Source organism: Mytilus edulis, chromosome 4 (genome assembly GCF_963676685.1).
Source record: "Mytilus edulis chromosome 4, xbMytEdul2.2, whole genome shotgun sequence".
In the NCBI taxonomy this organism is placed as follows: Eukaryota; Metazoa; Mollusca; class Bivalvia; order Mytilida; family Mytilidae; genus Mytilus; species Mytilus edulis.
The window spans coordinates 86,091,493-86,163,581 of NC_092347.1; the positions used below are offsets into that span (position 1 = coordinate 86,091,493).

Here is a 72,089-nt window from a genome sequence, read left to right on the forward strand (position 1 = left end):
ACGACGTAAGCCAATCAGAAGACACGTTTCATCCAAAATTAAATTATATCTGAATATGATGAGGCCCACGATAGCCTGTTATAAAAAGGAGACTGCGGTAATCATGCTTACAATTTCTTTTATTTCTTTTTTACTTTCTATCTTTTTACTTTCTATTTCTGCACCCTTTATTTTTTTTTCATTTTTCTAACTATGTTATTTTGGCCATTATTATGCAGACCCCAGCCAGACCCACATATAAACTCCGAATTAATCGTAACAACTCGCTACGCAATGTAGGCCAATCGAAACTACTCGGCCATTCTCGCTATGCAGCACAATAACTTCGTGCAACCAGAAAGGCCGAGTAGTTCCGGTTGCAATGCAGGCGTGTCGGAACAGGCCGAGTATTTACGATTGAACTCCGAGTGAGACTGGTAACTTTTCTTTAGATTTTAAGAAACCAGTTTCTTAAATTACTTCCCTTAGTTTGACTAATCGCTGTTGTCGAATCAACTTGATGGGCCAATCAAAAACACCGTAACATAAAAAGCGAATTTAAACCAAGAAGCGCCATTGAAATATGTTTTGAATATCGTCGAATGTAATTTTTGAGCAAAAATGTCATCCCCATCGTAAGTTGTACATCACACACACGTTTAATCATTCCACTAGTATTATAAAATGTAAATATGAATCCAAGATCAATCACAAAAGGACATCAGAAAACAAAACAAAAAAGGTATAAATACTCAAAATAAGTTACTCAGACCTTTAAAAATAGTAAACATTAACTTCCAGTCTATTAAGAACAAAAAACCAGAAGTTGATATTTTGATTGATACCACACAGCCTGATATTATAATTGGCACTGAAACCTGGTTAGACTCTAAAACATCATCTTATGAATATTTTTCAAAAGATCATTACACAGTATTTAGAAAAGATAGACCACCAAATAAAAAAGGACAATGTCATGGAGGTGTACTCATAGCTATATCAAATAATTATTTATGTACAGAAATCAAAGAACTAGACACAGGATGTGAAATGATATGGGTAGAATTATTGATATCAAATGCACGTAAATGTTATATATGTGCTTATTATCGACCCCAGCCAGATGATGATACATCTTTAGATTTACTAAATGAATCCATAAGTAGAATAAATGTAAACTCAAAGTCAGCCATAATTATTGGTGGGGACTTTAATTTAGGAAACATCAATTGGGAAACAACAAGTGTCATCCCTGGAAAACCAAACCAAAAACAACATCAACAATTTTTAGATATGATAAATGACCATTCATTAGCACAAGTTGTAAACATACCAACTCGAAATGATAAAATTTTAGATCTTGTGTTAACAAATTATCCAGCCATCATTGAAAAAACTGAAACCATACCACCACTAGGGGAGGCAGACCATGATATTGTATATTTAGAATGTTTACTATCACTAAAAAGATGCCAAACCAAGCCACGGAAAGTATATAAATATAAAAATGCAAATTGGCAAAAAATAAAAGAGGATATAGACAAAATATATCAAAAGATCATACATAAAAAAGATAGTGAAGATACAAACACACTTTGGTTAATATTCAAAAACTCATTACAAAACACTATCACTGAGAACATACCACAGAAAATGATGAGAAATAGTAAAAATTTACCTTGGATAACAGACAGTATTAGACGGCAAATGAAAAAGTACAAGAAAAAATATCAAAAGTACAAATTAAAAGGCAAAGGGAAACTAGACCAACTTAAAAAATTGAAACATGATATACAAAAACAACAAAGAACATCTTATTGGAATTATATTGAAAATATGATATGTGGGATACCAGTTGATGAAAACCCTACAACGATATCAAAGAGCTTCCCAAAAAATCTGTTCAGTTACATAAAAACACAAAAGTCTGAAAGCTCAAACATACCACCACTCCGAAAAGAGGGCTCACTAACATCTGACTCGAAAGCAAAAGCTAATATTTTAAATGAACAGTTCGAAAAAGCATTTACACCTGTAACAGATGACCCAATACCAGACAAGGGCGTCAGTAAACATCCACAGATGCCTGATATTAAGATACAAAAACACGGCATAGAAAAACTTCTAAATAACATTAACATCAACAAAGCAGCTGGGCCTGATCTCATCCATGGTAAAATTTTAAAAGAGTGTAAATCATCTATCTCTCCCATCTTATCCATCATATTTCAAACATCACTGAACTCTGGAAAGATCCCAGATGACTGGCGTCACGCAAGTGTATGTCCAGCATTTAAAAAAGGCGACAAACACGATCCCATAAACTATCGCCCAATATCATTGACTTGCATCTGCTGCAAACTATTAGAACATGTTGTAGCTAGTAGCATTATGAAACATCTGGAAAAAAATAAAATACTATATGAATTACAACATGGTTTTCGATCCTCCCGCTCCTGTGAAACTCAGCTTATATCATTTATTCAAGATCTTGCAAATTCAAATAATAAAAACATCCAAATAGACATCATAATAATGGATTTTGCAAAAGCATTTGATAAAGTTTCACACCACCACCTCATGTATAAAATTGGTTTCTATGGTATAAATTGTAATGCATATTATTGGATTCAAGATTTCTTAACAAACAGAACACAAACAGTAGTCCTTGAAGGTGAAACATCAAACAAAATTCCTATAACATCTGGGGTACCTCAAGGCACAGTGCTTGGTCCAATTTTATTTTTAATCTTCATTAATGATTTGGCAGAATATATTGAACACAGTACATTAAGATTGTTTGCAGATGACAGCATTATTTATAGGGAAATTAAAAAAACAGATGACACATTTAAATTACAGTCTGACTTAGAAGCGGCCGGCAGGTGGGAGCAGGACTGGCTCATGCATTTTCACCCTGATAAGTGCAACATTCTCAGTGTAACCCAAAAACGCAAACCTTTAGACTTTACCTATAAATTACACAATCACTCTTTAGAAAAAGTTGACTCTACAAAATATTTAGGCCTAACTCTTCAATCAAATTTAAAATGGGACAAACATATAGATAACATGACATCAAAAGCAAACCAGTCCCTTGGATTTATTCGTAGAAACCTAAAAATAGCATCACCGAAAGTTAAAGCTCATGCATATAAAGCTCTTGTCCGACCAAAATTAGAGTACTGCTCAACAATTTGGAACCCACATCAAAAACAACAAACTCTACAAATTGAAAAGGTTCAGAGAAGAGCAGCACGCTTCTCATGCAACCGCTTCCATAACACCAGCTCAGTTACTGAAATGATGACAGACCTAAATTGGTACCCACTCGAAATTAGGCGTGTACGATACAGACTTGTTTTCTTCTACAAAATTATTCATGAAATTGTTGCAGTTCCTACACATAATCTTTTGATCCCACTTGACAATAGAACCAGACATAGCAATCCACACTCATTTAGGCAAATACAAACATCTAAAGACAGTTATAAATACTCATTTTATCCACGAACAGTTATAAATTGGAATCATCTGCCACAACAAATAGTATCATGCAGTACAGTAGAGGGATTCAAGAGTATGATCTCAGAATCTGCTCTCATCCCCATATTCTATCCCTAACTATTCTGTTATCAAATGTATATAGTTTTATCACAATCAATTTTTTTCAAATGTACATACGTTATGTTGATTTTTTGATTTTGTTATTTTTGATTTTTTGTTGCTAAATTAGTGTAAATTATAAATTTTATAGTCGACGCCCGGCGAATAATCTTCAATAATTGAAGGATCGCTAGAAACCTAAAGAAGAAGAAGAAATCATATTTTAGACTTGTGATCGCGTTGAAAGTCGACTGCCTGTGCAGGCTGTGGCTTTGCTGACACTTGCCAGCCTGTACAACCCTTTACCTTTACCTAATTTTTCAATATTATGCATGCAATCAATTGAATTATGCATAATAGTTCCACTTTAATAGGACAATACCTTATTCTTATCCCCAAATTAACAAATTTTCCCCTTTATTCTCATCTGAGACTACGAGCATATTAAACTTATTGACAAACAGAATTAACTTTGTATTCACTTACAACTTATTCCCAATGGTAAATAAATACACCTTATCGCTAATTGTCCCTATTACTGGACATCACAAAATTTCCTGTAGTAAAATTTTATGATGTCTTAAAATAGAAAATATCTGACGCCACGATCATGACGATGGAAAACTAATTATTATGATAATCGAAGGAATGTACTGTAGCAAAACAGATATCCAAATAACAATATGCCATTATATGGTGTATTTAAGTATGCAGAGTAATAACATACATGTAGTATTATGTCAGTAGTTCTTGACTTTAGTTCCAGATATATAATAGCTGTCGGATATGGTATCAGGTCCGTTCGCACCCAATACAGTTTCGCACCCTCCACGTTCGCACCTCACATTTCCCCCCCCCCCCCCCCCCCCACGTCCGTTCACACCCTACATGTTCGCGCCCAATTTTTAATAAAATTTTAGTTAAATTATTAGAAAGTATTTATATGAATATAACAAATAATTGTATTCTATTTGAATAAATTTTGAGAATTTATCGAAAAGAATTTTTTTTTTTTATTAATTTGATGATTAATTATTAAATGTTGATTATGTATGATTATGTATGATTATTGCTAATTGGTATTTATACACAGCCTAATTTGGTGTTATTGTTTACTGTTGATAAATCATGATTGTTGTTTTAAATTGCTTTGATGTAAATACTGCATGTATTTAGCTTGGTATGAGTAAAACTTTCAAGATTTTAAATAAAAAACACGAAAGAAAATTGTTTTTAACAGCTTGGCTCCTTTGATCTCATGTGTGTTACTATATTTTGAAAAAAAAATAATTATAGCAATACACTTACCATGCATACCATTTGTTCAACATGTTGTCAGATTCGCACTTAATTGACTAGAAACAGTGAAAAACAAATTATTTCAATACATTTGTCAGTATCTCGAATTATTTAGAAACAATGGCATATATATTTATACCAATACACCTACAAAAAATCAGTAAAATTGGGTGCGAACGTGTGGGGTGCGAACGGACTTTTCGCAAAATTTGGGTGCGAACATGTGGGGTGCGAAAGTGAATGGGGGCGAATGTGGATGGGTGCGAACGCAATTGGGCGCGAACAGACCCGGATTCGTCGGATACCATATGTACAGTTATCTCAGACTATAATTCCTTTTGATCAATGATGTAGGAATGCTTTCCTATATCTTGCATTAGTAGATATATTATTTTTAAGGTGAAAACTGATATAAACACCCTTCATTAGCTGTGCTAGCGGAGTATTCCTTTAGATCATTTTGTAGCTGTTGCTTACTGTACATGTGGGACTGTCAGGATTAAATCCAAGCTAAAATTTGGAGTGCAATATAATTCAGTGTTCCAGCTAGGTTTTCAAAAATGCAGGGTGCCAATCCTGAAAAGGGCATTTAACGCGCGATATGATAATATGAAAAGGGTATATTTTAATAAAAGATGTTAATCAAACATTTGTGTTTATTCGTTGAATCACAGGTTATACAAGAACAACATCTTTAGCCCATATAGAACTCTATCTTTCTACTTTTAAGGCTGAAAAACTTGTCAAGCAGCTTGTCACACAAGTTTTTTTATCATTGCTTGGCACAGTTGAACTTTATATGCAGTATGTTTTGAAAGGAGATCTGTTTAATACTGTTTCTATGGTCTACCACATTTTACCAGTTTCACCTTTCTACCCCTGCTGTGCTTGATGGCAATACAGCACAAAACAGCTGTGCTCAGTAAATTCACAATTTTAGGATATAAATTAAAGCAACAGTGAAAAATAGTATCAAAAATAAAGAATACAGAAAAAGATGACCAAGGCACCCTACCAACACTGCTACTAAGACCCTCTTTAACTTTTCCCATAACTCAAGATAAATACCTAAACATATATATTCTTAAGCAAGAAGTATGGAGACACATTTTAGAATATGTAAATGGGTTACTCAATGCTAGGAAAAAAATCAGATTGAGTTATCTTTCTTTATTCGGGTGTGCTCCTTCTTTGGAGGATTATAAACAGTACGTAAATATGATCACAATATGGCGGCCGATTTTGTTATTTTCGTATCAAAAATGAAGGCAGTCAATGACAAATACGTCTGAATTTTCTGTTTATTTTACAGAAAACAAGTAAAACAATGTCTTCTACGAGTTTATAATGGTTTTCCAACTTTCTGTCATTACGTTTCTTCCATGAAACTACGGTAAACATCGCAAATTGTGCCCAAGTTGTTGTATGCACATTTCTTCAAAGATAATTGCCGACTGACCGATTCTATTTGAACGAATTAATGTTGATGATCATTAATGACCCATCCGATAAACGGATTACCTATAACAACAGATTATGACACCAGTTGTAACCAAAGTCATAATCTTTTCCCCAGGTAAAATTTAGTAATTAGCGTATCATATCAATACGCAAATTAATATGCAATCGATCTTGAAAAAAGGCAGGGCGCCCTGGAAACTGTAAAAAGGGCACAGGGCGCCACTTGGAAAAGGGCGGGCGCCGCGCCCTCTGAAAACGGCCTAGCTGGAACACTGTAATTATCATGCTCTATAGTTTGAATCCGGGTCCGTTCGCGCCCATTCACGTTCGCACCCACTCATGTTCGCCCCTTTCACTTTCGCACCTTACATGTTCGCACCCTACATGTTCGCGTCCAATTTTAATTGGTTTTGTGGTTAATAACTTTGTAATCAAGTTTTGGCAATTGTATTCTTATAAGTATATTTGTTGTAATTGTCTCAAAATAAAGTGAGACAGCATTTTGTTTTTGTGTTGAATAAATCTTAATTAAGATTTGGAAAGTATATTGGTAAAACAAATAATAATCCTTTCTAAATAAAGTGGGATTCTGTCAACATTTTATTTTGTGTTGAATAACTCTTAATCATGTTTTGGTTAGTGTATTGCTATAACTTTGTTTCATTGATTTGTTTCAAAATAAAGTGAGATTCTGACTACGTTTTTTTTTTTGTGTGTTGAATAAATTTTATCATGTTTTGGTTATAATATTGTACTGCTATATTTTATTGTTTCATTGTTTCAGATCAAAGGAACCAAGCTGTTAAAAAACAATTGTCTTTTGTGTTATTCATTTAAAATCAATGTTTTACTCGTACCAAGTTAATTACATTCAATATTTACACCAAAGCAATTTAAAACAACAATCATGATTTTCCAATTATTCAACTGGAATTTGAATTGAAATTGAGGGCGAATGTGTGGAGTGTGAACAGACCTTGGGTGCGAACGTGCGAGGTGCAAAAGTGTATTGGGCGCGAAAGGACCTGATACCTATAGTTTGATTGATTTAAACAATGTAGTTTAACCTGCCTTGTTTATTAATGTTAATGTTCACATAATGTTTTCAAATTTTGTGTGTTAAAAAAATCATGATCATATTCACTTTTCTGCTTATGTTAGTTTATGATAGACTATTCTATGTTTGCAGCCAGTTAAGAGATGAACTTGCAAAATGTCTGGAGTCATCCATGCAAAAGTTCCATAACATTTGGCTTGATATTGGAATATGTGAGTCTCAACAAAAGCAACGCTCAGAGACTGTTGTTGAACATCTCCGCAACCTACTGGAGGAAATGGTTCAAGAGGAAGAAATGTTGAGGAGTCAAATCAGAACCAGAATAGAAAAATATAGTAAAGAAGTCAGAGAATTATGTGAAGATATGTCCTATCCTGATTATCAGGTATAATTATCATTCCAAAATGTTTATACATGTATATAGATTTACACATAACATTCAATCTTTATATTTTATATTACTGTATTATATCATAATTAGAGGTTAAGAACATAATGAAATAACACATTTAAATGTAAAAATAAGAATAAAAATTATCATGTTTAAAAACATCCACTGTAATGCAGTTACCAGTAATTCCTTTTCAAATGCAACATACATGTACATGTAATGCAACTGGAATTAGCCAATAAAAATGTATCTGCACAGTGCACTCTTGTTTCTAGATTTAAAAAAGTACTATATGATATATGCTATACAAAGTTTTGTTATGTGACAATAAAAAATATTGAGAAGACAATGGTTTAAAATTGTTGTTACAAACATAAAATTGGTTGACAGTAACAGCCTTCATGATAAACTTTAAATCTCAGGCCTGGAGCTCATTTTGGAAAATTTTAGGTAGATTTTGTTGGCTTGTAGAGATGATTTTTACAGGCACTAATGAAATTTTACAAACCTTGGCTGCTGGATCTGTGCTTCAGCATGAAGACGGCAGAAAGAAGAACCAACAACATGTCAGTAATAATCTTGGTCAGTAGCTGATTAAAAATGTTCCTAGAAAATACAACTAAAAGAAATGTTGTAATGGACATGATGGATAAAGTAACTGATTTGTTCTCCTCAAATATTTATATACTTATGTTTATTTTATTTTTGCATATGTTTCAGTTCAAGAAATCATATTCAATGCTACAGACAGAAAAAGACTTGAAAATGAGAATGGAAACACTTTCTAATGAAAAAGCTGAGAGATTCAGAAAATTCAACCATTTCAAAGACCAAGATCAGCACCTCTGTGATATAATGTGTTTAACACCATATTACATTCCTTCAGGGAGTACTCCTACTTTAGAACAGCTCCAAGCTTTGGAAAATCATGTTGCTTCATTGAAAATAGAAAAGGTAAAAAAAAAATGAACTATAATCTTTTATCAGGTGTAGTTTATGCCATATGGACTTATGTTTTGGTTTTATCATTATATATATATATACTGAATCATGAAAAGTATTCCTGCATTGAGTATTTGGTATCTGACATTGCAAGCAACAATCATCAAATAAATTTTTCATTTTATTTTCAGGATAAAAGATTCCATGAATTTGTCAATTCAAAAAAAGAAATTATAAAGCTATTCTCAGAAATGGAAAAATCTCCCGAAACAGAATTTGCCCGTGATGTTGTTTGTGAATCAGATTCCACATTCCAGCTCTCCACAGAAAATATGAAAGCTTTAAAAGTTTTGAAAGTAGAGGTATGTAATTCGACAGTTCAGCTATAAATGGAGCTGTAAGTAAAACAAATGTGAAAGGTAAAAAAAGATGAAGATGTGATAGACAAGAAATCAACTGTTTTCAATGGATGATCGTGATTATTCAAATTTTTTAGATCTCAAGAAATAAAAACAAGTCAAACTTTGTGTTTATGATGATGACAACATGAATAACTTTATGAATAGGTGAATAAACTCATTAAATGCATTATCCTCATAATAAATAATTCTCTTTCAACAGTTGTTGACTGAGACATACAAAACTGTTTTACTGAAAGTTACTGAAAGCTAGTTCTAGAAAATAAATTAATGTATCTGAGACAAATTCATGCTTTGATACAACATCGAAAAAAGTACCTGCTTACCTTTGTTTATCTGTTATGCTGGCAGCCAACCTTGTTTGCAAAGGCTTTTGGAAGCTTTAACATTTGATACAAACTGCTTTAGTGGATCATTATTTTATCAATCATTTTAATTTGCTATAGTAATTATCGCTATTTTGTGCACTTTTTCTTTGATCTTTTTTTGTGATAACTTTTCATACCATGCTACTTGCTTGAGATGGAAAATTATCACTAGAAACTAAGCAGGCATGTGGCGTTGCTAACGAAATTGACATGAAATTGACAATGTCGTCATAGGTAAAATAGCGATAATCTATAATTATCTAGTTATTTGTAAAGTTATATGTTTCTTGTATATTTATTTGTTATTAAAATCATGTTTGTAAGAACTTTTTTCTGATGTCATGTCGTTTTTTCAGTTAGAGGAAGAGAAAGAAGAAATGAAAATCAAAGTAGATCAATTATGGAACAAATTACATGTATTATGGGACAGGCTAGATATAGGAGAAAGTGAAAGAGCTAATTTTTCTAAAGGAAAAACTAGTGTTAAAGAACCTGTTGTTAAAGCTGTAAGTATTAATTTTTGAGTGTGTGTGAATTGTATATTAAGTGAAAAATTCATATCAAAATGTTCAAAATTGAATATTGTGCAAGTTATTTTTAAGGGGGGGTTATAAAACAGGCTTTTTTTGTCTTTACATGTATGGAAAGGTGTGGCAAAGAAGACAAGTGAACATATGTGTATTTCAACAGGGCTCACACTATTTGGAATGGGGATTTGACCTCTTTTTAAACATGAAAGGTAGATGTTGTTGATAGCCCACAATGCTACTTTGAATGTTTGTTAAAATATTATGATCATCAATTTGCCTTTTGTTTCATTTTGTGCCTTATGCAATTGTCAGGCATATGTACCTTGTAAAAGGGAGAGTATGGTTTGTGGCTTGGTTGTCCTTAAAACCAGTATATTTCAAACCACATCTGATTTTCAGAATCAAATTACAATCTATGTACAGGGGCAGATCCAGTCATTTTTATACACCTGTCAAAATTTTGACGGGACGTATTATGGTATACAAATGTCCGGTGTCTGTCTGTCTGTCTGTCTCTCTGTCTGTCCGTCCGTCTGTCCGGCGTAAACATGTCGCACCGTAACTTGAGAACGACTTATCCAAATTTCATGAAACTTATTATAGTTGTTAATTATGATGGTCAAATGATGTGTATACTTTTTGGTGAAAATAAGATTTAAACTTTTTGAGTTACGGCACTTTGTTACTAAAACAGGGGTGTGTTTTTTTTCACATGTCGCACCGTATCTCAAAAACGTTTCTTGATTATTGCTTTAAATTTTACACGCTTCTTAGTTATATTAATCTTAATATCACTTTACTTTTTGGTGATGATTCAAAATTTCGTTTTTGAGTATTTTGTAAAAAAGGGGGAGGGTTTTTTACATGTCACGTCGTATCTCAAAAACGATTTATGATTAATGCTTAAAACTTTACACACTTCTTTGTTATATTAATCTAAAGATCTGTATACTTTTTGGTGATGATTCAAAATTTCATTTTTGAGTTATTGAGTATTTTGTAAAAAAGGGGGAGGTTTTTTTTACATGTCGTGCCGTATCTCAAAAACGATTTATGATCATTGCTTAAAACTTTACACACTTCTTTGTTATATTAATCTAAAGATCTCTATACTTTTTGGTTTGATTCAAAATTTTATTTTAGTGATATTTATAAAAAAAAAACAGGGTGGGGGGGGTTTCACATGTCCTGCCGTGTCTCAAAAACAATAAATGGTTATTGCTTAAAACTTCCTCAGAAACTATTTATGATTATTGCATAAAACTTCCACACAAGACGTCGGGCGTATCATGCGCTCATGGCACAGCTGTTTATTAAAAAGGGGGGAGGGGGTTCCCAACCCAGGATAAATGGGGGTTCCAGCTATACATTTATGTCCCCATGCAAATGCATTGATCGGCCAGAAAAAGGAGGGTTCCTAACCCAGAACCCCACTGGATACGCCAATGATGTATAAAAATAAAAATGTTATATCAAATTGCCAGATCTTTTCCTATATGTATTTTAAAAAATGACAAGAAAAATGTCTTAGATTCTGCTTCTCAATAATTATGTGATTAATAATGATATACTGAATTTGAAAGACAAAACAAATTGAGACATGAATATATTTTTCAGTTGAAAGAAGAAATCAGTCGATGTGAGAAATTAAAGTTTCAAAATATACAAAGATTTGTAGAAGGCTTGAGGAAAGAACTAACAGAATGGTGGGACAAATGTTACTATAGTCAACAACAGAAGAGGGCTTTCACTGCTTTCAAATCAGGTTTGTTAGTCTATTCAACTTGTAAAATTCAACAATAGTATGAAATCCTTATTTTTACTTGTAAGCAAAGCTGTGTTCTTATTAGCACAAAATATGTTTGATACATCGTGTATGTAATAATTTATGATAACACTTTTAACATTAAATTTAAGTATTAAAAATGTATATTGTGTGATTTTGTATTAAAAATGTATTGTTGACTGAAGCACGTCATTATTTTCACTCTGTGAGCCTCTGACATTCCTTAGTGTTCTGTATAGCTTTTGACTACGTCACATAGTAACTGGTCCAATTGGGGATAAATACGTCGTCTTCTTCTTCTTTGGGGGTTTTAAGGACGGCTTTCCTACTGGAAATTGCGCCCTACATGTTCCTAATGTTGTTTTTTGACAAAACAAAAAAAAAAGAATGTACTTAATGTTTGTTTGGTTTTTTTTTTTTTTTCTTTTGTTGTGAGTTTTAAAAGGACCTAAAGTGTGTCGCTCATTTTTTTTTTTTTTTTAAACAGATGTTACTAACTTGCTTTTGAAATATTCGACTTAAGTTTCGATCAGTTGCCCCAGCCAGTGGTCCCGTGAGAATCGTGTATACGCACTATCTCACGGAGGTACTAACCATGGTAGTGTAGGTTAGTTGCAAACTGGAACCAGACACTGACCTGTTCTCTGTCTGATGATCAGTCAGGCAGAGGACACGCCACTGTCCAGACCCCGAAATGCAAAAAACTGTTTCATGATATACCCCCCCAAAAATGCCAAATTGTATATATACATGTATATATATATATATAAAAAGAAAAATATGTTAACTTATTTCTATAATAAAATACTGGACTTTATATGCTTCTATATTAATATACTAGGATGCTCAAGGATTCCAGTAAGTACATGCGATGTACTTGTGCTGACGCCATTGTTAAACAAGCTACATACACGACAATCTGGTTAAATATTTTACATAATTTCATACCCTGTATATCACGACTACCATGTCAGGGGGTGACCACTGGTTGGCACCGCTAATCTACTTGTCTATATGTTGTGTCGATGACTTATCATGAATTATAATGAAAAAAGGTGTAATAAATTGAGCAGCTTAAATATGAAAATGAATGAAATGAAAATTAACTATGTAGTGCTACGTAAGTAGTGAATTCTTAATCGAGGTCTAGTTGAAAGTTTGAAGATATATAGGGAAGGTAGCTATTCTGGTGTTTTGATGTAGATGAATATAGCATGATAAAAAGTCTTTAACTATTAAAAGTATTCATTAACAAATTTAACAATTTTTATCCTGGGGCAGAAAATAAATTCTCCCTAATATAGGTAGACCCCTATTTTTTTATTTGAATTATATGTAAAAGGTAAAAAAATACAGCATTTGATTTTAGTTCAGATAGAACATAATAAAATAAAAAAAAATAAAAAAAAATAAAAAATAAAAAAATTGTTACGTATTGTTGACATAATGTAGTCTTTTGGTACTCAACACATATTCATAAATGGGTGCAAAATTATAACCTTTTAGTAGATTTTAGTGAAAAATCAGTAACGTTTGATTTTTTTAGTTTTTCAAATAAAATTTTTCTTTCTAAATTGAATAATTTACAATTTAACATATAATGCTCTACACTTTCGATCTGGTTACAGTTTATACATAGATTAGAGGTTACTACTCCAATTTTATTCAGGTGCTTATTTAGCCCAATATATCCTGTTCTTAATTTGAAGAGTAGTACTTCTTTCTCTCTTGTTAATTTTGGAATAATAATTTGAAAATTTACTTTATCAATAATTTTAAATAATGACCTATCTTTGTTTGTCTCCCAATCTTGTTGCCATGAATTTTTCAGAAATTTTTTACAGACAGTTTTAATATCTTCTTTAAAGAGAGGTATAATATCTATACAGTTGTCTAAATTAAGTGCGTTTTTTGCTTGTAAATCTGCACTTTCGTTGCCCATTACTCCAACATGACTTGGTATCCATTCAAATATAATTTCTGATCCCCCCTTTTTAAGTGAATTCAAAATTAAATGAATATCGTATAAAATTTGATTCTTTACTTTAAAAATAGGAGCTCTGATGGCTTGAAGAGCTGACAGAGAATCTACAAAAATTACAGTTTTAATAGGTCTAAAATCTTCTAGCCATAAAAGACTGACAAATATTGCCATTAATTCTGACATAAAAATAGAAATGTAGTTTGGTAATTTAAAACCTTTTTTAATTTTAAGTTCTGGAACAACATATGCACAACTTGTATTACCATGTGGGTCTTTAGATCCATCTGTAAATATTTGCAAATGTTTTGAATATTCTGAGTCAATTAATATTTCGGCTTCACTTTTAATCAAATGTGGTAGATCCTTTTTACTTATTTTATCATGAAGTTGCGTTTTAACCAGTGATTTTTCAATATGCCATGGTGGACATGGACATTCTGAATAATTATAAATACATTCTGTAGAAAAATTATTTTGAGCAAGGAAATCTCTTGCAGTTATTGAAAAAGGTTTTCGTTTAACGTTTTTTGAGTAATAATCAAAAATAAAAGTGTCATTAACAGCGGCTTTTGCCGGGTGTAAGTTATCAAAACTAGTCATATTTAAAAAAGCTTTTGCTATTAGACTTTGTCTTCTTATTTCTAAAGGCGGATCTCCCATTTCGACTTGCAAAGCTTTCAAGGAAGCTGATCTCATTGAACCGGTACATATACGTAATGCCTGATTTTGAATTTTGTCTAGACATTTTTTATTGCTAAAAGAAGCTGAATTATAAATTTCACATCCATAATCAAGTTTTGATCTAATCAAAGAAATATAAATAGTTCTAAGAGTATTACTGGTTGCGCCCCATCTTGTTCCTGTAAGTACTCTCATACAGTTAATAACTTTTAGACATTTTGTTTGTAAATTTTGGATATGGTTATGCCAAGTTAAATTTCTGTCAAAAATTAATCCTAAAAATTTAATTTCTTTAACTATTTCTAATGTGTGATTACCAAGTTGTAAAGATATATTTATATTGTTTCTTCTTGTAAATATCATAGCAACAGTTTTACTTGGCGAAATTTTAAAGCCCCATGTAGAGCACCATTTACAAATATTATCCAAGTCTAGTTGGATTTTTTTCTGTAAGAACTTAATACATGAACCTGATTTCCATATAGCACCGTCATCTGCAAATTGTGAAATCTCACAGTTTTGTAAACATGTTGATAAATCATTAACCATAATATCAAATAAAGTGGGACTTATACAACTCCCTTGTGGGGTACCATTTTCAACAAAATAAGTTTCTGAAAAAGTATTATTTATTTTAACTTGTAGAGTTCTTGATGATAAATAATTATTGACATAAGCTAGTAAATTTCCTTTAATACCAAAATTAACCATTTTCTTTAATAATCCGTGTTTCCATAGCATATCAAAAGCCTTCTGAAAATCTATGAAAACGCCAACAGTAATATATTTCTTAGCAAAAGTTTTATGTATTTCGTTATCGAGTCTAATGCATTGCTGCAACGTATTTTTATTTTTTCGAAATCCACTTTGGTTTGGATTATATAAATTATTTTTTTCTAAAAACCATCTTAATCGGTTATTTACCATCTTTTCCATAATTTTATTAAAATTAGAGGTCAAAGCTATAGGCCTATAAGACAAAGGATCACTTGAATCTTTTCCTTGTTTTAAACATGGGATGACCACAGAATGCTTCCAGTCTTTAGGAATCTCCTGTAAAAACCATATTTTATTTAAAAATAGCAAGAAAATGTTTAAAGTTTTGTCGCTCAAATGTCTGAACATAATATAACTTGTTTTATCTTTACCAGGTGAACTATCGTTTGTATCTGAAATTGCATCTTTAAATTCCTGTAAAGTGAATTTTTCGTTAAAACAATCTTGATTTTCTTTATAATATTTAAGAAACGTGTTAATTTCCTGCTCTTCAACAGTAGATTTATGTTTTTTAAATTCATTATCATAGTTGTTAGAACTACTAACTTCTACAAATTTTTTAGCAAAATAGTTTGCTTTATCAATAGTATTAGTTAAAAAGTGACCACATGCTCTAAGAGCTGGTATCTCTTTTTTGCTGCTTATTTTGCCAAGCATTTTTTTAATATTATACCATAAATCTGAAATGTTGGAATTGTCATTCAATGTGTTACAATAATTTTTCCAATATATATCTTGTGTATCCTGTAAAACTTTTTGACTAATTTTGTTTTTTTCCTTATAAATAATAAAGTCATGCCCCTTTCCTGTATGTCTAGCTTTGTTTCTAGCCTTATTTCTTTCCTTTATCGCTTTGGTGCATTGGTCAGACCACCATGGCACACAAGGTTTCGTTTTATTTCTAAATTTTTTAATGGGAATAAACTGAGTTGCAATATCAATAAGCTCAGTAGTTAATCTAGTATTAGAATTTTCAATATTATCAGAAATATAATTATCTGAAATTCTCTCATTACAAGCTTTGGAAAAATTCTTCCAATCAGCTTTCTTAAAATTCCATTTAAAACTTTTGTTTTCTTCACTATTGATAACTTTGATATCTATTTTAAGTGATATAGAAAAGTGATCACTATTAAAAGTACTATTTTGGTCAACTGACCACTGAATTCTGTGAGCTAAATTCAAACTACAAAATGCTAAATCAATACATGAAGTTTTAAGGTTAGTAGGATTCAGGCGCGTGCCTAATCCTTCATTTAATAAACAAATATTATTATATAAAATGGAATTTGCCAATTCTCTACCTTTTGTGTCTATTCTTTCACTACCCCATAAATTGTGGTGAGCATTAAAATCTCCACATAAAATAAATTCAGTATCAAATTGATTTATTAAAGTATCATAATCTGTCTGAACTGTATCAGATTGAGGATCGTATATATTGACAATCAATAAACGTTTCTTATTATAAATAATGTTAATAGCTGAAATCTCTAATTTACTGATTAACGATACCTTAGTAAAGTTAATACCATTTTTACAATAAATAGCCGTCCCCCCTCTTTTTGTACCTCTCGTGGAGAAGGCAGCTAACATATATCCTTGTATATCTATAAAATCGGACTCATTTGAACAAAAAGTTTCTTGTAAACAAATAATGTCAGGCCTATGTTTAACAGACCCTAAGTGCCATAAAAATTCTGGTGCATGGGCTTTAAGACCCTGGCAATTCCAGTGCAGTACTGTAAAATGTGCTGCCATGACTAATATTAGGTTTAAATACAAATATAATATATACATTATTAAAAGAGATATTCTGTACAATTTACCCTGTAAAACAAATATTTGCTTATATAAGTTCAGTAAATCGTTTTGTAAGATTTTGTGGTTGTATTTCAAACCCAAAAACCTTTTTAACTAAATCTGTAATATAAATAAATTGGGCATTTTCTTCCTTAATAGCAGGTAGTTTCTTAAGTAATAAGGCTATAAATACTAAAAGATCTTCTATCTCTGTGTGTTCTTTGGGAAGGGGAGATTTTGTTTTAGGACGGTGAACTATATCTTGTTTTTTAATTTCATGCTTTACTTCTGTCCGTGCTTCCTTATAACTGCACTTCTCTTTAGCGACCTTTGTTATGATTTTGATATTTTCAATCCTCTTGGGACAGTCTTTATTTGATGCTGGGTGTTCCCCATTACAATTAATACATTTGGGGGGTTTATCACAATTTGGTGTTGTATGTGCACCACCACAACGGACACATATTTCTTTATTAGAACATTCGTTCTGCATGTGACCGTAGCTTTGGCATTTAAAACATTGTATAGGTTTTTTAACAAAAAAATACGTCGTATATACCCTGTCAGTTTATATATACCGAAATCTCTGTGGTGTTATCCAATCACAAACCACGACACATTTGTAATCCGTAATATATATTATTATTTGAATTTTACAGAAAATTTCACAGAGGAATTGTTACAGCTACATGATGAAGAAGTCTTAAGAATGAAAACATACTATGAAAAACATCATGAATTATTTGAAGATATAAGTAAATGGGCTGACCTATTCAAAAAGATGTTAGAACATGAGGTAAAAATTGAAAATCAACAATAGTGATTAAAGCATCTTTATTGTCCCTTTTGACTTGGGATGAAGGCCTTATTACTTTATAACTCAGTTTTCTTATACATCTATCTTTGATTTTAATAGATAGATTAAATAATGTATTAAACCGGTTCTTGAAGAAGAAAAAGAAAGTACTAAGCGAAAAGTGCCAGTAAATTATATACAGCTCTAGTCAAATAGGTTTGAAGCAAGCAATATTGACCAGTGAAGTTATTGTTAAGTGGCTTTTCTGCAAGAACATATCCAGGTATTAAAATGGTGATGAACTACTGGCAGCTGCTAACAGTTTTCTTAAAAACAACTTATGAACCCTTAAACTAAATCTTTTCAAATTAAAATATTTCGTTACTAATGACATTTTCATGTCTCTCTAATAGGAATAATTCTCTTATCCTTATATGTTTCATATGTCATCATTCAGATTTTTGTGATAATGACTGTTTATCAGATATTTCCTTAACTTCATTAAGAGCTTAAGGATGTACTTCGGTGAGGTTTTGGAATGGAATAAGTGTCAAATGTTCGGACTCTTGGGTGTTTTTCATACAATATTTTCAAAAATATTTTGCCCCATAACACCAATTTATCTTTTAACATAAGACTTTATAATTCATAAAAGGTCATTTTACAAAATTTAAGCAGATTCTTGATTTTCTTTCTTTTGATTTGAGACCCAAATAATACCCAATGCAAAATTAAGGTAAAAGTCCGATTCAGCCTTTTCCCGCCATATTTTATAAATCAAATATCTCCAAAAGGAGCTCCATGACCTATCAATATTTTTAGCTTCGTTTGATCCTTTTCCAATACTCTTCCAGCTTAAAGTATCAATTTTGAATTCTTGATTAATTTAATTTTACCGTAGATCACCTAAATACATCCTTAATCAATCTAATATTTCAAAAATATTGCATGAAAAAATGATAATTGAAGATGTAACGAACAACTACAAATTATAGAGAAGAACGATCATTTTACATTTGATACATGATGCCACCCTGAAAATTTGGTCGCCTTGAAATTTCTTAGATAAATAAATAAAAATAGAATAAAAACTTGGCGATGGTTAACAAGTACTTATTGGAATGAAAACCCTAACATGGAACAATCAAAGAATACCAGATTTAAATTTTTGTTTATTTTCTGCAAAAAGTACATTAGATAGTTTAAAATACATATGAAACATGCTTTTCACAGCATTCTTCTGTGACTTTGGTAATGTTCTTGCATCCCTAATCCAAGACACAATTGATTTATTTTTTTCAGAGGAAAGCTAACGATCCAAACCGATTCAACAACAGAGGTGGAAAATTATTACTAGAGGAGAAAGAAAGGAAAAAAGTACTAAAAGAATTACCTAAGGTATGGTGTGTTATTAAAACAAATGTTTGGTGATGGACTTTATAAAAAACACTAGATTATTCTTTTTATTTCTCTCCTTCATTCATTGTCTAAAAAAATTTGCAGTTTATTAGTTTGATTTGTTTATTTCAAGTTTTATATACATGATATATTAAATGACTGTATAAACCAATGCCTAAATATTGACAGAAAAGTCAACTAGTTCATTTGGGCATGATTTGAGATTGGATTTTGTCTCTGTCCCCATCCATTACGATGAGTTATGTTCATTTATGTGGTTTAAACTTTATGGTTTAAATTTTTTTTTATCAGCAGTAGATTCTATGGCAGATCAGTATTTTGGAAACTTATATATAAGGTTACTCTGTCTAAGAATTGGACAACTTGATTAACAGTTGACATTTCTGCCATAAACATGTCTCAAGAATTTCGTGACATTGCATAATCAAATTTTATTGACAAGGCATCACTTTATATTGATTTGGTCAATGATGGTCAACTTCTAATCCTGGCCTGCCTTTATCATTGTTGTAGGGAAAGTAAGAGGATTTTCTGATGCAAGATTGTCTGTCTACAGCACGTTCATGTATTCCTGTCAGGAATATTCTTATGGTCAGATTTAGAATTTCATTTCTCAGTCTTGGCAATGTTAAAATGCAACAGTTTTATACTGATAAAAGAAAAAAAATGTTCCATGTAGAAATAGAAACTTAACAAAATCGTTATGGTTTTAAATATTTCTTGTAAGAAATTTGTGCTACGTCAATAGATATGTAGTAACTACATGTAGTTACGAAATATAAGCCATGAAATATGTTAGATATTTCAATAGTTAAATCTTGTATGTTTATAGGTTGAAGAGGATGTTAAGGCCCTGATAGCTGATTGGGAAAAACAACATGAGAAACCTTTCTTAGTGGATGGCAGACGATTTGTAGACTATATAGAGAAACAATGGGCAACACATCAAAGCAGTAAAATTATAGAGAAAGAAGAAAGGGTGCGTGATAAAAATTAGCATTTACTGTAAATTATATATATATTCATTTGATCTTACGTAATAAACAGCTTTTATCCCCGGCTTAGTATATATCTAGGATTTTGATTGGTTAACGCACGTCGTTACAAAACCCATAGCCCCTGGGTGTTGCTAACCCATATCCCCGGATGTTGCTAACCATTATCCCGGGGAACTTCACGTAAGTTTTCCTTAGTTCCATGATTGCTCCTAGTGAAATATTGAAATCTGTAGATTATCCATGATGTTTGTAATTAAATATTTAATTCATTAACGATTTTGTCCTATTATGCCGATCATTTACACTCATTTCATTAAATGCATCACTTGACTGCCACATTTTCAAGGAATGGGACTACTGACCTAGCTATGCAAATTACCAACGTTGACGTCACACCATCTATGGCGTAACGCTCACAACATAAAGCGCCAAATTTGACTCAATCCAGTTTCTCTGTCTCCGTATTAAAAACGTCTTATATTTGACTACCTCTAGGGTTCTACCAAAGGTAGTACACTACACCCCGTAAAAAATATGTAAAATTTCCAAATTTCAATAAAACTTTTTGAGATAATGAAAAAAACGTTGTTTTCGCATTACACTTTGTACCCAAATTTCCATAAAACTCGCCCGATTCGGACTAAGACCGGGAATAAATTCGTTATCTACGCCTCATGGTGTACTGGGGTACTTCAGGGTGTTAAAATATCCATATCTTCTGATATGAATTTAGATAACTTATAGTATCTTTAATACTAGACAATTGAAAATTTTAATGTGCAGAAATTATACTAGCCATCAATATTTTGTAACTTGCATTGGTAAATATTATGTTTGCAGATTTGTTAAACACCAATTTTAGTATCTATATCCCCCAATAAAACGTTTCATTAAAAAAAAGTGTAGCCATGAAAATGAATCTTTTTGATTGTCCCTAATTTTTTTTTACATGTATACTATTTTTGTTTTGCAGAACAAGGCCCGAGCAAAGTTAATGGAAGAGGAAATGATCTATGGCAGTAAACCTACAACTCCAGCCAAGAGGAGATTTATTGGTACTCCTAGTAAAACACCAACTAATAAACAAAGAAGAGTAAGTGTAGATTGAGGGTTATAATATATAGGATTTTTTCTTGCCTAATTTGCTTGAACTTAGTTTATAGTAAAATATGATTTAATTGTATAAACAATATTAAAACTAATTTATTTGAAAAGTGCATTCCCTTTATACACTCCAGTGTGTTTGTGAAGCATAGGTGTGAAATGTAATAATGTTTTTGAAAGTTTCCTGTAAAAATAACAACTTGAAACCAGGTGCTCCGCAGGGCGCAGCTTTATACGACCGCAGAGGTCGAACCCTGAACAGTTGGGGCAAGTATGGACAAAACATTCAAGCGTGATACAGCTCTGAATTTGGATTGTGATCAAATTTTTGACATTATATGGTTTTTTTTTACACAAAACAAATGCCAAGATTTTACAAATCAATTAAAGATTTTTTCAAACTTTTTAAATCTAAAATTAAATAGTTGACACAGCATAGGTTTCTGACACAGAATGAATGTGGTCTAATGAACTTAAAAGTGTTTTTTTGCCTTTGAGCAATTCACTATGCTGTTGAATATTAATCCTCTCAAAAAAATGTTTGAAGAAATTTTCTTTTTATTTATGAAATCTGAAATGAGAAAAATTTAAACCCCCCTTTTTTTCACATCCCCGTTTCCCTTTTTCCAAAACTGATATCAATTCAAATTTCTAATGGAGTTTGCAACAATAACTTTTCTTTTAAATACATCATAAGATATTAAAATGTAAAATAAAGTGCTTGTTATCACTGAATGGTAAAGATTGGTTGGTAGTAAAAGTGAATATACATTGTTTATTGTATAAAACAATAAAAAAAACTTCATCAGCAACATTTTATATTGGCAAATTTCCAATGAAGTTATTTACATAAAGTTATTGGCAAATAAAAATAGAAAATGACATCATAGTCATGTCTGGCAATTGTCCAACATACATTATCTAAAAACATTTTAGATAAGATAAGGAAAAAAAGCTTCATCAGCAACATTTTATATTGGCAAATTTCCAATGAAGTTATTTACATAAAGTTATTGGCAAATAAAAATAGAAAATGACATCATAGTCATGTCTGGTAAATTTCCAACATATATTATCAACTACTATTCTATACAAAGAAAGATAACTCCAATTGAAAATTAATTGCTATTGCACAATATTGTGCAATTAGATATTTCTTGCTATTGTGCAATACTGTGCAATTGAAAATTTCTTGCTATTGCACAATACTTAATATGGAATCCTGATTTGGACCAACTTGAAAACTGGGCCCATAATCAAAAATCAAAGTACATATTTAGATAAAGCATATCAAATAAGCCCAAAAATTTAATTTTTGTTAAAATCAAACTTAGTTTAATTTTGGACCCTTTGGACGTTAATGTAAACCAATTTGAAAACGGGACCAAAAATTAAGAATCTACATACACAGTTAGATTTGGCATATCAAAGAACCCCAATTATTCAATTTTTGATGAAATCAAACAAAGTTTAATTTTGGACCCCGATTTGGACCAACTTGAAAACTAGGCCAATAATAAAAAATCTAAGTACATTTTTAGATTCAGCATATCAAAGAACCCCAAGGATTCAATTTTTGTTAAAATCAAACTAAGTTTAATTTTGGACCCTTTGGACCTTAACGTAGACCAATTTAAAAACGGGACCAAAAATTAAGAATCTACATACACAGTTAGATTCGGCATATCAAAGAACCCCAATTATTCAATTTTTGATAAAATCAAACAAAGTTTAAATCTGGACCCTTTGGGCCCTTTATTCCTAAACTGTTGGGACCAAAACTCCCAAAATCAAACCAAACCTTCCTTTTGTGGTCATAAACATTGTGTTTAAATTTCATTGATTTCTATTTACTTAAACTAAAGTTATTGTGCGAAAACCAAGAATAATGCTTATTTGGGCCCTTTTTTGGCCCCTAATTCCTAAACTGTTGGAACCAAAACTCCCAAAATCAATCCCAACCTTTCTTTTGTGGTCATAAACCTCATGTCAAAATTTCATAGATTTCTATTTACTTAAACTAAAGTTATAGTGCGAAAACCAAGAAAATGCTTATTTGGGCCCTTTTTGGCCCCTAATTCCTAAAATGTTGGGACTATAACTCCCAAAATCAATCCCAACCTTCCTTTTGTGGTCATAAACCTTGTGTTAAAATTTCATAGATTTCTATTCACTTTTACTAAAGTTAGAGTGCAAAAACTAAAAGTATTCGGACGACGACGACGCTGACGACGCCGACGACGCCAACGTGATAGCAATATACGACGAAAATTTTTTCAAATTTTGCGGTCGTATAAAAAGGATGCCTGGCAAAAATATACACAGATTTTCATCTACATCTTAAATTATTTTTCTGTGCAGTGAACAAATTCACTGTCTTTGCTGTCTGATTGGATTAAATACTTAAATTTGCATGGATGTTTTTTTATTACAAATGTAAGAGAGTTAAACAAATATGAGTGGCTGGTTAAACAAATTTTTGGAAACCCTGGTTAGACATTTGAATGATTTTAACTAAGTAATATAAAAGGACTGCAATTGTCTGAAGACGGTGAATATGGCAAGGAAATAGGGCTGGGATTGGTGGTATTACCATTATTTTTTTTTTGGAATCACATTTAAGAAATATATATCTTATGATCACATTTATATACACACATTTGCACAGTATAATCTTAAACTGTCCAGTAATATGTTTATAAGAGAACTGCTATATTTATATTACAATAACATGAAGTGTTGAAGTGAGGAATAGTACGTTTTTTACTGCTATATTTAGATTGATTGTTAAAGTGAGACATACTAAGTTTTCTACTGCTATATTTATATTACAATAACATGAAGTGTTGAAGTGAGGAATAATAAGTTATATACTGCTATATTTAGATTGATTGTTGAAGTGAAGAATAATAAGTTTTCTCCTGCTATATTTAGATTGATTACAATAGTACTGGTAGCAGCAGTTGTAGTAGTGGGACATCATCGTTACGAGTCACTTTAAAGGTGAAGGTAAACAGGATCTTCTTCCATAGATCTTGTCTTTCCCTAACCTTTAGCCTTTGAATTATTGCCTGTTTCTATAATCCTGCAAACTTCTCTCACTTCTTATATATGGCTGTTCAATTAAAGAAAAACTTACAACATGCACCTTTTATCTATGTTTCTCTAGTTAATGTTTTTGAAAAGAGTTTGGAGAACTAAATCATTCGCACACATTTTACACTGACGAAAATTCATTGGTCTTAGTTCTTTTTAAGATTTTAGTTTGAACAGCTATAAACAAGCACTTTGTTATGTTTAACTGAAACCACAACTAATATGATGAAAGTTAATGTTGAACAAGGGTTGCCTTGCAGGAATCACCATCAAAAGTAACAGTTTGTTTAATTTAGTTAGGTTAGTGGTGTTAGGGTCATTAATTTGTTAAGTTGACTTTATACCCAGCATGATATTGGATTTTCATTTATTCTTTTATTTCAATATTAAATTGTATGTGTAAATATGCTTAGAACTGTTAATGTATGTTCTTTGCATGGGGTTCTTTGAATTCAGACAAATGTGCTCTCTGGAAAGACATTGTTGGTCTCTCGTGTGACAAATGTTGTGAAGCTTAAATCTGTACAAAATTATACTGATAAAGAAATTCAAGTACACATGTGAGTCGTGACTAACGAAACATTTTTGAAATAACCATTGCTCTCCTTCACAACCTGGAAACTAATTGTTTATTTTTGAGTAAGTTGCTAAGTGTACTGATTAAATTTATTCAAAATAAGTCCTTAATTTTGATAGACCAATAAAATTAGCATCAATGCATCTTATTTGTGTGTACCACCCCAAGGGTTGATTTGGGTATAACAATATAAACTGGATATCACTTGTCAGATGATTTCTGAAGAGGTTTGTTTGGGAATGAAAGGTGTATGAATACCCAGCCACATCTGTTGGAGGGAGACTACATAATAGCTTGATCTTTGCATGTCATAAAAAACTACAAGAGGTCTTTAGGTGACCAATTGCAAGGCAAAATGTTTGCCCCCATACAACATGGGCAGTTCAAATTTGAAAAAAAAATAAATCATTGTCCAGTAAGCTATTGGGGACTAGCTATATAGTTAATATGTGCAACATAGAAACATCTATGTACTATTTATTAAGTTTGTCTACTTTATATTGGATTGAAGATCTCTTTTCTGTAACCATGCCTTAAAAGAAGGTTGTGCATGTACAATTTTCAAAATTACATATTACATATTACATTGCTTTGAACTTACCTAGTTATACGTACCACATGTCTGTTTGATTAAATATATGAATGAATAAGGAAGGGAAGATGTTATGTTGTGATATAAACCCGAAACTATTTCAAGAAAATCAGTAAATATTGTATATATATAAATGCCTCAAATTTAAGTCTTTGTTTTGTTCAAATGTTTTTTTTTCAGAATTGATCAGGTTTGATATAAGACTTTCTACCATTTTACCACATATTTACTCCCATTTCACATCTGAATGAAAAGTTTGTAATTCATAATATTTTGTTTGATTTCAGATGAATGACACAAACAAAACGCCAGCTTCATGTGGTAGATTACAACAGAACAGTGTGTTTGCATCTCCTCGTCCTCGAGTTCCAGCATCAGCCAGTAAAATTGTAAATATTTTAACCTGTATAATGTATTTGGGTCGCTCATGTTTAGTGGTATTATTTTTTTTAGATCCCATCACACAAATGTTTTTTGTGCATTATATATATGCATATGATAAAGTCACAACAAAGATGAATCACAGGATTCGTGCTTCAGACTGCTGACGATGAGTCCCGGTTCAATAGGATCGAAATACCTCTATAACATTTCCCACTCAAATCATTGCAAACACAGGTAATCTTTCTTTGTTGAATACCTGGATGAAAGTGTAAACATGGTGCTTCCATTTGTTGAAAGCAGCGGTAAAAGATACCAAAGGGACAGTTAAATTCATAGATTGAAAATAAACTGACAATGCCATGGTTTAAAAAGAAAAAAAACGAACAGACAAATAATAGAAATAATAGTACACAAGACACAACATAGAAAACTAAAGACTAAGGAACAAACCGTGCCAAAATCAGATGAAATTTACGAACTTTATTAGAATTTGAAATAAGGGAACATTATTTAAATACTATGGAATTTAGCCATATTAGTATATATATTTACATAAAATGTGGTTTTGTTATGTGGTTTTATGTACAAAAACACTTGAAACATCATTTATTTGATAATTAAAGGTATTGTCAAGATGATGTTGCATTAAAGCAAATTTTTATTGCTTAGAAAGATCATTGTGAATTACTGTGTAGTTCTGTCTCTAGTACATAAGTCATTCTATAAGTATGGGTATATAGTACTTAATATTATTTTTGTGTAATTTAAACTTTACAGTCTGAATTTGAAAGCAGTGTTAGTTCAACATGCCTCGCTCATTTCAATGACCGTGGACCTAAACACATATTTAAGATCACAATGATTCATATGAATTCTATGAAACTGATAAAAAATGTCAGCCCTTAAAAAAGTGATATTTTATCATTTTTCTGTTCAAACATGGTTTTTGATCAACATATATTGAATGTGTACATAGATTTTGACTTTTTCAGCTTGCTTCGAGTAGAAGGCGATCAGGGAGAATCGCTCGTAAAGTGTTAGGTGAGAAAGTGAACTTTGGAAACAGTCATATGACAACTCATTATACAACTTCAACCAATCAAAATGATACATTTAGTCAAACAACCTTGGGAAGCTGTGTGCAAAGTGTTGGAGTATGTAATGCATCAACGATGGAATCATATCATGAATTTGAGGTTAGTTAGGATTCAGATCTAACAGCATTCTTCCTACTTTTAAAGAACAACTATGCAATTTTGTAATCTTATATAAGCTCCACCTTAACCCTTTCGCCGATGAGTCCTGGTTTACCGGGATTCACGCTTCAGACAGCTGACGTTGAGTCCCGTTTTACCGGGATCAGAATACATCTTTTATATTTCCCGCTCAAAACAGTGCAAACATGAGTTATCTTTCTTTGGTGAATACCCGGATGAAAGTGTAAACATAGCGCTTCCGTTTGTTGAAAACCGTGTCAAAATCTGAGGAAATTTACGGAATTTACGAGAATTTGAAATGAGGGAACATTTTTTCGGAAAGAATATGGAAGAATTGAAGCCAAACTAGTATACTTTTTTGACATAAAATATTGTTTTATGTACAAAACACTTGAAATGGACATCGTTCAGTGTGAGGAATTTGTACAGCCTCATAAAATTTTTCAAAATTTTGCCGTTTTGGGTTAAAAAATTACGATTTGGGGTCAAAGAGCAGAATTTTGAAAATTTCACCTACATAATGCCGAAAATTTGAAAATTTGAATATTTTATGAAGAAAAAAATATCAAAACATAAACAAAACTGTGAACATGGTGTTAGTGAATGAAATAAATACACAAATAACTACAAACAAGTTTTTATTGACATTTATTATGAAGATCTTCCACTTGAGTAAAAGTAGCCAGGGAAGCCATCGTCTCAGAGTAGCGTCTGTCTGGGCAGCAATCGGTGAAAGGGTTAATAAGATATATATCTTTATCCTTTTTGTTTCCACTGTTACATACAGCTACATGACACTTTAATCAGGAAAAGGTTGGCTTTAAAAAATATATCAATCTGATAGATCATTACCAACTCTAGAAAACCTAGTAACAACACAGTACCAGATTATTTAACTACAAACTTTTTAAATAAAAAAAATACAAAATAGTTCATTATGTATCAACTGTTTAAAGGGGGCCTCAGTGATTCTACTACATTAATCACTAGCCAGTCAAAACAGGTTGTGAGTTCGAACCCCGCCCGTTTGGGTGCACTCAACTCCAATGGTAATTGAATTGGATTGTCAGTTTTCCTATCCAAGGTTGGTGGTGTTTTCTGGGAACTCCAGCTTTCTCCACCAATAGATGAATAATCAATCAATCAAACAAGTCAAGTTTAAACAGTGATATTAACACAAATACACCCTGTTACCTGCAATTTAAATGATAAATGCGACCAATTATGATCTTAGTCTACCAAATTTCGGGTTCTTTCTTTTTCATTACTTATATTTGATATTTGGATTGAAGGAGGTTTTATTTATTTTTATTTTTCAGAAAGCTGTACATCATAACTCCAAGGCTAACTGTAGAAGTAGTATCATACCTAAAAGTCCTGGGAAGTTATAATGCCAAGACAATTTGTACAGAGAATTGTGTATACACTTATGTACATAATGTATCTATACTATCTTATCTGTATATACACTAACACATATACACTAGCACATATATACAGTGTACATCACAAAGGGCATTTATATGTATTGTCACAGTCAGACTGATTTGATTCCAGAAATTTTTATATTGTGATGCATAAATTTTTTTATTCATAAATTGAACTAAAATGTAAGTCTTTGTTATCATAAAATATATACATGTCATATTTTTTAAATTTTGCAAATGAAAAAAACAAAATAGAATACACTATGAAAAATACAGGTAAAAGTAAATGCAGCTTAAGAAGTTGATTGTGTTGCTGTCTCATTGGCACATACCCAGTCCCTACATTTTGATCCAATTTCAAAGGAACATGAATGAAATCTTGCCATTATTTTGATATTTTTGCTTTATAAATTCCATTACAAAATAATGATTTTTTTTATTTACGTATTTTGGCAGTTCATTCTGTACTTTCACCAATTGAGGAATAATACATATTTATTAAATTGTCTGTACATTTTGGGTTTGAAATAGATGCCCTATTTTATATTTATTATTGCAGTTAGGATTATCTGTTGAGAGAGGAAAATAGTTTTCCTTTTTTTTACATATTTTTGTGTACTCTTTTATACTTGATAATGATATGCAAGATTGTATATGTATAAATGTAAGTTTCTCTATTTAATGTAGATATTTATAGATTATTGTTGATCATCTCAACGAGATTGCTTTTCTCGCTTGAGCTGGTACAGCGAAAGTGAGAAAAGCAATCGAGTTGAGATGACCAATGATAATCTGTTTATCGCTATTTTACCTATGACGACGTTGTCAATTTCAAGTCAATTTCGTTAGCAACGCCACGTGGTCTCCTCAGTTTCTAGCGATAATTTTTCCATCTCAAGCGAGAAGCATGATATGAAAATTATCACAAAAACAGATCAAAAGAAAAATGCACAAAATAGCGATAAAGATAGAATAAACAGAGAATGTATATGAGATAACATTGATTGCAATGCTTGGTGATATTTTATCTGTTTTATAGAAAGTCTGTTTTATTCTTGTTTCAACTAGAATCTCTTGCTCTGTATATAGTCACTGTACATTTAGTCTGTCACTCCAATCTATCTTAGCTCTAACTTTTAGCTTTTTTATTTTTGTTTTATTGCAACAAAGTGGGTTTTTTTCAAGAAAAGTGACTTGAATTGTTTTCTTAATAAATTGTGTATAGAATTTTAATGAATGTTTTAATGTTGCAAAAATTTGAGCTATTCCATTATTGACACATGTTTTATAAAGAATAGATACAAACCTTTGTTGAAATAACTTTTAATAGTTACTATACAATATAGTCATTTAGACTACAAATTAAAAGTATTTACCATGTTTACCTTTATTGTGTTAAATTCAGGACAACAACAAACTATTGAATAAAATAAAGTGGGAGTGTTATCTGCGTTTGAACAGAGTCTAAAAATGTGGACCTTATTGGTTCATTGGTTATGTAGTTTTGTATCCTTTTATATTTAACAATATCACTGTATGAATTTGTTTTAACTGTTGATGAGACAACAGCGTCTTTTTGGTATATTTTCAAATTAAATCAAACTTATTTCTGATTTTCCATTGAATTAATTTTCCTGTTTTGAGAGTCATTAAAGTGTGTATATTAGCAGATGGCTCATTTCAATAGATTTAAAATTGCAAACAGCAGGTCATTGCAGATAAATTGTTTTTATATTCACAACCCATTCTTTACCCCTTCCCATTGGACAAGTTATCAAGGATTTAATTCTTATTGTCTTACAATTCTGTAGATTTATAAGTATAATTACCAGTAAACTAAATGTGAACCCATTACTTTTATCCACCATTGATAAATAATTATTTTATAATAAAGTCATTTCTACATTTATTATGTGTTTTTTTCTTTATTGCAAATTATATGAAAGTCTTATTATATCTACATAAAATGTGTTTATAAAAAGTTTTGATTTGTGAATTGATTTGGCTTGTTTTAAGGTAAGACTTCAATCTACATTTTTTATCATTTGAGAAATTGTATTAATCAATAAACATTCACATTTTCTGAAAATGTAAAATATAAACGAGATTCAGAAATGGGTAAGGAAGAAATATCTCTTGACTGTTACAGGATAATTACCACCATTGGGACTGCCATGTTACAATTGCTATGGGTTGTGATATCTATGTATGCTTTTAATGTATGCATGTTTTTTTATTGGATTATTATGATGAGAGGAGATAACAAGGCTTTTTAAGTATAGAGCTCTAGTGTCAAAAAGTAAATATAAAACATAAAATACACTTCCTGTGTTAATGTTTTTTAGCAACACATGTGCTTAATATTTCTTAGCATGTGCGTTTCAAATTGTCACTATATTTTGCAAGTTCTTCATTTTACTGAATTTCCTGTATTTTCATTGCTGTATTATCAATGAAAGGCAAATGTTTTAAACTTGAATCTTGCTATATCATTATAGTTCTTCAATATAACTTTTGACTCTGCAATTTTTTAGAAATTTTAAATACAATTCATTGAACTCAAATCTACTTTTGTTTCATAATAATTTGAATGATTGAAGTTTCAGAGACCATTGATTCATATTATACTTTCTCCTTTCTCCTTTTCCTTTGTTTACAAATGTTGTTTTCATACTATTAAGGGTGCATTTGACCCTTTTCTCTGGTGTAAACGATACCTTTATTTTAGAAAATGTAATAATTTGATTTGTAAATGTGTCCTTCACTGTCACCTCTGACAGGAGAAGAATTTTATTGAAAAAACAAAATGGGTAGAAAGATTAAATTCGTTTTGAAGACACAAGGTTTCTGTGAATTAATTTGTTCACATATTTGGTATTTTATGTATTTATCATGAACAGAAAATGTTTTATTTTGGAAATTAATGTTCTCTTTGAGTTCATCCAATAAAAGATAAATAATGTGCAATATTATACTTTGTGTTGTTTTATTCATATTAAACTCTTGCCAATGGAATTTAATTGTTTTCATAATAACTTGCATGGAACTGAGGGGTTATTTAAGCCCTTCATATAAACATGAAGTTAATGGCCAATATCTTGGATTTTTATGAAAGTTTGAATGCAGCAGAGCTATAGCAAGTGGAAATGCATATGAAAAATAACAATTGATGAAATAAATAAAATTCAGAAAATAGATGTGTTAATGTATAGAATTCCAATGTATCACTAAAAAGATCAACTATTTTAACTATAATTGCTATATCATGTAATTCTGTGTCATAATAGGTAAATGATCAATTTAAAAAAAAATCAGTTATTTGACAACATTTTTATTGTGTCACAAACCCATGCTGTATCAAATATTCAATCACAATTCAAATTCAGAGCTGTTTTAACTTAAATGTTATGTCCATACTTGCTCATCTGATCAGGGTCTGACCTCTGCAGGATTATCTGGTTAGCTGCCTCTCTGTCAACCTCTTGTTTATAAGTGCAGACAAACTTCAATTTCATGGTCATTTCTGTTATAATGTCAGCTTGTTTATGTTACAGGTTTGACCTTACATGATGAGAGGCAATATTTGTTTATAGATGTTCAAACCTTGTTAATTCATTTTTAATCCACAAACCAAGATTAAAATATGAAAGAATTGCATGAATTAGATAAGTTGCTTTAAGGTCAAGTAACAGTAAATGGGCCATGCCACAGATTTTGCTGAAATTTTGCATGCAACCTTAGCTCATTGAACTACAGCTAAAAATCGAAAGAATAATGCATTTATCTCTTGTATTATCTCAAATATCACAGATTTATTTCTGTCAGTATGGGTGAATATTTGTATAGAAAGCACTTAAAATCTGCGAAAAACTTCTTAAATATGTCTTAAAATTGTCTGATCTCTAATTCTACTCCATACATTTTTCTTAAAAATCTATATGTTGTAGATACATAAATTTTTGTTTTAACTATACAAAATTTTTGTCAAAAGTCAAAAATCAGCGTTTTACGGCCTGAAACGCAATAATGTTACGATTATTTCAACATTTTATTGGATTTTTTCACCCAAACCATCACTTAGAATGATGCAATTGTAAAAACAAAGTTGGTGACCCTATCTTTATTTGGTATTGTTTAAATGGAAATTTTTGAATCAATAAAAATAGTATTTTAAGAAAAATCTATGGAGTAGAATTAGAGACTTGACAAAGAAATGAGTTTTGAAGATTTTTCACAGATTTTATATGCTTTTTGTACAATTGTTCACCTTTTTTGTAAGAATTAAATCAGTTATATTTCATGAGATAAATGCATTATTTTTTCGATTTTCAATAGATGTTCATCCATCCAGAGTTGTTTGCAAAATTTTACTGAAATCTGTGACATAGTCCATTTACTGTTACTTGACCTTAACAGGGAAAGTGTATTCTGTGATCATATTATAGCTTCAATATCACATTTAATTTGCATTGCTAATTAACAGTCAACATAAGTTTATCTATGTTCAAGACTCCATTTTGAATGCTCAAAGCAAGAATAACTCGAATATGATTGAGAGACTGGATGTTTTGATTGGGTATTGTCTTCTGCTCTGTTTGCATCACTTGCCAGGCAAATTTATGCTCAATGTCACAAAAGGTTATACTGATAAATTGACGGTTCTTGTAGATAATGATTTAAGACCATTTATAATGTCGTGAGTTAATGAGTTAAGATTGATTGATGTTTGCTTTACACTGCAGTACTGTGAGTTTAGATATATATGTTTTATTGTCTACTAATTCATATTGGTGACTTACACTTGTTAAGTGTAGATTATAAGCGTCTTTTCTCATTATCCTTCTGAAGCGGCTTTCATGTTCAGAGTACTCCTCTGCTAATTTGAGCATACAAGTGTGTAACAAACAGAAATAAAAATGCCTTATAAGTAGGACAGAGGATTTAGAAACTTGAAGCTCACATGTTTATCCACATGTGTTTATCGGAGGTTTGAGTTCTTTTAATTTAAGAAAAAATTATCTACCTTTAGATCTGATGCAAATCTTCAAGCTTTGGTATATCATTTCTTTAAGATATGATAGGATGCATGCTGTTGCTGAAATGTTGGTTATAAAGTGACCATATATTACTGAACATGGAGCTCAGACCTTGGCAAGATGTTCTTCTTTTGTCTCTGTTAAATATGTATAAAAACAAGTCTGTAATTAGGGTGCACAATTAGTACCCATTTGGATACTTGATGTGTTTTGAAATGTCAATCCGTTAAATAGAACAAGTATGTTGTGGAATCATTTTTTTGGTGACTTAAAACAAGAAGATTGTACTTATGATTTTCATTTCGGTAGAAATGTCACCATTTATTTGAAAGATATGTACCTGATAAGTGTTGTTACAATTGAGGACAAAAATTACAGTATGAGTAAAATAAACTGTTTAGATGCATCTCTTAAATGATGCAAGCTACGCCATTGGTGGTTATTCCGGAGTCAAAAGTTTGTTGTATGAGGAACGTTGTCGTGCGTTTTTGTATACACTGGTTAATTGTTTTTAGTCCTTTTTTTTTTGGTTCTAAAGGGACACAATCTTGCGGTAACTTTGATCTTGCACGCAAAACAAAGCCTATCGAGTTTTGTCTATTTATCTTCCTCAAAGATGTAATACAGACAGCACTTAGTTTAAATGTTAAGAGAAAAACGGTAAAATACACAAATTAACAATTTAAAGGTTATGATACAGGACATACAGCTCATGAAAAAGCATGAGAAAATGCAGGGTATCCACAGGGACTTGTTTCTATCCATGGGAAGGTCGAAAATGACGGATATGTCTCTTACTCAAGCTAAAAATACAAGTGACTTTTGAAATTCGAAAATTGTTTGGAAGTCATGTGAAGCAACACATATTTAATTACTTTTTACAAAACTTATGTATTTTGATAGAAGGTAAAACTTATACTTCCACAGGGGTGTATCAATTTATCATGTTTATTGAGGTTGACAGATCTTACAAGATCTACCAATTACCTGTGTTGAGATCAAAAGACAATTTTAGATTTCCCATCAAGAAAAGGTTTTATATCCCTTTGAAATGAACACTGATTGTTACATAAAAGTATGCTGTCATAGTTTGCTTGTAAAATTTCATTATGCTTCGAGATCTCAAAGGCCTGTTTAAGGACCGTATTATAGATATATTTTCTCTAAAAACAGGAAAGATGTCTATGGAGGTGTGCTACTCGCAATCACAAACACACTTTAATATTACATCGCATGTGTCTGAATTAGACACAGATTGCAAATTAATATGGACAAAAATAACTCCAACAGGAAATAAAACCACCTATCTTGGAGGATATTATAGACCACCATCAGACAAAGGGGAATCACTGGAACATCTAAGTACCTCACTAAATAGGATATGCAACATATCCAGTGCAAATATCATGCTCAGTGGTGATTTCAATTTAGGCAATATTGACTGGTCAAATTTATCAGTAATACCTAGCAAACCAGATCCTTCTCTTCATCAACACCTATTAGACATATTACAAGATCACAATCTCACACAGGTACATGTAGTTGACAAACCAACAAGAAATGATTTACTGTGCATGTCAAATCCATCCCTAGTAAACAGAGTAGAAACATAACCACCACTAGGTGACCATGACATAATCTTCAGTGAAATTAATCTTTCCCTCTCAAAAGCCAAACAGTCGCCACACAAAGTATTCATTTACAAGAAGCAGACTGGGAAAAAATTGGAAAAGACTTAAAAGAAACCTACACACATATGGAAAAACACAAATTAAAACTTGATTATAATAGACAATATGTGGAATTTCTTTAAAACAAAAACAACAGAAAGTATCCAAAAGCATATTCCAACTAAGCTAATAGGTAATAAAAACCCACCTACCATGGATAGATTCAAAATTGAAAAAAACTGATAAATAAAAAAAACAAATTCTATAAAAAGAAAAAACGATAGCAAACATAATAAAAAAATCAAGCAAATTTAAACACAATTACAGAAAGAGATGAGAAATGCCTATTGGAATTATATCAAAAACATGATTTTTGACATCGAAATACAAGAGCCTGAAAATACGAGATTTTACAAACAACCTAAAAAACTACTGACATACTAATTAAAAGTCAATCAAACACCAGGTCTAGCCACGAACAAACATACCGACAAATTCGATGCAGCAAAGACAGTTACAAATTTTCATTTTTCTGCCAAACTATAAAAGACTGAAACAAATTACCTGAACCAATAGCCTGCAGCACCACTACTGAGTGCTTCAAGAAGAAACTCACTAGAGAGATGCTCCTTGACACTTACAAACACCTACATGTTTAATATGTATCTTGTTTTTATCTTACTGTGGATTCATTATTTTTCGTTGGATACAAATTTTCGTGGGTACAGGTGAACCACGAATTCAAATGTTCAATGAATAGCATATTTTCAATAGGCTTTGTATACAAAGATTGGCAAAACCACGAAATCAAATATCCTCGAATATGCAAGTTTTCAGCAATCCACAAAATTGACACCCACGAAAATAAATGAATTCACAGTTTACCAAAAATTAAAAATTAAAATTGAAAAATATTACTTACATATACAATTGAAAAATATTACTTACATATACATTTGTAAATTTAAAACATGAAAAATTATTACGAAATCAAAAATATATTTTTAATCATTTACAATATTGTTAAACCAGGCATGCGCCGAAAAGTACTCATCAACCAGTTGATGTTTTTCTGTATATAAAGAAGAAGAAGTATTGTGGCAGAAATATATGCCATTGGACTGGTATATATTTCTGCCTCAAAACATCTATGATGCGCACCCCTGTGATACATCCCCCTATATAGCTTCCTTGATGCCATAAATAACTGAGACATAATTTGTTAACACTGACTGTTCTATAGAAAAGGAAACAATTATGACTATATTTTGACAAAGACAACTATATCATTGAATCAAATAAATGATACATTTTTACTCCGACATGGCCAATTTTATATGATTTTATAGTTCTCATTTGCCTTTGCACAACGAAAAATGCTAGCAATGTATTCAGCGCTTTCCACGGATAAAGGAGACATTGTTATCCTCTTTACTATATAGCACAGCTTGCACACTTCATCTTGTAATGGACTTCTGGTTGCACAATTTTCTGTACATATGCTATGCCCACCTGTATGTTATAAAGTCACAGCTAGAACCTCACACACAGTAAGAAACGTTTGCACCCTGGGCCTGGTCACTAACTACATGTTCACATCCTTTTTAAAGGTTAAGTCTATGTGTTGAATATTCTGTTCAGTTTATTTTTATAACTTTAAAATAAAATGAATTTTTTGTTTTAAAAAATTCCAATAGGGAACATACTTTACATTATTGTAGTATTAAACGAGTTTTCAAGACGTTTTGGCTATTGGCCCATCTTAAATGAAATTGTTAAATCGTACACCAGTTTCCTCTCGTGTTTTGTGAAGACGAAATTAATACTGAAAATTATCACCAAAATTCAAGCAATAGAAATCATTAAATTAACAAATAAACTTTAAGCTCACCAGTGGCGGATCCAGAAATTTTCATAAGTGGGGGCCCACTGGCTGCCCAAGAGGGGGCCCAGTCTCATCACGCTTCAGTGATTCCCTATATAAGCAACCAAATTTTTTTCTCAAAAGGGGGGGGGGGGCAAGGGCCTCTGCTCACACATTCATTCAAGTCATGCACTCTTTCAAATTATAAAAAACAATTAAATATTTAGGGTAAAAATACATGTACCAACAGGACCAAACACTAGTAATAACAATAATCATGATTTTCAAACACATACCAATGATATAAATTTAGTTTTGTAACATACAAAATAACAATTATCAAGTTATTAACATTTGATCACTAATCTGAACCCAGGGGGAGGAACGTGTAAGCCAGTTAGGGTGCAAACCTGTAAAGGGAGCAAATGGACCCGAAACCCGATTGTTCAGTCAGAGCTCAGACACAAACAACTGTAAGTCTAATGTTGCTTTTGACTTGTAGAGCTATGTCTAGACTTACATGTTTCACAGGGTCTCTACCTTTATTTTTAGAACAAAATAAGACAAACAAGTCATGAAGGAGCATCATATTGTTTCCCACAGATTTGTTCTTTTTGATTTATTTACAACGAAAAAAATAGCCAGTTAAACAATTAGAATAGATTCCTTATATTTTTAATGAGCCTGTAGCTTAATCAACATACGTTTTATAGCAAAAAATGTTTTGTGTTGGGAAATCTACTTGGTTAATCAGCTTCAGATTTTAGTATCTGATAACAATAACAAGCTGACATTGTAACTTCCTCCTTAAAAAGATATAAATGATAAGAATTTTATTTTAATAATTTATTAAATGTTGAAAGAAACAACATTACCTGAAATGCCTGATGATAGCGTTTCTTTGTTTATTATGAAAATGATGTCACAACTAAAATCTCTAGCCACAGCATCAACATCAGAAAAGTTTCTGTATAAACGTTACTTTTTCAACAGATTCTGAAGTTAAGATATGCTGGAATTTAAAAAAATAATTTATTGGACTTCGTCCCCATTCACATATTATGACATTGAGTTATTTCCCTTATTAAGAAGCATTATTGTTAAAGTAGAGATGCAGATCTTCTGACTAATAAGGGAAATGACCTAGTTCATATGATAAATTAAAGAGTAAAATTCATGAGTTTCTGGATAGCGCTTTACAGAACTGTTTAATAGATAAACATGTACATGTTTTCATTGTATTCATGTTTTTTTTTTATTGCAGAAATTGTACTTTAGAGATCATAGATATAGGAAGATCATGCCAAGCACCAAAGCATCAGTTAGTAGCAACAAGACAAAAACATGGAAGATTAAAATTGTTGCTGCCAAACAAAAACTGGCAATGAAGACTAGAAAGACCGCTATTAAAAATAGTATGGAAGTAAAGGTGAAATCTAAAAAATGTAAACTAGCTGTTAAAAAGCCAAGAAGTCCAAAATCTAAAGTTAACACTGACGGGGAAGCACAAGTTAAGAGTGTGATGTCAGCTGATGACAAAGTGGTTCTGGAAACCCAAAACAGTAATAAAAAACCAGAAAGAAAGAAAACAACAAAGAAAAATGGATGTAACAAACTTTTCCTTTGTGAGCATTGTGCTACTTACTTTAAAAGGAGTTATGATTTGGACATGCATATTAAAAGGATTCATAGTTCAAAAGAGTGCAACAAATGTCAAAAGGTATTTTCCAATTTCCGACTTCTAACTGAACATTTAAAATTTGTTCATGGTGTTGAGCCCGTGAAGTTTTACACCAAACATTGCACAGAATGTGATAGGTTATTTGATTCTAACACAGAGTTATCAGAACATATGTCAACACACACTGGTGAGAACTTACATACATGCAAAGATTGTAACAAGAAAATAAGCACCAAATCTGCATTCAAGTTTCACCTGAAGATTTGTCAAAATGCAGAAAGTTTGAAAAACTTTGAATGTGAAATTTGTCAAAAGAAATTTTATTTTAATAGTGATTTACTGAGACACAATTTGACACATTCTGGAGCAAGGCCACATAAATGTGAATTTTGTGGTATGAAATTTAAGCTTCGTGGAGCTTTAGTAGAGCATGTTAAATCCTTACATGAAAACTCTAAATATCCCTGTGAGACCTGCGGTAAAATATTTTCAGCAATGAGGAACCTTAAGCGTCATACTGTAACACACAAGTCAGATTTTGAAGCAAATAAGCCTTTATGTCCAGAGTGTGGTAAGTCTTTCAGATTTAAAAGTGATCTAGAAAAACACATGAAAATACATACTGGAGAAAGGGAATTTGAATGCAAAATTTGTCAGAAGTCTTTCCGCTTGAATTCACATCTAAAACAACACATGGTTACACATACTGGGGAAAAACCATTCAAATGTAAATTTTGTGAAAAGGGGTTCAGTCAACTGGCTAATGTCTTATGCCATGAAAGGAAGCAGTGTAAACAAAGATTAGGCTACCATCTAACACCAACTGAAGAAATTAGTGGTGATCTAATAATAGATATGGATACTTTAATAGAAACTGGAAAAAATAACAAGAAGCAGAAGAAAAATAACAAAAGAAAAAGAAAAAGTCCACAAAAATTTGACATAATTGATTGGGAATTCAAAAGTGAAGCATGCTCTGAAAATGGAGATAGTGGAATGATTAAACAGAAGGAAAAATTGGTGGAGGTTGTCATGGAAACTGAAAATGAGATTTCTGACAGTGATGGGGAAGACAAAACTGTTAACAGTATACCAGTACATACAGTACACATTGATGGTTGTAAGAGTGTAACTGTGGAGGGATTGGAGACCAGTAGTGAAGATACAATCTCTGTCTCCAAAAGTAATGGTGATAATATCCCAGATGAAAACATTGGCAATACTTCATTCGACAAGGCAGAAGATTCTAACGATGCTAACACCAACAAAACACATAAATACCAAAGATCATATGCAGCAAGATGCATGGAAATGAACACCAATTCCTCAGTAAATCAAAAAGGTTATATAAAGAATGATATTTATGAACAGTTAATGAAAAGTTGTCAAGATAAGCTAAAATCTGGGGAAGTATTTCCATTTACAGATCCTTCTGTAGATTACGAAAAAGATGGCGATATTGATGTTGATTTGGTTGAATCAGTTCCCCTGTCAGATAGTATGATGGCGACAGATTCTGTAGTGTTTGTTGCAGAAAAAGTTGATTCTAGTGAGAATGCTTTTCCTGTCATTTAAAATATTAATTGACAGGTTGACGATGTTTAAAATACTGATCAGTTCAGAAATACCTAGTTTAAAGCTTTATAACTGTTTAAATGCTGATCAGTTCAGAAATACCTAGTTTAAAGCTTTATAACTGTTTAAATGCTGGACAGTTCATTTATAGCTAGTTTAATGCTGGACAGTTAAGAAATACCTAGTTTAAAGCTTTATAACTGTTTAAAATACTAATTAGTTCAGAAATACCTAGTTTAAAGCTTTATAACTGTTTAAATGCTGATCAGTTCAGAAATACCTAGTTTAAAGCTTTATAACTGTTTAAATGCTGGACAGTTCAGAAATACCTAGTTTAAAGCTTTATAACTGTTTAAAATGCTGATCAGTTCAGAAATACCTAGTTTAAAGCTTTATAACTGTTTAAATGCTGGACAGTTCAGAAATACCTAGTTTAAAGCTTTATAACTGTTTAAATGCTGATCAGTTCAGAAATACCTAGTTTAAAGCTTTATAACTGTTTAAATGCTGATCAGTTCAGAAATACCTAGTTTAAAGCTTTATAACTGTTTAAATGCTGATCAGTTCAGAAATACCTAGTTTAAAGCTTTATAACTGTTTAAATGCTGATCAGTTCAGAAATACCTAGTTTAAAGCTTTATAACTGTTTAAAATGCTGATCAGTTCAGAAATACCTAGTTTAAAGCTTTATAACTGTTTAAATGCTGATCAGTTCAGAAATACCTAGTTTAAAGCTTTATAACTGTTTAAATGCTGATCAGTTCAGAAATACCTAGTTTAAAGCTTTATAACTGTTTAAATGCTGATCAGTTCAGAAATACCTAGTTTAAAGCTTTATAACTGTTTAAATGCTGGACAGTTCATTTATAGCTAGTTTAATGCTGGACAGTTAATTCATTGATAGCTAGTTTAATGCTGGACAGTTCATTGATAGCTAGTTAAATGCTGTATAGACAGTTCATTAATAGGGATTTCAATACTGGAGGTTAATAAATAGCTACTGTTAACTTATATCTTACACTTATAAGTTATATGTGATGTGAAGAAAGTCCTGGTATTTTTGTCCTTGGATCTTGTGTTGGATTTGGATTTACTGAAGGGAAGGTGTCATAGAAACATAAATTTTAAAGATTTATAAATATACATGTAGAGTAATAGTGAATTTCAAATTTTACTCTCACAACATGTACAATGTATACATAATTTAGATGTAAAGAGTACAAGAAATTTCAAATTTAGGAGGAAGGGAGCTTATAAAGATTAATAGGAAGTACACACCACTAATTCATGGCCCAATTGCTTTCTATGTTAAATTTCTCAATGTCAAGCAAGCACAGCTCTTTTGTCTTAAGTTTAAATGAAGTGTTAAACATTGTCAAAGCAACACCATATGGTGAGTTGTACTGAAAAAAATCAACATACCCTTGTATTATGATTGCATATAAGAGAGAACTGGTTCCCAGAAATTCTGATGTACCATATCAGATATTTCAGGTCTGACAAACAGGATTGATGTACCTTCTTTTTTAAAGTTTATGTGATTTATTTATTATTCACAATTGTCGGTCAAAAAGTGTTCTTTAATGATCGGCAGTCATTCAGCTACCATTTGATACTAAATTTACCAAAATGCCTACATTTTGAAAGTAACATCCATCATTGCCCATGCATAGGAAATATGTTGTGTTAAATAAATACTACTTTCTGGTATGTGCTTTCTGACTGGCCCCAAATTAGTGGTGTTACACCATTAGGAAAATAAAATAAAGAATAATAGGGAATTTGAAATTTTAAAGGATGGAGTGTATCTATTTATATTTTTTTTAAAGCATTGAGCGTACATGTACATGGGTAATAGGAATTAAAAATTGACTATGATGGAGGTCTTAATGCATGGGACCCCACCAAGCATACATCCAGGATAATACTGAGTAAATTGTAGTTTCATGTTCAATTATTACATGATATTCATGTATTCACTTTACATCAAATCAATATTTATATAATTATGTTAATGTCTGTTGTCAAATTTCTGTTGATGATTTATGACTTTAACACATATTTTGAATGGAAGATTATAAGTCTTGTAAAATACATATTGTCTGAAGTTTAATGACCTGTATGGAATTATAAAGATTAAAGAGGACATTTTACATTCAAGACTGTTGGGGTATTCCGGTCTGAATGAATTGTGGGGTATATTCTGGTCTTTAAACTGTACCTAAATATTTGATCATATTCCAATATGAAAGGATGACCAATGGTAACTGTTTGAAAAATGACCTATTCATGCACTTAATACTGTAAGCACATTAAAGAATCACCAACAGTCATTTGTTAGTGAGATATTCAGGTTTCCCACACCACTGATTATTTGGTACATTTCTATAAACATGATAAAGACACTCAGATTTTGCCCACCACTGACATGACTGATCACCATAGAAAATTGCATATTGATTATTTAGAAAAAAAACCAAATGTAATGTCAATGGAGTGTAATATGCGAAACTTGGCTTATATATATGCATGGTTTTTTTTGTGAAATTTTACAACCTTCAACATTTTTATAAAAATTCTGTACTAGGCTACATATTTTTATTTTTGATATTTTTTAAACAAGAGTCAATTGAAATAGTATGATCAAACAAATCAATTCTATCACCAGGGTCTAGGGAGATAATATATAGAGTTTGATGAACATTTCAAATTTTTGACAATTTTCCAATTTGAAAATATTTGATAATTTGGTTGTCATGGTAACCAAGTTTCCCTACTTGCATTCATCTTTCTAAATGTTTTATATAAAAGTTGAACATTATAGATTGAAAGATCTTGTATATACTTTTTATACAGTTCATCGGTATTGCACTTTTTTCAGTTAGAAAAAATATACAAATTTAGGGTTTTTAAGGCCGTTAAACACCTTGTTGCTAGGAACAGTCGTTTCCATAGCAACATCTTGATTTTTTTGTGCAAACTGCCATTTATATTAATTCTGCCTCAAGTTGAATCAATTAAACTATAGCAGATGAATATCCTTTCACTATGGATGTATCACCCTTTGCATGATTCTTAGCTGGACTGCTACTTAAATGATAAGTAATTGATATAGAATAATATTTTACAAAATAAACCCATTTTGATTTCCAAATGTCAAGATAGCATGTTATACATGTATATATATATGGTAGTAATTATATACAACAGCTGTTTGCAGTATTTTATTATCCAATATGTCATTCTGTATTGTAATTAAAATTGAAGAGTTTATAGATTATTCTTACATTAATTATAAACATTTTTACATATTTTTTATCAAATAAAAATGTAATTCAGAGCTGTGTATTGATGTTGAAGCCTAAACTACAAATATAACCTGGGTTTTTAAAATTTTATTTTGTACTGAATTAGTAAGATGTCTCTTTCCGACATAAATTTATTTAAATTTGGAAGTTTAAAAATATATATCCCACAGAGTTTAGGGAAAAGGTTAAGGATGTTATATTTTTACATTTTATGATAAATATATACATGATATATATCAAAATTGGTCAAAATCCTTCAACTGAATTGCAGTTTTTGCTGCATCCACAGACATATTGATTCCAACTTCATATACAATTTGGAGATGTGGTATGATTACCATTCAGACAACTTTCCATCAAGTGACAACAATATGCACAAGATAACAATGTGCACAACTGCAGGTCACATGAGGTTCTTCAACAACGAAAAGAACACATACTTTATACATGATATAGACAGCTATTAAAGACCCTGGATGATAAGTTCAAAACAATACAACAACAATTAAAAAAATCTCCATTATGGCAGATATAAACCACTTGATTAAAGTCCCCTTGTTTGGGAAAGGCGCATACAGATTGTGGTGGGTTTACACATGTTCTGTGATCTTCAGTCTCCATTCGCCATTTACCACATCATAAGAATAAACTGTAACAGATTAAATCAAATAGAAAAACAAATCACAAAAATATGAAAATCAGGACACAGAGTAGTTGCAATTGCTGAAAGCTAGTCCAAATTCCGATCTCAGCAGATCAATACTAAGTTCATACTCTAACATAATCCTGGGAACTTACATGTACATTAGTTGGTAGCTTGAATCAAGACTTTATTTTAAAAAAAAAGAGTTTCAGTTTTCCCTTTGTGACTAACGGCATTTGATTAGTTCCCACTTCAAGAGTATATTTCTCAAAATTACTATTAAAAACTTAATGGGATATGTACTAGTAAGAATTTTTAAAATAAAAACGTAATTAGAAGGTCGATAACTGTAAGGCACGCTCTGTGGAAGATTGGGGAAAATACAATTTATTTTAAAGTTATTTGGTAGAAGATATTGATGATGGATGGTTGCTTTTAAAAGTCCAGTGGCAAAGTAATGTGCATATTCAGGACGAGAATATGTTAATGATATATGAATACTAACCCTGCTCTGTACCAAATCGACACGCTGAGTCGGTTTGTTAACGTGGTATAGAAAAAAGATGTGGTATGATTGCCAATGAGACAACTCTTCACAAGACACAAAATGACACAGAAATTATAAACTATTGCTCTATGTACGTCCTTCAACCATGAGCAGAGCTCATACCGCATAGTCCGCTATAAATAAACTCATCATGGATACCAGGACTAAATTTAGTATATACGCCAGACGCACGTTTCGTCTACAAAAAACTCATCAATGACGCTCGAATCCAAAACAGTTAAAAAGGCAAAATAAAGTACGAAGTTGAAGAGCATTGAGAACCAAAATTCCTAAAAGCTTTACCAAATACAGCTAAGGTAATCTATGCCTGAGGTAGAAAAGCCTTAGTATTTCAAAAAAATCAAAAGTTTGTAAACAGTAAATTTATAAATATAACCATATCAATGACAATTAATAACCCCTAAATGGCAAATATAAAATAATTGAGACGAGAAAACTAACGGCCTAATTAATAAACAAAACAAAAATGAACGAAAAACAGATATGTAGCAAAAAAGCACCAAACGACAACCACTCAATTACAGACTCCTGACTTCGCATGGGCGGATCCAGGGGATCCCCTTTTAGTGAGGAAAAAAAATGTTGATTATATAGGGAATCACTGATGAATGACTGTTGCGGACCCCCTTTTATAGCATGCTGCCAGTGCTCCCGACCCCCTTATAAAAAGATCTGGATCTGCCAATGCTTGGAACAGACACATACATGTATACAAAATGTGGTTGCGTTAAACTTGTTATCGGCCCTGTTAGCGGGATCCCAACCTCACCTAACCTGTGACAGTAGTGTAACAGTACAATATAGCGTGAGAACGAACTATAAAAACCAGTTTAAAAAGGCTTAACTCACCAAAATATAAATACACTAGAACAGTTGCACACCCGTGATATCGCGGGTCCGTGACTGTATATAACTATGCGTATTATCTGACAAAGTCATGCCGATTATAAGATGTAGTTTTCTCTGCTTTCAAAATCTTCCTGTTTGAACCCGTCGACCTGGAACTTATCAATTATTGGTAATATTAATTATTTGGAAAACAAAAGGGCCCGACGGCTGACAAATTGAACCTCGCTATTTTAGTATTATAGATATAAAAATCAGAATGGACGGGGAACTTTTACATCCCAACAACAAAAATACACGAAGTACAGATCTGAGAATTCTCTCAGACTGTCCATTACTCTAGAAGTTCAAAGCTAAATTATTAATCAGTACACATCCAGCTTTCAATGGCTTTAGTGTAAAAACGTTCAGAGAAAAAACATGACCTTGTGAAATGACAAGATACAGGTATCGACAAATTGACTGTAGATCATTGAAAGTGCATATGGTAGCAGTTTACCGTCACCTTACCCGGCCACATTATTTTGATTCCGAATCGATCAGTCAGGCTTTGTACTTATTCCTTAATGCCTTTCTCCTAAGCAGAGAAGCAGCAAATATCAATGTATTTGGGTTTGAATCCACGACTTCCTGCAATCGAGGCAAACAAGCTACCATAAGACGTCAGAGGCGGTTCCAATATATAAGAGATCTTTAGGTTAATGACTTTTAATATTTTAAAATAGTTACACAAGGAAGTCATCGAATCTTCATTAAGCTCATTTGAATAACAAATTACTTCTACTGTTTTAAATCTGCATCTATCATGGTATAATGATTAACCCTATTTAATAGAAAAAGGTCAAATATGAATAACCTTTAGCATGTTTAGATATATAAAAACCTTCATGCGATTGTCCATTTGGGATCAACTTGAAACAAATCTAATTTTTTTTTTAAACTACGTGCATTTCCATCTTGTCATATTTTGACATCTAAACAACGAACTTGTGATTCGAGTGCGCTAATCATCTCTGCACTTTTCTCAATAAAACAATACAAATTAGTGTGAAACAACTGTTCACCAGAAAAAATGATTTGGAGAAGATCTCAGCACGTCGATCAACCATCGCACAAGTGATAAAGTGGTCCGTAAAGGTCAATGCTCTTGTCTGAATGCTACCCTCAGAAGCAGTCAATTCTATTCTTCGTCCTGTCGATATGCCTTGTAGACTATCCTAATGGATTTATATGTTTCCTTTCTGAACATGCATGAAATATTACCCACTGGACGTTAAGCAACCAACACACAGCCAATTATTCAAGTAAAAAAATACTTCGAAGTTTGACCTTGTTAGACATTGAAATTTGTGAAGCACCAATATACTGAACCATTAGAGAAATAAGAAGATGGTGAATTTGAATGATGTGTTACTTTTGTATAAAGTATTGGTTGATATCGATCGCAATGTGGTACATAGGCGTTGCACGTGAGGGGTTGTTTCAAGTATTTGGGTAGTTAAAACCGTGATGTCATTAACTAGACTGCCATCAAACTTCCAAGCAAGGACCGAAGCTCATAAACTCGACACACGTCACTTCCATTTCATGACGTCCCTGCACCCAGGTGTCTGCATCAATGCCCGCATGTACGAGTTGAAAACCACCTCTCCCAACTAATTCGGTATCCAAGCGCTTCAGTGCAGCTGTTATTCAGGCTTTATAAAACGTCATCAGTGTCTTAGCATAAAGTTGATGAACCGGGTTATGTCGAAGAATGTCTCGTCCTTTTTTTTAAAAAAAAGTTCACCGAACGGCTTTGTTGATAAATATTCCTTGTTTAGTAATATCCTTTTGTCGTGGCTCGGTACTTATACCTCATGTTATAGTGTTATTGTGCAACTTTTGAATTCTTGTCCATGCTTATGAGCTTTGTCTGTATGTCATTTTGTTTTTCTTTGTTTGCATATTTGTTTCTTTTATGGTGATTAAGATTACAACACAATTTGTTCACACATTTTTGTCAATATGCTATAAAACCAGGTCAATTCAAACACTTTCTACATGAGGAAATGTCTGTACCAAGTCAGGAATATGACAGTTTTTTTCCCATTCGTTTGCTGTATTTGAGATTTCGATTTTGCCATTTCATAAGGGTATTTCCGTTTTTAATTTTCCTTGGAGTTTAGTATTTTATTTCTTCATTTTTACAGGTGCTAATAGTCCTATAAAAGGAATTAAACGGATTCTATACATTGTTGGTGTTATTAATTAATTGCATGTAAAACAACCTTTATCGAAGATAGAATACATTGGATTACATTCTACCCTGACAATCACACTGTAGTATACATTGGATTACATTCTACCCTGGCAATCACACTGTAGTATACATTGGATTACATTCTACCCTGACAATCACACTGTAGTATACATTGGATTACATTCTACCCTGACAATCACACTGTAGTATACATTGGATTACATTCTACCCTGACAACCACACTGCAATATACATTGGATTACATTCTACCCTGACAATCACACTGTAGTATACATTGGATTACATTCTACCCTGACAATCACACTGTAGTATACATTGGATTACATTCTACCCTGACAATCACACTGTAGTATACATTGGATTACATTCTACCCTGACAATCACACTGTAGTATACATTGGATTACATTCTACCCTGACAATCACACTGTAGTATACATTGGATTACATTCTACCCTGACAACCACACTGCAATATACATTGGATTACATTCTACCCTGACAATCACACTGTAGTATACATTGGATTACATTCTACCCTGATCATCACACTGTAGTATACATTGGATTACTTTCTACCCTGACAATCACACTGTAGTATACATTGGATTACATTCTACCCTGACAATCACACTGTAGTATACATTGGATTACATTCTACCCTGACAATCACACTGTAGTATACATTGGATTACATTCTACCCTGACAATCACACTGTAGTATACATTGGATTACATTCTACCCTGACAACCACACTGCAATATACATTGGATTACATTCTACCCTGACAATCACACTGTAGTATACATTGGATTACATTCTACCCTGACAATCACACTGTAGTATACATTGGATTACATTCTACCCTGACAATCACACTGTAGTATACATTGGATTACATTCTACCCTGACAATCACACTGTAGTATACATTGGATTACATTCTACCCTGACAATCACACTGTAGTATACATTGGATTACATTCTACCCTGACAATCACACTGTAGTATACATTGGATTACATTCTACCCTGATCATCACACTGTAGTATACATTGGATTACATTCTACCCTGACAATCACACTGTAGTATACATTGGATTACATTCTACCCTGACAATCACACTGTAGTATACATTGGATTACATTCTACCCTGACAATCACACTGTAGTATACATTGGATTACATTCTACCCTGACAATCACACTGTAGTATACATTGGATTACATTCTACCTGACAATCACACTGTAGTATACATTGGATTACATTCTACCCTGACAATCACACTGTAGTATACATTGGATTACATTCTACCCTGACAATCACACTGTAGTATACATTGGATTACATTCTACCCTGACAATCACACTGTAGTATACATTGGATTACATTCTACCCTGACAATCACACTGTAGTATACATTGGATTACATTCTACCCTGACAATCACACTGTAGTATACATTGGATTACATTCTACCCTGACAACCACACTGCAATATACATTGGATTACATTCTTATTTTACCCTGACAATCACACTGTAGTATACATTGGATTACATTCGACCCTGACAATCACACTGCAGTATACATTGGATTACATTCTACCCTGACAATCACACTGAAGATAGTATACATTGGATTACATTCTACCCTGACAATCACACTGAAGATAGTATACATTGGATTACATTCTACCCTGACAATCACACTGTAGTATACATTGGATTACATTCTACCCTGATCATCACACTGTAGTATACATTGGATTACATTCTACCCTGATCATCACACTGTAGTATACATTGGATTACATTCTACCCTGACAATCACACTGTAGTATACATTGGATTACATTCTACCCTGGCAATCACACTGTAGTATACATTGGATTACATTCTACCCTGGCAATCACACTGTAGTATACATTGGATTACATTCTACCCTGGCAATCACACTGTAATATACATTGGATTACATTCTACCCTGACAATCACACTGTAGTATACATTGGATTACATTCTACCCTGACATCACACTGTAGTATACATTGGATTACATTCTACCCTGGCAATCACACTGTAGTATACATTGGATTACATTCTACCCTGACAATCACACTGTAGTATACATTGGATTACATTCTACCTGACAATCACACTGTAGTATACATTGGATTACATTCTACCCTGACAATCACACTGTAGTATACATTGGATTACATTCTACCCTGACAATCACACTGTAGTATACATTGGATTACATTCTACCCTGACAATCACACTGTAGTATACATTGGATTACATTCTACCCTGACAATCACACTGTAGTATACATTGGATTACATTCTACCCTGACAATCACACTGTAGTATACATTGGATTACATTCTACCCTGGCAATCACACTGTTGTATACATTGGATTACATTCTACCCTGACAATCACACTGAAGTATACATTGGATTACATTCTACCCTGACAATCACACTGTAGTATACATTGGATTACATTCTACCCTGACAATCACACTGTAGTATACATTGGATTACATTCTACCCTGACAATCACACTGTATGATTGGATTACATTCTACCCTGATAATCACACTGTAGTATACATTGGATTACATTCTACCCTGACAATCACACTGTAGAGTACATTGGATTACATTCTACCCTGACAATCGCACTGTAGTATACATTGGATTACATTCTACCCTGACAACCACACTGCAATATACATTGGATTACATTCTTATTTTACCCTGACAATCACACTGTAGTATACATTGGATTACATTCGACCCTGACAATCACACTGCAGTATACATTGGATTACATTCTACCCTGACAATCACACTGTAGATAGTATACATTGGATTACATTCTACCCTGACAATCACACTGTAGTATACATTGGATTACATTCTACCCTGATCATCACACTGTAGTATACATTGGATTACATTCTACCCTGACAATCACACTGTAGTATACATTGGATTACATTCTACCCTGACAATCACACTGTAGTATACATTGGATTACATTCTACCCTGACAATCACACTGTAGTATACATTGGATTACATTCTACCCTGACAATCACACTGTAGTATACATTGGATTACATTCTACCCTGACAATCACACTGTAGTATACATTGGATTACATTCTACCCTGACAATCACACTGAAGTATACATTGGATTACATTCTACCCTGACAATCACACTGAAGTATACACTGGATTACATTCTACCCTGACAATCACACTGTAGTATACATTGGATTACATTCTACCCTGACAATCACACTGTAGTATACATTGGATTACATTCTACCCTGACAATCACACTGAAGTATACATTGGATTACATTCTACCCTGACAATCACACTGTAGTATACATTGGATTACATTCTACCCTGACAATCACACTGTAGTATACATTGGATTACATTCTACCCTGACAATCACACTGTAGTATACATTGGATTACATTCTACCCTGACAATCACACTGAAGTATACACTGGATTACATTCTACCCTGACAATCACACTGTAGTATACATTGGATTACATTCTACCCTGACAATCACACTGTAGTATACATTGGATTACATTCTACCCTGACAATCACACTGTAGTATACATTGGATTACATTCTACCCTGACAATCACACTGTAGTATACATTGGATTACATTCTACCCTGACAATCACACTGTAGTATACATTGGATAACATTCTACCCTGACAATCACACTGTAGTATACATTGGATTACATTCTACCCTGACAATCACACTGTAGTATACATTGGATTACATTCTACCCTGGCAATCACACTGTTGTATACATTGGATTACATTCTACCCTGATCATCACACTGTAATATACATTGGATTACATTCTACCCTGGCAATCACACTGTTGTATACATTGGATTACATTCTACCCTGACAATCACACTGTAATATACATTGGATTACATTCTACCCTGATCATCACACTGTAGTATACATTGGATTACATTCTACCCTGACAATCACACTGTAGTATACATTGGATTACATTCTACCCTGACAATCACACTGTAGTATACATTGGATTACATTCTACCCTGACAATCACACTGTAGTATACATTGGATTACATTTTACCCTGACAATCACACTGTAGTATACATTGGATTACATTCTACCCTGACAATCACGCTGTAATATACATTGGATTACATTCTACCCTGACAACCACACTGTAGTATACATTGGATTACATTCTACCCTGACAATCACACTGTAGTATACATTGGATTACATTCTACCCTGACAATCACACTGTAGTATACATTGGATTACATTCTACCCTGACAATCACGCTGTAATATACATTGGATTACATTCTACCCTGACAATCACACTGTAGTATACATTGGATTACATTCTACCCTGACAATCACACTGTAGTATACATTGGATTACTTTCTACCCTGACAATCACACTGTAGTATACATTGGATTACATTCTACCCTGACAACCACACTGTAGTATACATTGGATTACATTCTACCCTGACAATCACACTGTAGTATACATTGGATTACATTCTACCCTGACAATCACACTGCAGTATACATTGGATTACATTCTACCCTGGCAATCACACTGTAGTATACATTGGATTACATTCTACCCTGACAATCACACTGTAGTATACATTGGATTACATTCTACCCTGGCAATCACACTGTTGTATACATTGGATTACATTCTACCCTGATCATCACACTGTAATATACATTGGATTACATTCTACCCTGGCAATCACACTGTTGTATACATTGGATTACATTCTACCCTGACAATCACACTGTAATATACATTGGATTACATTCTACCCTGATCATCACACTGTAGTATACATTGGATTACATTCTACCCTGACAATCACACTGTAGTATACATTGGATTACATTCTACCCTGACAATCACACTGTAGTATACATTGGATTACATTCTACCCTGACAATCACACTGTAAGTCCAGTAATTTTTCATGTGTTTTTTTTTTACATACAAATGGTCCGTAAATTGTATAAATATACAAATTTGAATAGAATATCGTCTGCGGGACTACAAGCCTTTGTTAAAAATAAAAAAATCTAGAAATGAAAAATGTAAATTTCGCCAGAGTCAATGTTTATAACGTTTGATCAGTGATGTCTCCACTCATCTATTGAGTGATCAATGTCAGACGTAAACATTTTTTTTTATATAAAAATCTACTTTTCAACTATTACCTGTTCAACGTATACAATTATCAAATGTGCGTTAGTAGAAAACATACGTTTTATGTGGACTTATGGATATATTCAAAAGTCAGTCAAAGATTCTTATATATACATGTAAGTATATACACATGATTTACTAACTAGCTCATATATTAATTTTGTTAGGATTCCAAAATACCTCAAGTATATTCCTATTGAATAAAATGTGTTCCACAAATCAAAAAATCAAGTTAACTCCTAGTTTAAAGTATGTCAAAAGTTTATTCTCTTACTTACTATTCACCTCTGCTAAACTAAACGTAAATTTCATCAATTTGATATATTTACGACAAAATACTCAATTATTGACTTGATTTGAAAATTTAATTGGTAAAATATTTAAATGTTTTCTATAGTTGATTGAAGTGACATTTGACTGATGATCTTGTCATCGAAGGGGATCGGTGTGACTTTTCCATTAGTACAGCAGATGAAAACATCGTAGAATTGTCAGTACATTGTGTGGAAATGGGTAAGCTTAGATTTATTATATGTTATATGTCTAAAATTGTAAACCTGCTTTGAAAATGTAATTGGGAATGAAGTAAATGCATTTAGTAAACAGATCTGAATGAAGTGCAATTTAAAATATACATGTAGTTTTTACTATATCTAAAAACATGTTTTTTTAACTGAACATGAGAATCCGAGTCAGGGACTGTTATGTACAGAAAGAAAAAGAGGACCCTTAAAATTCCGTGCAATCAATAGCTGTACATGTAAACATCAACATTATTTTTTAAGCTGTAAGCTTAGTGACATTCTCATGGCTACAGTAGGCGGTATTTAAAAGGAGAGAGTCTAAGATTTTCCAAAACTTAAACCATGCTAAAAAAATTAAAGAATAGGGACTAATGGAGTATTAACTTGTAATGAATAGATAACAATGAGCCAAAACAAATTAATGGTCTAAAAATATAAAGAATAAAAAAAAATACACCAACTTTCAGAATACTGAAGAAAGAAGAACACCCCATTCACAACCTCATTCCTTCACTTGTTTTTTTTATCGAATATATTCAAATTTAGATTTGATCCATGGAAACGCACTGGATTGATCCTAGGTTTTTAGTTTAGTAAAACATTGCATTAGGATCTTTCAAAAAATTTCATTATCAGTTGTAACGCTGTTGTTGTTTTAGTAAAATTCAAACATAACAATTGCTGTAAAGTTGTGACCAATTATGGTCCTACATGCTGTCTATAATTATAACGGTGTATGCTTTACTTTTATAAGCAACTTTCAATGTTAAGTTTTCGGCTTATATTTGTTTGACAGGAACTTCTTGTGAAAGCTCAATGATATTTTCTATAAAGTAGCTTCAACTTTGAGAAAACCCATAACGTATAGTCAGATGACTACAAAAGGCCCTAACGTGAAAAACAATTATTTGAATAAAAACTAACAGCCTAGTCTGTAACAATTTAGGAAAACAAATATGATAGACATGAACCAACGACAACAACTTCAAATATCGGGATTCTGGCTGGGATTCTATTTCTGTCGACAAGACATATTTCTGTGTCAACAGTTTATTTTTCTGCTGTTTTTGTGCTTCGTGCCATCCCTTTCAAACTGATTCTGCTGTTACATCACTGTGCCAGGTTAAGGGAGAGGATTAAGCTCTCACAATCATGTTTAATTAACTCCGAGGAATTATCAATATAATCGTACTGAAAAGTTGGAGTTAAAGTGCATGTTATTCTCATGTTACGATTGAAGCAATATTTTTCTTTTATTTGTAATGTTATTTTACATGGTCGTGTTATCATCATAACTTGGGGACATGACATTTTTTTTTCATCCCCCCCCCCCCCAAACACACACACACAATGTATGTATCAGTAACCCATGACCGTTGTGAATGTTTGTTCATTACAATCTTCTTATTTTCTAGTTTATTTGGCTTTCTGCAATTGCTTGTGCTTTTAAATCATTACTTTGGGTGTTTTGTCTTCAAGTTGGTCGAGTCTGTGCTTATTATTGATCAGTCAAGTAATGCTTTTAACTGAGTTTCACAATTGCGTCTTATGTGGTTATTTAACACTAATATTCCAGATTTGGGGGGTTGGGGGTTGGAACGCCAAAAGATATATTCAACCATGTCACATTGGGTTTTTTTTCTGGCCTGAACAGAGCCTGTAGCCAAAAAAGTTGTTGGTTGACGCCTGACAATTTAATTTTTTGTAGTTTGATTGTATATGCAAGCTTTACTCAGACTGTTAGTTTTCTATTGTTGTAATTACAGTGACTTAAATAGCTTACAATACGATATAGTTTTTGCTTATTGCGAAAGGCTGTACAGTGACCTGCAGTAATTATAGTTTTAAGTTATTGGCAATCATATTTTCCGCAGAACATAACAGATCATAACGAAAGTAAGCGTACACTATTCTTTGATATCGCACAAATGCCTCAAATCAAAGACGTCATCAGTGACTGCGTTTGTTTTAAATAGGTTTTCAACCTTAACTATAAATCGGGTTTACACGAAAAAACACCATTCCGCGTATAATATATTTTGTGGTTGCAAGCTATTGCAATATAATATAAACCTTCGTGGGACAATACTCACCAATATGCATGTTATACATGAAATAACCATATATTATCCACACCCTATTTGTTACATAATTAAGACATTGGTTTTGTTTTGTCAATTCCTCAATGAGAAAAATGCATATATGCCTATACAGATTGATGGATCAAGGTGCACAGGTTATAGATAGTATGCGACATGAATAATTCCAAATTATGTAACATGAGTTGAAAGATTTATTATAGTTGTGCCAATTACCATGATTTCGTTTCCTTATTCTACCAGTGACATACTCATCGAAGTAATATATGTCAGTTGAAAATATTATTCCGAACACGTGACTTTGGCGTCACCAGATTTACCACAAAAATCTCGAGACATTTAGTCAGCCTCGGTAAAAATTGAAAGAATAAAGCAGATGTCAAGTCAACTGTATTTTTTAATTTTGTACGGAACACTTATTACGTAAATGCACGACATGTTTATTTCTTAGATATGTTTGTTCCGCGCACGAATAATAATTATAGATGCCAAACACTTATATAATAACAAAAAGGCTAAAACCAATATGGATTTTTAAGGTCGTATGGTGACTTATAGTTCTTCATATCATCGCCTTTTGCTGGCATTGTTCTCTGGTGAACAGTTGTCTAGTTGGTTATAATACCACATCTCCGTATTTTTGCAGTTAAAAATAGTCGGTATTGCAAAAAAAGAATGTAAAGTGTGTCCTTTTTATGTTGTAATGTTATACCACTGTCTTAGGTTAGGGTGAAGGTTGGCGCCTGTTAAAAGTTTTAAGCTGATGCATTTTATGCACCTGTCCGAAGTGAGAAGCCTGTTGTTCAGTGGTTCTCGTTTGTTGGTTGGGTTTATAGATGTTCCTCGTTTCTCTTTTTTTACATAGATTAAACCGTTGGTTATATCATTCCGGTTTGAATTGTTTTACAGTATAGTCATTTTGGGACTCTTTATAGCTGGCTGATTGTCTTGAGGGTCGTACTTTGACTTATACTGTAATTGTTAACTTTTGTGACTTGGATGGGAAGTTGCCTTATTGACACACATATTCATATTTATAATTTATATTGAGATTGGATTGGCTACGTGTTGATACATTTTAACTATTTAAGCTAAGACGTGATGAATTATCATTGTAGGTATGCAAATGACGTATTCAACTTGAAATTTGACAATTCTAAAAGAGTCAAAATTAATTAATTATCCGGATATATCAATCTTTCAACTTCTCATTCATCTTAAAAATCAAAGTGTCCAAATATGAAATTTACGATAGGAAATTACAACATATCTTGCATATGTTAAACAAGAAAAGAATTTATCCTCTACTATAAAAGACTGGTGTCTAAAAATGCTCGGAAATGAAGGGTATAATTAAATTTACGAAATGCGCAATTTGTGCATCTAATCTACGTCTATGTCTTACAATGTTTCAATAATAGATAGAAATAAATACAAACGATCAATCAGTGCGATGAAAATTTCGGCTGAATAATTAGACAACAATTATATGTGTTCTCGTTATAACTGATAAGCAGACATGTTTTAATAGGTTGACAAATGACATTAATTGATATTTTAACAAAGACAGTGAGATTTATAGAATTTTTAAAACAGGTATTCAAAATAATTTAGGGCCAAAAAAGTGTATAATTTTTATGATGTATCATTCCTTATATTCCCCTTTCCCATGTTATTGTGGTTATCGATATTGATATGAGAACCTTGATGAAAATCGAAATACTCCTTTCCGAGTAGAAGCATACGCACATGACCTGCTCTGGTTTATTCATATCACATCCATGATTTTAATACTAGATTCGTTTTACAACAGGGTAAGCAAGTACCCACTTCTATAAACAAATAAAAGTAAATACAACAACCTTTGATATTAATAATCGTTTAAGGAATAACCTCTAACATTCACAAGGTTCGCCTAAATCAGGAAGTTTGAGAAGCAAAACATTTAAACCTCTGAAGGCATAAAACCCAAAATGATAAAAGAGGTTTGGGACATTCAACCTGCGATCATTACGTGTATATTATTATTGAATTCGTAACAACAGTATTTTTTTCAAATTCTTATCATAAATCGATGGATAGGTACTTATCAAGGTACAAAATAAAAACAAAGGTTATCACATGAAAATAAAAAAGCTAGATCGGGTGCTTCGCCAGGGTAATCGTCTTCTTCTATATATATGCATAACTCAACTACCAAGTCTAATCATCAGTAAAATATAGACCTCTGATTTCGTTATACATATACACCACCAACGGTTGGTCATCTGCACTTAATGTTCAAAATACAAACAATGCCACAACCAAGCGCACTAGCACTCACAATTTCCGAACTTATTTACTGAAAACGTATACAATAGTTTAAAATCTGTCTATTACTTGCCGTAAAAAGATACAGGTCTACACATTATTCGTAGAAATAATAGACCTAAATGCTGTATATATAGTAATGTCGTTGTTAGTGTTCTACACTTATCATTTCCCCTTTTCATTAACAGGTGTTTGGTCAAGATAAAAAAGCAAAGTTTCAAAGTATGATGGACCTAGTTACTTGAACTATTCTCAATCGGGCGGGTCATATGGAAATCCAATTAAAAGAGTCATTTTTTAAATGTTGACTAATATTCTGACATAAACATATCTGATTTAGAAATTTGATTGATAAATATATTTATCTCTGTGTGTTTTAGTTGAAAATTCAGCGGTTTATTATTTATTGCTATTATGACTGAAAAGGGCATGACATTTGATTTATTAATAAAAAGATGTATATTTAAACCAATGACTAGTTTCTGCGTTTAATTTTGTCCAATTGTAGGTTAATATATTCATCCTAAAACAATTTCATTCTTTATTTATCATAATGAACTAATTAATTTAAACCAAAAATAAGCCCCTTACCAAATTATTGGATACAAAAATAAAAAAAAGTATATGATAAATACATTGATTTTTACAAAAAATGAAAACATGTTTTGATTTATCATCAATTCATCATTTTATCAACCTATGACATATATTCTTGTCTAATACTGACTAACAAAACAACAATACAGTAGACCACTAAAGTACAATAGACCGACTAAATTGAATAAGTAGTACTTTATACATGCTGTACTTTGATCTTTTTCTTGTTTTTCATTCATTCTTGAATTTATCTACTTTTATAGATAACACTGGCATACTACAGCGAAATTAACCGATCCTTGTATATTTTTTATTACAAATAATCTTACCTCGAACTTATGGTAAATTGTCAACTGTTTTCTTCGACTCTTATAAATCGAACACCAATGCCTGACATATATTCATTCCATCGAACTTAACTTAATTGACAAATTTCGCTCTGCACGAAAATACTTATACTACGAAATTCTTGAGAAGCTTCTTCTTTGTATTTTTACTGGGGTGGCTTAGGATGATGCACAGAAGTGGAAACTTTGACTAACATCATGGTGTTCTTCTTACCTCACTACCTTGTGTTTGTTTGTTCTTGTCTGACCATCCAGACATCTTTGCCCACTGTCCAGGCTTTTGAGCTCACCGCCGTTATTATAACAAAAATACCGAACTCCGAGAAAATATTAAACGGGAATTCAATAAGCAAATGGAAAAAATCAACAGCAAAAACACATCAAACGGATTGATAACAACTGTTATATTCCTGACTTGGTACAGGCCTTTTTTTTTTTTTTTTTTAATTTTTCAAATTTTGTTTTTTTATCTCACACGACGATTAGAGAAAAATTGCACCAGCAAAAGGGTTTTGAACTATTGAATACGAGAGTTTTCGTGAATATTTCATTGTTTCTTCAAGAGTATGTTAAAGGCAACACGATATGTTAAATTACAATCTCATACAAACTTTACGTAAACGTATGATGCTTATAATTAGTAAGACTTTTCTTTCTTTACAAGTATTAAGCTATTCTTTTATTAGATAAATGTTCCAAATTTCAAATATCATTCCTTAATTTATATTTACAAACTCAAATTATCCATTAAAACATAATGTATTTAATGCATATACCATTTTATTCCAGGACAAATAACAAAATCCTTTGCCTCACTGGTGATCTGCATTCTACTGGTTTTCTTTGGAAATGTTCAACTTGGCGAATCAAGAGTACTGGGAAGACAGTTACTTTCTACGGACTCTGATGAAACATTTGATATGCACAACAAATTGGACAAAACAATCAAAATTACAAATGTTTCGCCAAACGAAACACCAAGTTATAAAAGTGCAGCAAACAGTCACAACACTCAATCTGAGTATTCAAACTATTTAACGATAGGAGCTGCAGACAACAAGAACAAAAATATAATGGAAGACATGTTAAACAATGTGATAGACAAAATTATCAAAGAGACCATAGATAATATTACTAATTTGAGACATGTCAACCAAATGAAAAGTGAAATACAAAATTATGGAACGGGAACACAACAGGTTATCAAAATGAAGGACCCTTCTATTTTACAAAACAATGCCAAACCTACAGTGGACGAGAGATGGAACGAATTCAAAAATGCGAATAATGAACAATTCTCCCCAAGGGGTAATATGAATTTACAATTTCGCGACGAAAACACCCGAATGAAGACGAAGAATGACGATGTTATTAGGACCATTTATAATGGAAATGAGAACAAAAAGGACTATAACCGCATGACGTCAGATGGACATAAAAATGGACTGGTTAATACGATACCACACATTACCAGACCTAATAATTGGAAAGTCTTCAAAACAGCAGGTGGAAAACAACTCATTGATGACACACCATTGATTGGAAAGTCAGTTGATATGACTGGAATTCGAAATGATAATTTGAATGGAAGAAGTTCGAAGCAAAATACAAAATTAGAAGCATATAGCAGAAAACAGATAGAAAGTTTTGGAAAACAATTACAAAACCAAATGCATGAAAGTTATAATAGTAATACAAATCCAAGCAGAACTTTTCAAGAGGGACGCAACCAAAACGTATTGAGGGGTAGCTTTAATACAGAAACCACCTTTAACGAAAATATAAACATAAAAGCTAATGGCAAACTGTCTAATAAAAATACTACTGGCATCAACGTTGAAAGAGAATTAGGAATCATACAACAAGCAGGAGCAAACAATAGTAAGGTTAACAATTTAGAAAAGTCTATGGTTTCAAAAAATCATATTTCCAATAACACAAATTACGAGTATATGAGAGCAGAGCAGAACACTATAAATGAAGAAAATACGTCAACTATAGAAGAAAACAAGAAAAACATTAGCTCTTTGAACGAATGGGTAACAAAAACAATTAAAAGTGCTTTGAACAATTATAAAAATGCTAGTTTTACAAATAATTTATTGGATAAGCAAGAGTTTTTAACACGAATGGAGAATATTAAAAAAGAACTTTTGAAGAAAATGCTAACAAAATCAGAAGCTTCCAGTACTACGCAATTACATTTGACAGAACTACGGGCTCAACAAAATAAGACAACTAATAACAAAAAAGGTGTAGCTAAGAAACGAAAGCAAAAATCTTATAAAAAGAATAAAAAGACCAAATTCACTAAAGGAAACTTCAATAGTATAAAGAACTTTCTTTTTTCTTTAGGAAATGACAAGAAATCGACAAAACCACGGTACAACAAAATAGTGTCACCTAGCGGAAAAGAAGAAGTTTTTGTTTATGAAGTAGTTGAAGTTGTACATCATGGAAATGCTTCAGAACAAGCAACAGAAATAATTAACACAACTAAAAGTATTTCATTATCAAAGCCTACAACCAATTCATCAAATTCAGAAATAAAAGCAAAAAATAATATCCCAAAAAATAATATGAAGTCAGCAAAAAGAAACCGAAAGGCAAAGAAAACTAAATCTGACTCAAAATCCACAAATTCTAACCGATCTTTGATTAAAAAGATTAAACAAGGAATGATGTCAAAAGGAAGCGACATTGGTAATCTTGTTCAAAAGAAAAGAAAAACGGAAAAGCGAACAAAAACAGAAGCAAGTCAGGACAAACCCATAACAAGATCTTCTACTGCGTCAAATCGCAAAAAGCCATCTCAGATAAACACCATAAAACAGACAATAAAGACAAAAGTGAATCCAGGATTGATATCTATATCGATACCAGGCATAAATCAATCAACATATGCTCAAATTCCATCAAATTCAAAGAATGGTGTGAATAAGCCTAGTTCTTCTTCGAACAACAAGAACATTGACGTGTCACTAAATAACCAAATGACCGAAAATATTGAATCATCGAAAAATAAAATGAATGATAGGAAGAAAGATGATAATTCTACACCTACCACCCAATTGACCGGAAAGATTCCACTAGCCAATCCTTTAACGGAATCTCCATTGACACCCCGCTCTAGGTTTATGACACATTTAGATGAAGCTAAAATACTTGCAATACGGAAACACCTTGTACGAATGTTGCAGCAGATAAACGGCCACATTGCTGCTACAAGGACAAAAAATATCGAATTAATAAAACAGCAAAATGAAATTAATCTCTTAGATAGACAAAAGGAGAAAAATATATTGGAACAAACGCTTTCTGGAAACATCGTTAAAAATTCGGAAACTACTGAAAATAAGGCAAATGAAAGGCATATCGTAACTGAGAGCCTAACTGGTGCGGAACCTGGTATTCACAAAACGAACCAAATCAAATCTTCCAAACCAACGACATTGGGTACGGATGGAAAGCCAACAGTAAATTCTATTACCAATCAAAATTTAATTTCTAAAGAAGAAGCTGTCTTATCCAAGTTGCCTAATGAGAAGAGAAATTTGAAACCACAAGATGTTTTACCTAATATTAGATCGAATAACATAATTTTGAAAGAAATTCGTCCAAGTTATTTTAAACCTGCATTTAACAACTTCATTGATGTCGAATTTCTGAACCCAGGTGAAACGTTACACCGAATCAATGTTTCCGAGATATCAGAAAAAGTCAAAAATCAAAACAATGTTGCTACATCAGAAGCTCCAGCTGATCGTAATCTAAAACAACCGCCTCTTGGAACTCAAACAAGCGATGTAAAAGAAAGTTCCTCTGCATCAATCAATCAAACGAACACCTTACAAAGTAATATAATTGACAATAGTAAACATACTAATATGAATTCGCAAAAGAAAATGCTTACAAAAAATCTGCAAGCTTTATTAAAGATGAGTGATATGCTATTAGCAAAGCAAAGTAAGATGCAGCATGGCAAATTATTACCAGGGGCGTTTAATGAACCATTGAACCATAATCAAGAAAATATGAATGGATTCATGCAAAATGAACTTAATATTCATCAACCAAATACAAATAACATGAATGGGATTCTAAATGAAGCTACAAACAATTCTCCTCAAGGTCAGACAGATGTTCCAAAGTCAGCACAATCTTCTAATCATTCGGATCTCTCATCTGTCCATAAGTCTCAATCTTCCTGGAACTTGCCAAGAATAACCACGCCACCGAGCCTTAGAAAACTGGAGATGCCTTTTGGAGTAGAAAATAGGAATAATCATAACATTCCACAAAATATGCTAGAAAGCAACAGAATGCAATCAAATTTTAGAAATCAGGTATTTGCTGAAAATCCACTACCTGATCTGAATCAAGCTATAATACAACATATGAAGGATAAATCGAGAAACACTCTGCATGTTGGTCTACCAGAAAATCAATCCGATCGCCATTTATTAGGGAACGCTCTCATGCTTGACCATGTGAATAATTATTTCAGAAATAAATTTGATCATATAAAAGGATCAGATCATCACCCTAATATTAACACCGTAAATAGCCAAAACAAACAGAATGGTATTCATAGTTCAATGTTATCAAACGTGAAGCAAAATACAGTGCAAAACAGTGTTGGTGGTACTTTATTCCCAGTACACGATCATTCGTCTTTAAGTGATCAAAAGTTGACCGATTTTAAAAATAAAATGTTTTCGGCACAAGCTGGTAGGACATCACATGGTGCGGCGCATTTAAGCGGAAGAAATATTCAAAAGAAATGGGTAACCGACAATAAATATAATGATATAACTCCTAACTTTCCGGCAAAAAATAATCGGAACGGAATGTTCTTCCGAAATGACCGGATTTTCAACGTTGGTCCACAATCATCTGGTATGTTTCAAAACGGCATTGGAAGTCAGATGAAAACAGAAACGCCTAACATGCAACCTAATAATATGATTGATCTACAATTTCTCAACCCAGGAAGTCATACAAGTGCTGTACACAAGCCTATAGAAAATGGTACGACGGGAATGGCTTCCAACTCTGTGTCTCTAACAAACCCAAATATTTCAAGTAACTCAGAGTTTGTCGCCTATAACCATCTTCAGAGAATGCTGGATAATTGGAGTACGCCATCTCCGTCATATCCAAATGAACATGGTAATCATCGGACTACACAGCGAACGGTATCAAAACAATTTCATAACAGTTATCACAATTTAGTTCCTAGTTGGAATTCGAAGTGGCCAGCCGCACAGGTTCCAGAGTCTAAGCGGCTCCCGCAAGTAAATCAAATTTCACAAAACCTGCAGCAAACATCGCCCATTCAGTCTCAAATACCACAAAATCAGCAACAATTATCGAAAAATAACCATCAATCTTCACCAAATGCCGATCAGAATTTATCATTTCAAAATCAGATTTCACCAAATCGTAATCAGATTTCGCAAAACCAGCAACACAGTTTACCAAGTGTACATCAACCATCAAATTCAAACAGTATGATAAATAATTTGCCTACGCAAAGAACACGAATAACTAAACAATCTTCAGTCCATCACTTGATTCCAAAAGTGTCTTTGCAATTTAGTTCTAATCGTCCCGTCAAACTCACAGGAAACGTTTTACCAAAAGAGAGTGGTACCACGTCACCTTATAACTGGAACAGTAACACGAATCAAAATACAAATAATGTACATTCTTTTCAATCTAGAGGCGGACTTAATAATCCTAGTATTTCAGGTCATGTTACTGAAAATAAAATGACAAGGTCTGGTAAAGACGTGGCTGGTAATGTTTGGTTTAATCATAAAAAACTGTTGAATTCATTTATACCGGAAAGTACAATTGCAAGTAACAGTATACTAAATGGGGCTGATGCTGCCTCGCAAATATTGAACAGTGTGTTTTCAAACAATATTCATTCACAGTCATCAAGTTTAAGAAAGGACATGTTGAAACCTATCACGAACAAAAAATGGTACAGTTATATTTTAAATGTGTAAAATGTATGCTTATACCGATTACTTTGTTTCTTATTCTTGTTGTAAATATTAATTGTTTTTAAATTATGAACGATACTTTAACATTGGAATGATATTAATACAATTGATTACGTATTGTTATAAATATATATATATATTTTTAAAATCTGTTTTAATTGTATTTCAAAAGGTATGATTCCGCCAATTAATAATGTTCTAAAACATTATGGAAGAAGACAAGAACTTGGATATGCAATTAAATAATTGTTAATTGTTGTTCCCCAGTTAAGCTAGGTTTATAACAAGGTTTAAACCAACATTGCCTAATAACACAAATGCCTATACCAATACACAACGCAAGGAATATGACAGTCGTTTTCCATTCGTTTGATTTGCTTGAGCTTTTGATTTTGCCATTTGATAAGGGTCTTTTCGTGATGAATTTCCCATGTGTTCAGTGTTTTTGTTATTTTACATTTTAGAATATCTTTACCAGGAACGTTCATTCCCGAAATTAGAAAGCTAATGATTTACAGATATAAATATGTGAAGAGCTATGAGTCCGAAAGGATTAACACATATAAAATCAACTGGCTCTTGAGTAATTTGAACCTTAGTTTCTATTTTTTCTAAAAGTTTCAGAAGAATATAATAGAAATCTATGATGCCCACCTTCTGGTGTGGGATTTTCTCGCTGCGTTTAAGACCCATTGGTGGCCTTCGGCTGTTATCTGCTCTTTGGTTTAGTTGTTGTCTCGTTGATGTATTCCCTATTATCATCCTCACTTTTTATTATTCTAAAAGGTTAACTGATATTTCTATTAGTTGTAATTGGCTTTAGACTAGCTGCCAGTAACTTCGAGTAATCTCTGAACTATACTTTTTTTGCTGTGGAGATGTAGTGGAGCACAGAACAAAAACTTAAGTACGAATTAAGGCTCAATTATAAACTGGTAGATTTAAACTCACACTTTATATTTTCTGTAGTTGTATATATTTATGTTTTCTAAAGTAAATATTTTTCATTGGGTTTTAACCATTGTACGCTTCAAACTATGTTGATTGATATTTATTTTACAATAGACAAACATTTTGAACAAAGAATTATATCTTAAAGATTTTCATGTAAAATAATTGTAATATTTTGTATACGTGCTGACATTATGTTTTACCTGATTTTAATCCTGATGAGTTTATTTACCAATATTTCGTACAATTGAAAAATTCAGAAATTCAATTCTGTCGTAAAAAGTAAAATCACAAAAATACTGAACTTAGAGGAAAATCAATTCGGAAAGTCCATAATCACATGGCAAAATCAAATAACAAAACACATCAAAAACGAATGGACAAGAACTGTCATATTCCTGACTTGGTACAGGCATTTTCAAATGTAGAAAATGGTGGATTAAACCTGGTTTTATAGCGCTAACCCTCTCACTTTGATGACAGTCTCATCAAATTCCGTTATATTTACATTGATGCGTTAAGTAAACAGACACAATAAACAAAATAGTCAAAATATGTGTACATCAGTCATCATCGTATAACAATTTCAAAAGAAACAATTGCATTTGTAAATTGCATTTGTCTCGAAGCGTTTTACAAAACTATAGACTAATCTGAAAACTGACTGCTAGCACATTTCGAAATTGATTCCTCTAATACACGGACAAAGGAGTAGGTCCGGTAAGGACCGATTTTGGCCTCAAATTTCAGGTTCATCTAACGAAAGATTTTGACCACTTTTTAAAGACTTAAGTGTTTATTTTTTTTTATTCAATTAGTTGATGTGAAAGATTTTAACTGATTTAGTCATTAAAAACGACCCGATTCAAGCTCAAATATGAAAAATCTACCAAATATGCCGAAAATGTCACTTTTCAGATGGTTTTTGTCAAAAATTGAAGTGGCCGCATCCGTGTTCATCCTCACCCTTTATATATGTTATGTATTATCACCAAATACAACTTACATTTCAATATTAAGGATGAACACGAATGCGGCCACTTTCGTTTTACACGGAAACCGTCTAAAATTTAACGAAAATGCTAGAATTATGAAGATTTCAGTAATTTAGCATGACTTAATGGTGCTAGTACCCGATATATGTGCATTGTATTGTCAAAAACAGCCTATATCTATGTAGCAGAAGCATTCTACTGTTCAAAAAATAACTTATAGTTTACATTTTAAACATTTTGTAAAACTGCTATATTTTTGGGCCAAAAAGGGGTCTTACTGAACCTACTCCTTTGAAAAGTGGTTAAAACGACTTTTCAATTATATTAGGATGGTAATTTATATTACATATACTATATTTCTATGACAACATGATTTGTCATTGTCATTTCTGTAAATAGGTTAGAATTGTGATGTATAACCAAATGAATATTCGACAAAGTGTCAATATTTGACTTTTTTTTCGTTTTAAAAAATAATGGATTTCTGAATTTTACTCCTTTCAGAAAAGATGTGTGTAAAACCATACTTTGTATGAGCTGCAGTTGGTATAAGTGTGTTTTTCCCAGCATAAAAGACTATAGTAATTACGATTCTTTCGATTTTTATTTATGTTTCAGCCATTTAAAATTATCAATGGGCCATTTTGCATACATCGGAAGAATGGAGGTATCTTCACAACAACTCTATAGCTATTACTTCACGGGAATCAGAATAAACAAAATGATGTATGACTTCGTCTTGAAAATGAATGAATATTTGGCACTAAATGTTAAGCATTCAAAAATCAATAAAAAGACCTGATATAGAGATAAACTTCATGTTATATTTTAACTTTCCTCGGCAAAAATCATATTTCTGTAACATACATAACTTTTTAATATGTCGGTGTTGAATGAACATGCAATGGCATTGCACAAGGTCATGTTTTTCTCTGGCTGTTTATGACGTCTTTACACTAAATCCATTGGATGTTTGATGTGAAGGGATTGATAGTTTAGTCTTAGATGCATGATTTTTTTATTAGTTGGGAGTGGCTTTGAACTAGCTCTCAGATAACTGCGAGTACTCTCAGATCTGTTCATTGTGTCTTTTTATGTCGGGACGGCCACGTCCACTTGTATTTTTTGTCCATCTGATGAGTTAAGCCTTTTTCAACTGATTTTTATAGTTCGTTCTTATGTTGTACTGTTATACCACTGTCCCAGGTTAGGGAGAGGGTTGGGATCCCGATAACATGTTTAACCCCGCCACATTATTTATGTATGTGCCTGTCTAAAGTCAGGGGCATGTAATTCAGTGGTTGTCGTTTGTTTATGTGTTACATATTTGTTTTTCGTTAATTTTTTAATATAAATAAGGCCGTTAGTTTTCTCGTTTGAATTGTTTTACATTGTCTCATCGGGGCCTTTTATAGCTGACTATGCGGTATGGGCTTTGCTCATTGTTGAAGGCCGTACGATGACCTATAGTTGTTAATGTCTGTGTCATTTTGGTCTCTTGTGGACAGTTGTCTCATTGGCAATCATACCACATCTTCTTTTTTATATGTGTTTTATTATTCAGGCTATATAGATATACTTTTAATTCATCTAAAAAAGAATTTTAAAAAGGGATCTTTTGGTGAAATGTTTGGAAGTTTTTCTTTCAATCGAATTGATAATGAATGTGTGTGTGTTTGCGTTTGGAGGGGTATGTGTTTTTTAGACCTGATTTTACTTTTTTACGTAAGATCACACGTTGATTCGTATATTATCAATGTGTTCAGTTAGACCAAGAATGATTTTCACTTCCATTCGTTTTAAACTAGTTGAATCGTAATGAAAGATACTCAGCCCAGAATTGACACAATAACACAAGGGTTAATACAAAATAATCAGCTGGAAATGCCAGTACACACGCAGAAATAAAAGTCAATTTGCCTTTTTTGAAATGGCGAGATTTGAAAGGTTTTTCATGTCACGAATGGATATCGATTGAAAAAATGCTTTGCATGCATTTAGATTTCTGCGAATTTCACCATATCAAGGAAATTTTAAGTGAAAAACAAAATTAAAAAATTTACCAAAAAAAGTAAATCATGCATCCATCTCCAAAACAAAAAATAATTAAAAAATCAGAACCAAAAACTCTACCGAAAAAAAATGATAAAACCAAAGAATAAGAAAACAATTCAATTAAAATCAACTGAATTTGATGTTTGTCTCACGGCAATCGATCTATTATTGTTATATTGGAAATAAATTACATATTTGGTCGAACAAGTAAAAAATCTGTTGCCATGTATTTAATTTCAGCCTTCCTGTTGTGATATTGATTAATAAAAATTGTACTTTTACTGAACGATCTACCAATGTCATTTGGAAAAATATTTATGGAAAAACGAAATATAACAAATGTTCTTTCATTAATGTATGCCTGTTATATTTTTTCTGTCTTGAAGATATAACATAAAAAAATTGATTTGTATATAGCTTTTGACTTATGAAAATAATACATTTTCATGTAAACATCATTGTTTTTTTTTAGATAAAGTTTATTAATATTTGAAAAAATACCGATATGGTCCAAATACTCATATGGTCCGGCCCGTTAATAACCAAACCAGTACATATACTCATATGGTCCGACCATACGGGTACGGTCGGACCATATGAGAATACGCATACGGTCATGACCATACGCGTATGGTCCAAATACTCATATGGTCCGGAACATATATATATATATATATATATATATCAATAACTGTATCGAAATCAGGCCATTACGTTTCATCGTGAAGAATTGCCTAATATGATTTTTAAAGGTAGCACATTTGGAGCAGAAACCTTAATTCATCTGTTCTTGCGTCCCAATATATTTCCTTCGTCAGTACTACATGTAGATGCTGTTTTCTAAAACTCAAAATGCACACAGCTTTGTTAAAGCTGTAATTAAAATTCGAACACAAGAGAAAACAAATCGAATAAATGTAAAGAACGCAAACAAAAAGAAAATACATGCATTCATACTAAACTCTTAAAGCTTAGACCGGATAAATACCTACTTAACTAAGGCTGATAGTCATCGAAAAAGTAAAATTACAAAAGAACCCTCAGGAAAATTCAAAACAGAAATACCCTTATAAAATGGCAAAATCAAAATCTCAAATACAGCAAACAAATGGATAACAACTGTCGTGGTACAGGCATTTTCTTAAGTAGAAAAAACATGGTGGATTAACCTGGTTTTATAGCTAGCGTACAGTTCGTTGCTACAGTAATGCCGACAATTTGTTGAAATAGTCTACCTCCAAATTCATCAAATATGTTGGCACAATAGAGTGTAGTTATTGAAATGAAAATGTGTAAGACTAAACATACTAACTATCGCAATCAATTGTATTACATGTCAATGGTTCATTCTACCAACTGTAGAAAAAGCAGTACATTTTAGTTATACGAGATAGATAATAAAACACAAGTGACAAAAACAATCGAGAATACGAAAAAGAGGTTATATCCTATCCGCTGATTTATATGAAAACAGAAGATTAGACCCGAACACTTGTTTACATATAATGAAGACACATATGATATCAATTTTAATTTGTGAGCTAGAAATTATAGTACTAGATAAATTAGTGTATAAAACAAGATAATGTTTAGAAAGCAAATTATATCTCTTAAACAAAACTCTTCAGATGTTGTACCGAATATAGTATCTGGATTGACCCCAAATAGAAGGACCGATCAAGTGTATATTATTGACTTTTAATTTAAAACATATTTTTCCTAGCCATAACGTCTACAGAAAACCCGATTGCAATAAGACATTTTTATCTCAAATGAATACAGAGTAACACATAGTAAGCAATGTTAAATAGATAATTTCAAAGTATATATAATCAACCAGACATTTATTTACGGAGGCAACGTATTAAAAAAGCAAGAACTAGCACAGATAACATATGAAGAGATAATTTAATACATTGGACTGTTCCGTTCTGCTAAGATTCGTCACTGAATTAATTAAAAATATGCAGTGCTTAACAGTAAACAAACAGACAAAACTGATATTTCCCTGATTTCCCTAATTTTGATTTTAAAAAAGGAAAGTCTAGTTTGAATGCTGACATTGTGATTCTCCCACTTTTGATAATCAAAGGTTTAAAATCAGGATTCAATATCTGCATTGATTATACAGGTTTGCCTTTAAAATATTGATAGCGATCGATGACATCAACTAATGTCTTTGGAGCAACATATGCGGGATAAATCGTGATAATCACAATTTAAAGGTATTTAACTCAATTTTCCTCATTCACCTTTCATAACTAAAATAGCTAGAGCGTTTATTTCTGTAATATACTTTATGGTGAAACTCATCATAGATACCAGGATTATGATTTATAGGACAGACACGCGTTTAATGTATAAAAGACTCATTAGTGACGCTCGAACAAAAACAGTTTAAAAGGCTAAATAAAGTGTGAAGTTGTAGAGCATTAAATATGTCAAACTCCAAAAGGTTTTACTGATTTTTATATACCTATATGGAGTTATTTTCTTTCAGAACGACAGGTCATTCTTTTTCAGAATCAACCCGGACGATACCATGTTTCAATGAAATATGCTCAAAGGCATAAAATAATGACCTGTGTGAGGTCATTATTTTCCTTGATAAAAATGCAATCTATAATTTACTTCAAAATTTTATTCGTCTGATAGTTTTTTGTTGCCGATTTGGAAATTTATATTTTAAAGTTCGATCAATGATAGATGTAAAAGAAACCTTCATTGCCCGCATTTTAATTTTAGAAACAAATAACGTGAA

At 32.1% G+C, this 72,089-nt stretch overlaps 3 protein-coding genes across 6 annotated transcripts; all 3 read left to right on the top strand.

The window, feature by feature from the left end:
- Positions 1–482: 482 nt before the first annotated feature.
- On the top strand, positions 483–28,848 carry LOC139520857 (protein regulator of cytokinesis 1-like). 3 transcript variants are annotated; one of them, XM_071313856.1, is made up of 14 exons: positions 483–614; positions 7,535–7,787; positions 8,514–8,747; positions 8,927–9,097; positions 9,879–10,028; positions 11,670–11,817; positions 17,743–17,879; positions 19,182–19,277; positions 20,131–20,277; positions 21,270–21,389; positions 24,335–24,409; positions 25,953–26,054; positions 27,042–27,245; positions 28,586–28,848. In XM_071313856.1, exons 1-14 carry the CDS (start codon positions 601–603, stop codon positions 28,655–28,657), a joined length of 1,923 nt encoding a protein of 640 aa, XP_071169957.1. In that variant the 5' UTR covers positions 483–600; the 3' UTR covers positions 28,658–28,848. The 3 variants fall into 3 exon arrangements, with proteins under 3 accessions (XP_071169957.1, XP_071169958.1, XP_071169959.1); XM_071313857.1 differs by having other exon boundaries at positions 24,335–24,403; XM_071313858.1 differs by lacking the exon at positions 24,335–24,409.
- Positions 28,849–34,278: 5,430 nt separating this feature from the next.
- Positions 34,279–40,707, top strand: LOC139520858 (uncharacterized). The gene is made up of 2 exons (XM_071313859.1): positions 34,279–34,389; positions 38,528–40,707. Exon 2 carries the CDS (start codon positions 38,564–38,566, stop codon positions 40,517–40,519), a length of 1,956 nt encoding a protein of 651 aa, XP_071169960.1. The 5' UTR covers positions 34,279–34,389; positions 38,528–38,563; the 3' UTR covers positions 40,520–40,707.
- Positions 40,708–53,833: 13,126 nt separating this feature from the next.
- On the top strand, positions 53,834–65,475 carry LOC139520859 (putative uncharacterized protein DDB_G0289263). 2 transcript variants are annotated; one of them, XM_071313861.1, is made up of 3 exons: positions 53,834–53,949; positions 60,103–61,194; positions 61,669–65,475. In XM_071313861.1, the coding sequence occupies exons 1-3, from the start codon at positions 53,946–53,948 to the stop codon at positions 65,328–65,330; spliced, it is 4,758 nt and encodes a 1,585-aa protein (XP_071169962.1). In that variant the 5' UTR covers positions 53,834–53,945; the 3' UTR covers positions 65,331–65,475. The 2 variants fall into 2 exon arrangements, with proteins under 2 accessions (XP_071169962.1, XP_071169961.1); XM_071313860.1 differs by having other exon boundaries at positions 60,103–65,475.
- Positions 65,476–72,089: the final 6,614 nt, after the last annotated feature.

Coding starts and splice junctions, on each gene's coding strand:
- LOC139520857 (XM_071313856.1), top strand. Junction 20,278..21,269: donor TTATAGAGAAAGAAGAAAGG/GTGCGTGATAAA, acceptor TTTGTTTTGCAG/AACAAGGCCCGAGCAAAGTT. Junction 24,410..25,952: donor GAGTCACTTTAAAGGTGAAG/GTAAACAGGATC, acceptor GTTTGATTTCAG/ATGAATGACACAAACAAAAC.
- LOC139520858 (XM_071313859.1), top strand. CDS start 38,564: ATGCCAAGCACCAAAGCATCAGTTAGTAGCAACAAGACAAAAACATGG.